This window comes from Lactuca saligna, chromosome 1, assembly GCF_052625555.1.
Source record: "Lactuca saligna cultivar CGN05327 chromosome 1, ASM5262555v1, whole genome shotgun sequence".
NCBI classification, from domain to species: domain Eukaryota; kingdom Viridiplantae; phylum Streptophyta; class Magnoliopsida; order Asterales; family Asteraceae; genus Lactuca; species Lactuca saligna.
The window spans coordinates 60,867,296-60,939,384 of NC_136417.1; the positions used below are offsets into that span (position 1 = coordinate 60,867,296).

At 37.2% G+C, this 72,089-nt stretch overlaps 4 protein-coding genes across 4 annotated transcripts in view; 1 reads left to right on the plus strand and 3 right to left on the minus strand.

Annotated features, from left to right (window-relative positions):
• The window catches only part of LOC144998668 (elongation factor P (EF-P) family protein), a 2,455-nt gene extending 251 nt beyond the window's left edge, over positions 1–2,204 (minus strand). The window contains exons 1-10 of the mRNA XM_078958402.1: positions 1,876–2,204; positions 1,440–1,470; positions 1,322–1,335; positions 1,184–1,234; positions 1,021–1,090; positions 876–948; positions 723–790; positions 511–634; positions 251–290; positions 88–155 (exon numbers count right to left, since the gene is read on the minus strand). Coding sequence (XP_078814528.1) covers positions 88–155; positions 251–290; positions 511–634; positions 723–790; positions 876–948; positions 1,021–1,090; positions 1,184–1,234; positions 1,322–1,335; positions 1,440–1,470; positions 1,876–2,115 — 779 coding nt within the window. The 5' untranslated portion in view covers positions 2,116–2,204. The remainder of the gene's footprint in view (positions 1–87; positions 156–250; positions 291–510; positions 635–722; positions 791–875; positions 949–1,020; positions 1,091–1,183; positions 1,235–1,321; positions 1,336–1,439; positions 1,471–1,875) is intronic.
• A 7,119-nt stretch (positions 2,205–9,323) lies between these two features.
• Positions 9,324–10,532, minus strand: LOC144998676 (uncharacterized). The gene is made up of 3 exons (XM_078958413.1): positions 10,245–10,532; positions 10,031–10,171; positions 9,324–9,963 (listed from the first exon to the last, which is right to left on the minus strand). Exons 1-3 carry the CDS (start codon positions 10,410–10,412, stop codon positions 9,607–9,609), a joined length of 666 nt encoding a protein of 221 aa, XP_078814539.1. The 5' UTR covers positions 10,413–10,532; the 3' UTR covers positions 9,324–9,606.
• A 19,572-nt stretch (positions 10,533–30,104) lies between these two features.
• LOC145037446 (5'-adenylylsulfate reductase-like 7) lies at positions 30,105–32,254 on the plus strand. The gene is made up of 4 exons (XM_078986097.1): positions 30,105–30,528; positions 31,119–31,300; positions 31,385–31,509; positions 31,614–32,254. The coding sequence occupies exons 1-4, from the start codon at positions 30,370–30,372 to the stop codon at positions 31,988–31,990; spliced, it is 843 nt and encodes a 280-aa protein (XP_078842223.1). The 5' UTR covers positions 30,105–30,369; the 3' UTR covers positions 31,991–32,254.
• A 28,984-nt stretch (positions 32,255–61,238) lies between these two features.
• Positions 61,239–62,810, minus strand: LOC145007068 (putative F-box protein At1g49610). The gene has a single exon (XM_078966069.1). The coding sequence runs from the start codon at positions 62,808–62,810 to the stop codon at positions 61,239–61,241; it is 1,572 nt and encodes a 523-aa protein (XP_078822195.1).
• Between the last annotated feature and the right edge of the window lie 9,279 nt (positions 62,811–72,089).

The window sequence follows — 72,089 nt, forward strand, 5'->3', positions numbered from 1 at the left end:
CTTATAGTAAAAATTATTAACAAAGAAACATATGATATAATCTCCATGATTTAAATTATAAAAAAAAAAAAAAAAAAAAAAAAACACCTGCTTATATATGAGTTGTCTGTGGTGTCAACAAGTATCTTGTCCCCTGTTATAACATGAGGTGGCACCTACAACAACAATCCACAATATCAAAAATCAAATAAATTATTTATCAAAAAAAACATATAACACATTTTTGATTTGTATAAAATAATAAACTTACTTGTACACTGAGGCCATTGTCCAGTAACACCTTTTTAGTACTGTCACAAAAAATGGAAAACATAGTCAACGAACTGGACACTGACACTGACACTGACACTGACATTGACACTGACAAAAAGATAGAGCAAGGTGGGACAACGACTTGCTCCGGAAAAAGATAGAGCATGGTGGGACGATTTGCTCTTAATGTTTCGTCAGTGCAAAGAGACGTAAATGCTCTTTTCATTTTCATTATCGAATATAGCAAAAAAAACATACTGAGGGGTAGCTCCCATGCCCTTCATAGGAACTTGTGCTTCCACCACAGTACATGTCACTCGTTTAGGTACGGATGCTGACATAGGCCTATCATTAAAAAGTTCCACAGAAACTGTGATATCATCTGTTATCAAGACAATTTAAAAAAAAAAAAATCAGTAAAACAGATTGTTAAAATAATGAAAACAAGATATTGGTTTATGAATCGTGACCTTTTAAATATGGAAGAGAGTCGCCAAATAGATGTTTGGGCACATCTAATTGGACAAAAGTTTTAGGCCTGATAAAAAAATAAGCATATGAGAATTGAGAAACATGGTAAAATAATTTGAGTTTAAAAAAAAAATGGAAAAAGAAAAACTTACTCCATTAACACAATGCTGTCAGTTTCTTCATCTGTGTATAGGTATGTGAAAGATTTGGCTTCAACAAATATTTCTGAACAACAATTAACAGATATGAGAAGTGAGAACACTATTAAATGTTTTTTATTGTGTTAAAAATGCTTACTTTCAACTGTTTCATCTGTACGAAATCTTTCATTGACTTTGTTTCCACTATCAACATCACGAAGCTCAACCTGATCAAACAAGCATACAAACAAAATATTATAAAAAAGAATCACAAATGAAGGTAACAAGATATGGAAACTTGTGGAGGTTTTTATAAAAACCTGTATGATAGCACCTCCTCTTCCTTGAGTAGAATGTTGAGCTTTCACAACCTAGATAAGTATAAGCTCTTAATACATACAGACATAAAGAGTTGCTTTAAATGTGGATAAGTTGAAAGAGATTAGAAAGAAGATTACTTGGTAAACTTTTCCTGGAGTAGATGAAAGCCCACGAACAAGGTAGAAGGAGTTGAATGAGTTTATATGTGAATCTTTGTCAATGAGTGTAGAAGTAGAAAGATAATGGAAGACAAACCTTTCCTTTCAATGACATTTCCTGGTCTCACCTGCAGGGATGATTAGCTCTGTATTATGAATTGATTGGGTGTCTGGGTAATTTTTAAGCCCTAAGTATGTTGATTCTCCATATGATATAATCAGTTATAAATTTGATTTGAAGAATGTAATAGCTTCAAACACTAAATCAGTGGATTTTCTAGAAGACTCGCATTTTATTAGGGTTAGAGAAAGGACTTGGAGTTATTAGGATTTTCGCGAGTTGATGTGAGATTAACGTATATACCAGATGAATTTTGCGAGTTTAATTTTATATACATGTTAACTTGATTATCAGGAAGTAAGAATCATTCGAACAGAGAGTGATTTCAATCAGGCAAATCAAGTCATGTTCATGAAGCTCAATCATAAAGGTTTCTAATTTGTTAAGATGCAACACAAAGGGAAGAACTCACATCGGAGCCGCGAGCTTTGGCGAATCGGATCTGATTGACGGACCATGGGAAGGCAAGAAGTTGGCGAGACGGAGAACAGCGGTCGGCGGAGTAAGGGGACGACTGAGAATGAGTTACAGTGGTGTTGTTGAGGTGTGTCGAGATCATGATAGAGTAGCCACGAATTGAAGAAAACGAGTGAGAATAACGTCTTCCAGAAAAAAGTATAGCTTTAGCTGCCGCTGCGGCGATGGCTCTCATTGTTGGGGACGGTGTGAGGTTCCGGACTTCCGGTGGTTGTTTCTTTCGGCGGTGCGTTTTACCAGAGCCGCAATCGGCGAGTCTAGTTGTTCTTTTACTTAAATTTTATTAATATAAATTGATTATATCGAATGTTAATAAAATTAAAAGGAAAATATCATAAATCTTATAAATTCAACTAAATTAAAAGTAAAAATAATAAAACTAAACTAAAACATTATAAAAAAATTTGACAGGATTCGTGAACACCTAGGTTGTGTTTGACGCGTCACAGCTAGTTGATAAAATCTAGCTTATTTTTTAAGTTTTTTTTATGCTGTCGTATTTGGTATATCAAAAAGTAGCTTATAAGCTAGTTTTTTGAAAAACTACTTAAACTAGTTTTTTATGAGTTTTTTTTTCAAATTTTCAAACACGCCCCTTAATTAATTATAGAAAGATATATTTTTACACGTTCTTTTATGTAATTTTATATAGGGAAAATGACTTGTAAGGTTAACGAAGTATTAGAAATATACAAAAAATACCATTGAATTTTTTTTGTACACATATCACCAATCAACTATAGTTTTTGTACACATATGACCATTAAACTTCACATTTGTTCAAAAAATACCATTAAATTACCGGTAATAATAGGTCACCAGCCACGTAACAAGCCACGTGGCATGCCATGTGGCTGCTGACATGGATTTTATTATATATTGTGTACACATTATACCATTAAACTATTTTTTTGTACACATTATACCATTGAACTTTTTTGTGTGTATATTTTACCATTAAACTTTTTGTACACATTTTACCATTAATCTTATATAATTTATTCAAAAAATATCATTTCAAAAAATACATATTTTTACATAAAATGAGTTTGCCATCACCTATTGTGGGAAAGGATTTGTTTTTTTACAATGATACTAAGAACTTTCTTTTACAACTACATTGTGAATTTATGTTGGTCATATATCAATTGAAACCCACAAGGTTTGAACTTGAGATTTTTATCTGGAGCGGCGAAGAAATACTCAATTGTTCATTATTTTAGCTAATGTCTAGTAAACATATTCTTATAAGTCATTTTCTTAGGAAACTACGTTTGAGGCACACTTATAAACTCATGAAATATTTTGTACATGTTACCTTATTATAATCCCTCTCTTCTTGATTATGGTTGATAATTAAAAAAATGCATTGAAATTATGTCGTTGTTTACCGATAGGAAAATGACTTATAATGATAAGTTTACTAAAATTTAGAAAATCAATAAAATCCACATCAGGTGATGGGAAACCTACTTTTATGTAATGATATGTATTTTTTGAAATAATATTTTTTCAATAAGATATATAACATTAATGGTAAAATGTGTATAAAAAAAAGTTTAACGGTAAAAGGTGTACAAAAAAAAGTTTAATGGTATAATGTGTACAAAAAATAGGTTAATGGTATAATGTGTACATAATAAACAGTAAAATCCACGTCAGCAGCCACATGGCATGCCACGTGGCATGCTACATGGCTAATGATCTATTATTATCGGTAATATAATGGTATTTTTTGAACAAAGGTGAAGTTTAATAGTCATATGTGTATAAAAGCTATAGTTGATTGGTAATATGTGTACAAAAAAAAAGTTCAATGATATTTTTTGTACAAGTCTAATACTTTGTTACCCTTATAAGTCATTTTCCCTTTTATATATTTCTGCTAGCTTTTCAGTTAGTTTACCAAACGTTATTTTTTATCACCTAATTTTTCGGCTATCAGCTAACTTTTTATTTAACAGCTAGCTTTTTAGTTATCAGTTAACTTTTCAGCTAGTCTACCAAACATAGCCTTAGAAGATTGTATTCAAGATGTTATTTATTTATTTATTTTTCACATTTGATGAGTATTAATAATACATAACATCTTATTCACACATCATCAAAATAGTAATTCAATAGGTAAAGGAAATTATTAAAGAGGTGAAAATTGTTCATCCACATGCATTGTCTAACTCAATAATTTAATATAAATTTTATAACACTCCTCCTTGGATGAAAATTTTTCTAATCTGGGTTCAACCTTGAAGTACTGTTTCATTAAAAAACTTTGCTAAAAAAACCCAGTGGAGAAAAAAAAACTTTAACGAAGGGAAAAAGAGTGCAGTATATACTTGACTCCCCCTCATTTAGACATCATTTTATGTACATGTCACATTCCGATGCCATGTACATGATTTTTGAAGATTGCAGTATGAAGTGCTTTCGTGAAGAGGCATGCTACATTGTTGCTGGATTGAACATATTCTATCTCAACCTTTTGATCTTTTATAAGCTCTTGAATGTACTCAAAAAACTTTAAGGGTATATGTTTTGTTTTGTCACTCTTGATATATCCATATTTCATTTGAGTGACATATGTCGAGTTATCTTCATAAATTAAAGTTGGAACTTTTTCTTTATCTAGTACACATGAAGAAAAAAAAATGAATTGTCTCATCGATCTTAACCATGTGCATTCTCTACTAGCTTCATTTAGTGAAATTACTTTAGCATGATTTGAGGATGTTACGACAAGTGTTTGCTTTTGGGAGCATGGAAATTGTAGTGCCTCCATTCATGAATATGTATCCAGTTTGCGACCTAGCTTTATGAGGAATAAAATAAATAGCCTGCATATGCATAACTAATCAAACATTGTTTTGAATCATTAGAATAAAATAACCCTAAATCAGTAGTTCCTCAAATGTATCGCAAAATATGTTTAATCCCATTCCAATGTTTTTTTTTTTGTTGGGGATGAACTGAACCTTGCTAGCAAGTTTACAGTGAAAGAAATATTGGGTTTAGTACAATTGGTAAGATACATAATGTTAACGTTACCATGAACGGTCCCGTTAAATATAATGGACATCATAAACGAAACGTTATCTCGTCAAGATTTTGGACAATGCCCAGTCTTAGCCAAGGCAGTCTAGCACCGGGGTGACAGTTCGTTTCCCCCCACCAGGGAAAAATATCCCTTGCGATCTTCTCATTCACTCACAACCAACCAGGACGTGACAAAAACCTTAGGCGACGCCCAGATTTGACATCATCAGGCAATTAGTTAACGTGGGCGTGATCCTCCCAGTCAGAGGAGGCCACGTCTCACGCTCATCGGACGAGGTCCCCACGATCCTTTAGAAGCAGGTATAAAAGGATCTCTTCCGCCTCAAGGAAGGGATCCATATTCTCTCACACAAATATTACCTTAAAATTACCTCTCTCAGAAAACTAACTTGATCGTTGGAGTGACGTCCCGGGAGAACACCAGGATGTCCTTTAACGATTCTTCTTTGTATTCTGTTCTCGTGAAAACTCTCAAGGAAGATCCATCATCCGACATCCAAACCCCTGTTGAACATGTCACAACATTTGGCGCCATCCGAACGTATCCTCAGAGTGATACAACCAATAAACTACGTTGGTTCTCTGCAAAAAGGGGATCTACACACAACAACATCGGGGACGGCAGTAGAAGATCTATTCAAAATACCGACGACGTTAAACAACGACCATCATTGCGAGTGTAGAACACAGGCCACAATACAGGTGCTAATGGCACAGACGCCGCCGATTACAGCAAAAATAACAGAGCTAGTACTCCAGAGCAATTTTCGACAACTGTCGTCGGATGTTCCGCTGCCTCAGATGGCGATATCGCATCTCAATCTGTTGCAGACAAATCCATATGATGTTAAACAGGTACTCACCATTTCTAACTCTCATACGAGGAGTACACCTCACTACGCAGAAGACGAGATTGAAGCACTCTCAAGAAATGTAACGACCTAATTTTCATGACCAAAAATTTCATTTTTGATTAAGTGATTTGCACAACATTTGTATCAAATTATCAACCGATCATATCATTTAATAAAAGCATGTCTCGTATCTGAAAACCGAATCGTAACAACATAATAATGTCAGAGTACAAATCCCAGAATAACTCATAATGCGGAAAACAAAGAGTGTGTGTATGATGTGCCGCTACCGCGCCAGCCCCTTCCCCTTCGCTGAAGAGGTACCTGAAACCAAAATTGTAAATTGTAAGCACGAAGCTTAGTGAGTTCCCCCATCGTACCACATACCATACAATCACTTAGCATACATACTGCCGGACAATTCTGGGGTGCCCGACCTACTCGGTACGACCATTCTGGGGGGCTGACCTACCCATGCGGCCATTCTGGGCTGCCCTTCCTACCCATGCGACCATTCTGGGGTGCCGTCCTACCCATGTCAAGCCATTCTGGGGTGGTGACCTACCCGTCGGTCCTAACAACCGACCCTCGGGGACTATTCCACCCCTTACTGCTACTATCACATATATCATAACATAAACATACTATCAGACATATCTGGGTGTCCGAACTACCCTTCGGTCCTAACAACCGAACTTGGGAACTATTCCCCTCCTACTACCGCTATCACATATAACATATCATGCCAGCATATAAACATATCAACGCTTATTATCAAACATATCAGGGATATCTGACCTACCCTTCGGTCAATAAAGGTTGGATGCAAGGCTATGATATGTCCTATAAAAACAGAGTGACACCACTAGGACTAAAATGGACTTCATCAAATAAACATTGGGTCCATATGGATGATGTTGGTATAACAAATCGACCCTTGTGATATATTTTTTTTGTTTTTTGTAGGGTGAAACCATAGTGGGATTAAGGATTGTCAGATAATGCACATATAATGTTTTGTAGATAAGGATCACTATCAAACAAATGGAGGAGATCGCGTACTATCTAACCATTATGGAAATGACGTAAGGGAACAAAATTCTTTGTCGAAAATACGGGAGCACACGTTTTTATAAAGGGCTACATTGTTAAAAGAATTGTGAAAAAAGTTGTAAAAAATATATAAACCTATAAAAATAGTATAAAATATATAATTTTGAAAAAAACTGATTTTTCGAAATCATGTAAAAACAGTGATTAATTTTATTAAAGTCCATACATTTTGGGACTTTTCATGTTTAAATATGAACCTTTTTATTTTAAGAAAAAAAACCTATATTTTTCTAGTTCTTTCGTTTGATCATCTTAGCAGGTGAGCCGGTAATCTTTTGGTAATAAACTATTAGTTTTCGGAAAAAAGACAAACTTTTTCATTTTTAAATATCATAACTCCTATGTTTTTATTGTTGTCACTGTTATGGCGTTCTTAATGGAGGAAGATGTGGTTCGATTATATTTACGCTTAGTAATATAGAGAATGAAGGTTTTGTGTATGCTACATTGATGAAATTATATCATAGATGGTTCTACCTTTAGTAATTTAAGGATTGAAAGTTTAATGTTAGCTAATTTGGATGAAATCGTAGGCAAATGGTTTTGCATTTGCTAATATAGAGACCGAAGGTTTTGGAGACTAGAGGTTCTGCGTCTGCTAATTTAAAAACCAAAATGCTCTAGATTTGCTAACTTAAGGTTCTGCATTTGTTAACTGTCTGTGTTTGCAACATACACTTTTGTTTTTGCTAACAAAGATTTTGTGAAATTAACAATGCAATGCCTAAGGTAGTTGTTGAGCATGATATTACTAATATATGACTATTGATGAAAAAAATGTCTCAAAAGTATCTAATGTGATTATTATGGATTCAACATGTTTTTTTTATAGATGACCAATCGTTGAACAAAACCGTAGTGCATTGCGAGTACGGTCTAAACTAACCAACTTGTGGAAACCTACAACAAAATCAATACAAAATCAAGTTCCAAGGCAGACCACATCTACCCCAAATCGAAGTAGAAAAGAACAAATTTATCAAAAAGAGCAAACAATGATAAGAACTAGCGAATTACAGTCAAAATGGAAAAGTCAATCCAAATGCAAAATTTTATCAAAGTTTCTTCGAAAAAAAAATATTATTGGGAAGTTAATGTTAAATATGCTTAAAGATCCAATATAAAAAAGAGCAAAAAATATCGGTACTTTTTTAAATAATTAAAATTATCTTTAATTGACAAAAAATCAAAAAATATAAGACTTTTTTATATGATTAACTCTAAGAATAAAGTTGGAAAAACTAAAAAGTAATTACAAAAGTTTTTAACTAAATTCATAACAAAATTAGAGTTAAGCCAATACTATAAATAAAATTTGGATAACCTATAAATATGCTATATATAACGTCACTAGGACCCATTGATGACAGCTTGTGATAGTAGGTGACATCCTAAGATAATAAAATATAAATTGGTTTTCTAGAGACAATTAGTAAAATATTTCCTTTACCAAGGTAAAAACAAGCAACGTATTAAATGGTTAATATAGTAAAAAGGTAAAAAAAAATAATAATAATAATAAATAAAGTTGATGTATTCGTCAGTAAGGAAAAACTAAAACCTCTATATAATGATAATGGTTTCTTGTTTGTCATTTCCTCCAATTTAATACAATAAAGATTTCAATGATTACTTCACAATATACCCTTTACCGTTTTAAGAAAGGTGGTTGTAGCTTTTACCATTTTAAGGAAGGTTGTTGTACATCAATTCGCATTGACTTATCCTCTGGAACTTTTGAAAAGCCAGATGTGTCATGAGAGCATATTGCTTGTTGATTTTACTCTTATAATTATATATACTTTTAGTTCACTAAATCAAAGTGCCTAGTGCATGCATGCTGTTCTGATAATTGTTATACCGAGACGTTAGTTGCCCCGCGTGACGAGAAAAGAAAAACTTATATATAAAGTTAATAAACTTATAATTTCATCTACAGCATTAATATAGCTAAAAAAATAAAGAAAGCTAATTCTCGTATTCCATGAAATGGTTTGATGAGACATGTACACTATTGCGCTTACAAAGGATATCAGATTAAATTTCAAAATACATATCTTTATAACCACATGAGTGAAAACCAAAAGTTGATTATTAGTCGTCCACTGCAAAAGGATTTATTCATACCAAAAATGCATGCTACCTGAGCATTTGTGACACATTGTGGTCCAGTTTACACGTAAAAACTTGAGCCTTATTGAATATAAAGAATCTAAATTTCGTTTATATGAAGATTTAGGCTGCACTATGATATGATCACCAAGAATTAGTTTGACCCAGTAAATAAATGCAACAATACAAAAGCATAATTAAAAGAGTTGGAGAAACGACTATCAAAAGATATAATTAGTATTTACTTGGAATTGTTTCTAGTATATGATAAATACACGACTTCTAGTGACTTAATATATATCACCTTTAGTATAAAAGTAGCTAGGCCAAACATAGATACGGTGAATATCTAGACATAACTTCATGTGACATAATATTTGCACTACAAATTATAAAAGTACTATAAACATACTATATAGATAATCTAGACACGAGTTGCATGCTTCCAAATCTACGTACACACCAATATTAATTGCCTCCTTCTCCTATACGATTAGTTCCTTCTTCCTTTCCTTGCTGCCACCTCCTCCATGCTAAGCATTTGGTTTAACAAAATCATCCCGAGGATCGTATGTACAGTTGTCATCCATGTCATATCCTTCCTGGTCACTCTCATACTCATCTGCCTCGCTGTGGTTATAATTAGATGTATCATAGTCATCCAACTTCCTATACTTAGACTTTTTGGAGTACATAACCGGTGATGCAGATCTTGGCTCATCATCATCTTCAGCATCAGTGGGCTGGATCTCAGCATGTTTCCTTTTCAGCTGCATACCAGTTGAATCCATTGGCTCGATGTTGATCTCCTCCATTACCTTCATAGCACGGTCTACTTTCAGCTTCTCATCTAAATTGAATGTGAACCTTTTACCATCAGTCGAAGACACCTGCAAGTTAAACAGGGTCACTAAATATATATATATATACCCAAATAAAATTTGATAATACACTTACAGCTAGCCACTCAGCATCTTTCCCAGTTAACTTGTTCTGTTTTATCTTAAATTTTCCAAGAACCGAGACAATAGCCACGGTGTCATCATGGTTGTTGCGGGGGGATCTATTTGCACTGATTTTTAATGTTTGACAGTGGCACTGAAAACAAATCACGAAGCATAAGCAAAATGATAAACTAACTAATCAAAAGAAATAAAAAACTGTTGTTTACATTTGATTGGTTTTCAGCTTCTTGAGATCCTCCCCAAGTCAGAAGCAAAGTGAGGAGCTCTCCACACACTTCACACACGAAATCAAGATTCAACTTCTGCAGTGAAAGGTTATATCCTTGGTTGGGTTCACACTTTCCAACCAACTTATACTTTGATTCATCTGCCATTGTCACAAATTTCTGGAGGCCGGATTGATGCTAAGAGATCTGAGAAGAAGATATTGCACAGATGTTAGCTCAACAAGCTCTTCAAGAATTGTAGTAGTAGAAAAAAGCAAACACAGTACAAAGAATCCAGAGCTCAGAATGGGTATTATTTATAGGCAAATGCAGTAGTGAAGAGGATTGTTGCTTTTTTACCTTGCTTACGTTATAAGTTATTATGTAGCTACAGGCCTAGAGGTGGCAAGTTATCTAAAATAAGGATTAAACTAAATTGGTTGCTTTTACGTTGTTTTTTCAAAATAAGGATTAAAAATAAATTTGGTAAAGAAATAATTTAGTTGTCTCTAAAACCAATTTATATTTTATTATCTTAAGATGTCATCTGCAATAACGAGTTGTCACGAATAGTGATATTATATACATATAGCAAGTTATCTAAAATTTATTAATTATATTTGCTAAATTTAATTTTTGTTATAAATTTAGTTCAATTTTTAATATATATATATATATATATATATATATATATATATATATATATATATATATATATATATATATATTCAGTATATATATATATATATATATATATATATATATATATATATATATATATATATATATATATATTCAGTTTTGGTTTTAGAGTTAATTACATAAAAAAATATATTTTAAGATTTAATTTTAAAGTTATGAATTAAATAATCATTTTTTTTTGTATAGCAAGTTTATGTTTTCCAATGATATTTTTGTTTTGAACGGCAGGTTAGTTGTTAGATAATAATATCACCAAATTAGTAGAATTCATTAATGTTCACATTAGAACTCGTGACTTTCAATCTAAGAGGCAAAATCTCTACCAAAAGGCTAGTCTCACATTGACAAATTGGAGTAGATTTGGTCTACGTTTGCTTGCGTTGAAGCCTGAAGTTGTTGTAGCTTTCCACAAGTTGGTTATTTTAGTTGCACTCGTACTGCACCAAACAATTTTGTTTGCGAGTGGTCATCTATTTGGTTATTTTAGCTTTCCACATGTTTAATCGATAATTATCTCATTAATTGGATCACTTTGAGGCATTTTCCTCATCAATAGTCTTATCAATAACAATAGTGTCAACAAATTCCTTAGACATTACTTTGTTATTCATTTTCAATTTAGGAGACACAAAACTTTTGTTTTCAAACGCAAAACCTTTAGTTGCCAACACAAAACCCTTAGTTATAAAATGTAGGAACTTCGGTTAGCAAACACAAAACCTTTAGTCTCTAGATTAGTAGAAACAAAACCTCTATTGTCCAACTTAGCAGATGCAAGACCATTTGGGATAATATTCCATCCAAATTGGCAGCCTCAAAACCTTGAATCACCAAATTAGCACATATCGAACCATTTGTATGTGATTCCATACAAATTAGTTGATGTGAAACTTTTAGTTTTTAAATAGGTCGACGTATGTAATATCCTGAAAATGAGTAACGCCCCATTTTTCGTTATGTAATTGTTTATCACCAATTGTGGATTTAGTAAAAAATAAAGAACAGTTGTATAATAATAATAATAATAATAATAATAATAATAATAATAATAAAATGACATAAAAGAATCTTTATTTTATCGAAGGGGCTAAAAAGAGACAATTCTAAAACTTAAAATGTCATAACAACCAAATAATTAATTATGGCAAACTCGGAGGACCTAAAGTGTAATTTTTGGAATTTGCTGCATGTAGTGTTGTGACTTACGAGATTTAATTCCCTAGCACCCCAAACAAAGTGTTAGGGGCATTTCATGCACATATTTTGCGTTTTATTCCATAAAAGTACATTGTATATAAGCTTAAATTCATGCATTTTGCATGTTTTTTGAAATTTTTCATGAGGCTATTTTATTCACACACTTTTATGATATTTCATGGACTTTTGGAAGTAAGATCTTGCTTGAGGAGGTAGATAAGAGATGTGGACAAAATTTCGGGACCTGTAGAGCATCGGGGATGATGATATCAAAAAATTGAAGATTTTGACTTTTCAGAGGATCACACAGTCATGTAAATGAAAGCCTTGCGTTTACACGGGTCATGCAAACGAATATCCTTAAGCATCGCACTTTGAAGGCCCGATAAATTTAAGCACTATACTTTTTTAATTATACGGGTCGTGTAAATGACAATGTTAATTTACATCGGCCGTGTAAACGTGGTCGTAGGTTAAAAAGTAGTTTTTCATCCTTCTTAAAAGTGTGCAACCGGTTCCATTTTTAGTTCAGACGATTTTGGGAGTACTTGGGGCGATTTTCTGGAAGATTTTGGAGTAAATTAACACTTGGAAACACTCGGATTTCGTTTAGATTTCATTTTGTAAGATTTTAACTTCATTTTCTAGATTTGAGTTTTGTTCTAGTCATGTGTGGCTAGAACCCTAGATTCTCCAACTTTATGTGGTGACTACTGTGTGTGATTTCAATCGTGTGATTTGGTGTTTGTTTCTAAATGCTATCTAGTGAATTTGATTATGTTTCAATTGAAAGTTTGATTTTAATTCTAGTTCTTATTGGCCATTTGAGTTAGGGTTAAATCACCCAAGTTATCTTTTGTGTAAAACTCATAATTGTTTTGTATAATAGAGCAAGTAACAAGCACTAAATTGAATTCGTTAGAATAAATCTAGTGTAAATCAAATTCCCACATTCTTACGCTCCCGAGCTTGTGAGGAGTATTGAATGTTGTTGGGAATATTCACATAAAATATAATGCAATCTTTTCACCTAATTTTAAGAGCTTGTTTAGATTAGATTGGTAAGGTTAGGATTAGTCAAAGAAATCAACATGGTGAATGGGAGGTGCTAGAGCTTGTTAGCATTTCCAAGTACTAACTTAGATAGATATGAACAAATATCATTTCACTCATGGAATCATATTACTAATTTGTCTTGCATAGAGTTGGAGTATTTACAAACCTTGAATTTATTTTATTTAATTAATTGTTTACTTATTACTTCAATACTTTGCTTAAATCAATGCATCTAAAACCCCCTCTTTTGTGACCACATTTGTACCTTACGCAAAAAGGTATAATCACTTGTCCCGTGTCTTTGTCGATCGACCTTGCTTACCTTGTATTACATTTTTAGTGCAAAGTAACAGTGTTCTTGGAGTCATTTTGTACCCCTTTATTTGTTAGGTCTGACACACCTAACACCAAGTTATATGACTCCCTCATGATCATATGTACACCCTTAAACCCTTGACCCTTTGTAAGTATGTTTGATGCAAGGAAGAATCATGGGAAGAAGAAAGCGGGAAAGAGAAGAAAAGGATGAGGAAGGGACCAAGTGTTGGCTATCATTGGAGCACTTTCAAGGTATGTAATCTTCCTTCTAGTTCATTTCACGAGTATGAGTGAGAAAGAGAGACAAAAGGGAGGAAAAATCTTGATTTTCAAGGTCAGAATCTATTGGTCACAAAAATAGCAAAATGATATACGTAGGGCTATGATTGTAACACCATGTTTTGAGTTGTTTAATAATTCGGGATCGTGACCCGAAGATCAGTTATCATAAGGCTTCATGCCTTAAGGGAAAGAGAGATTTAGACCCCTTTGGATGTGGGCCATGTAGATTAGGTGATCTGAGAGTTCAGTCGGTGCTTTGGAGCCCAAGAGTATAACTGTAAAGTGATAGTTTGGGCCTTTTATAAATTTTGGATTTAAGTTAAGAAAGTTTTAAGGAAAAGGAGAGTTGATATGGTTATAAATCTTTTCATTACCTTTTTGTGGATATAAGGACTGTCGAAATCGGAGTTAAAATGAAGAAGTTATGACTGTTTGAATTTAGGTGTTTTGGGTAAACCCGCATACACTGGGCGTACGGGGAAGTACGTTAGGCATCCTAAAGTATACCTGAGTATGTTGGGTGTAGGAAAGCAGTGCCTAAACCCTATTTTCATGGTTTGAGCCCTATTTAAGCTCCTTAACTTCCTAAAACTCATTCCATTCTCAGCCTCCACCTCTCCAACACCCTCTTTTGAAACCGTAACCCTACTTTGAGCCTTATGAGCAAGAAGAAGGTGTCTTTAAGTGCTTTGGAGTCTTCTTGGTGCATCTTGGAGAAGAAGAACCTCATTAGAGAAGTGTTAGATGCATTGGAGCTTGTAGACCCAGACTTTGTTCACCATGATCTTTCTTCTAGAGGTATAAAGTTTGAGTATTGATGATGCATTTGATAGATCTAGCTAGTCTTGGTTGTTATGATCTTTTCGTCACTTTACTGCATAAAGTTTAGATCTTGAAAGTTTGTGATATTGTTATGGATAAAATTGGAAACTTTATCCATCTAAACATCATATTGATTCATATCTAAAAGCTTGAGATTTATACTTAATGGATTAAGTTATAAAAGATGCACTTTTGGTCCCTTTGAAACTTAAAGAATAGATCTTCGTTGGTTGGACCATTCTAACGGATAAATTTGGAAACTTTATCCATTATGGAGTTATTAGGAACCATACAAATATCATCTTGATGGGTTTTAATGAATCATGCTTAAGTTGATATTCATATTATGGGTTTAGATGGTTAAAATGGGATTTGGGGTCCCATTAAGACATGCAAAGGAGTAAAGTTTGCAACTTTATGGATTAAGACCTTATTTAGAGGTTAGATATAAGTTTGGACGTTTTGGTCTTAAGCATTAAGTGCTTAATATGAAGTTTTTGTCATCTCATGAGTACGTTGGGTGTACGTATGCGTACGCTCAACGTAATGCATGAGGTCCCCATCCTTGAGCTTTAGCAAGTTGTAGCTTGTGCTTCAGTTGGCCATACACGAGGCATACCGGTTGGGTAAGCAGAGATCTTCTTTTGGGCCTTGGGTCTTTTGGAGTTTGGGCCATGGGTTATTGGATTAGATATGAGAAAGGCAAAATGGTTTTTTACCCATTGGAAGTATAGAATATGGTTTAGAACCTTGGACTTTGGGAAATTGTATTTACTTATTGATTTGGGATATTTTGGTTGTGTTTAGTGTGAGGATTCCGATAGCAACAACGCGTGTGTATCGGTTATCTCGGATTAAGGTGAGTTTTCTCGTTGTATCCATGGGTCAAAGGCACCAATGCCAACCCATTATTGTGTTACTCGGAATGATAGTTACTATGTGGTTTATATGTGATTGTATGTTGGGTTGAAATATACCCTAGAGCGGGGCCCACTATAGTACGTTTGGGTTAAAATATACCCCATGGCGGGGACCACTACAATATGTGTAGATTGAAATAGACCCCAGGGCGAGGCCTATATGTGTTGATTAAGTTGAAATATACCCTATGGCGAGGCCCCAAGGCAGGGCATATATGTGTATATTGGATTGGATTATACCCTAGGGTTAAGCCGAGTTGTAGGATTGGTATGTGGTACTTTGGGGAACTCACTAAGCTTTGTGGTTACAGTTTTATGTTTTTTGTTTCAGGTACTTCCAATTTGAAAGGGAAGGGCCCGACTTGATCTCAGCACATCCACCCATGTTTCGAGACCTATATGATTTTGGGATTATACTTTGATAATTGTTTTTATTCTGAAATACTTTTGAATGATTGGAAAGAAGATTATTGGTGTTTTTGGTTGAATTAAAAATGAAAATTTTACCTTATAATTTTTCGGTTGTTACAGGTTGGTATCTGAGCCTTGGTTTGAGTAATTCAGGTACATTCTCGGGTATGTTTGAACTTAAACTGAGGAATTGGTAATCATTTGAGTAAAAATAAGTTTCTAAAAAGATTTTTCTAATGACGATAGGTTTCTGAAAATATTTTTAGGTAGAAAAAGGGGTTGTGATACGTGCAATCTGCCGAGCTCAAGTAAGTGATTCCCAGAATATGCATACATGTTGATATGTAATATGAAATGAATGTTTGCATGCTAGGATAAGGCTAGGGATACTTTCAAGAATTGCATGATATATAGGCCTGATATGCGATGCCTTGTAGCCTAGGAAGAATTGGATGCTATGTTAAATTAGGAATATGTATTAGTATAAGTAATTGATAAATGTATGCTTTAAAAAATGTATACACTTAGGATCATATAGCCCTGGAATGACTGATTTGACCTTATTTTCTGTTCCTTATCTAGTTGTGGCCCTAGCATATAATCTTTTATTTGACAGTCTATTTGATACTATATTGTGTATAATTTGCATGCATAAGGCAACCAACAGTGAGAGTGGAGGTTCCTAGCATGGATAATAGTAAGTGAGCTTGGGATGTTCTTTGTTTGTTATGTGGCTTGGAGTGCTACTGCACGAATATTGCTTGCTTTGTGCTTTGTGGAACTCTTAGTGATGTGAGTTAACTATTAAGTGAATATGTCAAGTCACATGTTGTAGAGGTTAAATAATCTCATAGTGATGGGTTTGAATCTATTGCACAACTTTTGTTTGAGTCTAACTATTGTAGGGTTGAGTAAGTTACTCAAAGTATTATCTAAGCTTTATGGAATGTGATTATATACATGAGGTAGTTAGCTGATATTAGCAGGAGTTCTTCAGCAGTTGATGGCAGGGTGAGGTCAGAACCTAGGAGAGCCTAAGAAGTGCTTTAGTGGGATAACTCTTGTGGAATGTATGGATAGGCGTGGAAGGTAGTATTGGGCCCGTACTATTGAAAGTACGTGATCCATACTCGAATTGAGGGGCGGAGAATCTAGGAAGCCTATGGATGAGGATTTGTGGGTATGTTCTAATTATTGTTTGGTTTCTTTTGAGAATGGTGATGTGCATTCATGGAGGAGGTTCAGGTGTTGGTTCAGGCTCAGGTGTTGGTGTTGAGCCGAAGGATGAGCGGGTGCGGGAGTTCATCTTGTCGAAGATCACCCATGGTATTTTGGAGCAAACTCTTGTGATCTTTGGTACGATCAAGGAGAGGATCATGGAGATTAAACAAGAGCGTTAGGACGCGTACTGTACTGAAATTATCGTGTTGCTAGATGAGGGAAATGGGGCCATTCGGTTCGAGATTGTGGTTGGACAGTTGGCGGTGTAGACTCCTTCATTTTGGGAGAAGGATTTATTGGTTTCATAGTATTCGGCCAACGAGGAAATGAAGAAGGCGAGTTATCATGATCTATTGAGGGATGACATCAATGATATTGTGAGCTTGTCAGGGTGTAAGACCCTGAATGACATGATAGCTAGAGCTTAAGAGCGGGAGATTGATTTAGAGTACCTCAGGAAGAGGAAGTCATAGCAGATTCAGATCGCAGTGGGTCAGGCGAAGAGGACAACAACTTAGGATTCGTGTCTAGAAATCCATATGGTTTGGGGCCATTAAGCCAAGTGTGGGAGGACTCGTGAAGGAGGATGTGGGGAGACAGGAAGAAGATGTTTCAGTTGTAGTCTGATGGGTCAATTTAGTGGAATTGACCCTGTGGATCGGTTCCGATGTGTTTTCACTATAACAAGGTGGGCCACTAGAAGGACAACTATCCAAGGGTGATGGGTGGAGAAGTTATTGCACCTGCTCCAGTTACTTTGAGGATCGTTGACGGTCATGAGGGCAAGGCGGAAGCCTCAACACCAAGGAGTCGGGCATTGCAGCTTTAGTCCGGGGAGGCCAAAGTTCTAGCAGATGCTATCATGGTTATGTCATCTTTTTCTTTCTTCATGCCTTTTTAACCATGTATATATGTGCTTTGGAATCATGTGCTTTTGAGTGTAGAGCATTATCTTTGGTTTAGTTCTCTGTTATTTCCTGGCTGATTTTATCAAGGGTTGATATATGCCATTTATGCATGTCGAGAGTTATGATTAGGATATGTCTTGTTGAGATGGATTTAGATGGTCATGCAGTTTGTTGTGGGCCATTGGTGGAAACACTTCACAGGTATCTCTTGGAAGATCAATAGACGAATTGGTTTGATAAGTTCAACAATGAAGTCAGAGTTCAGAAGTCTTGCATCCTTTAGTAGGGATGGCGATCATATATGGAAGCACTTTTAGGTTTGATAGCTACCGTTTCTAGGGAAGGAAAGGTAGCAAGAGAAAGATGATGGCGGTCGTGTGAGCTTGTTTAGACATTGGAAGCGTCAAAGAAATTTTGAAATCATATCGGTTGAAGATGGTTAGGATTGCATAGCCCCTTTGGTAAGTGGGATGTTGGGTTGGTGATCAGTCAGTTCTGGCAAGGAAATTCATTATTTATTGTTTTTAGTAATCTTGTCAAGGTGTAGTTATATCCACGTGAGGGAGAACCGTTTGGATTTCCAGGAATAAAATTAGGTGCAAAACCAAGGAGAGTTCGTCATCTTAGTCGATAAGGAAACCAGTTCAATTGGCAGTCTGGATAGAGGTCACGCAAGGTTGAGGATCAGAAACTTTCAACGATAGGTTGGCACATTCTTAGTAACACATGGGATACATGTTATTGGATCCAGGTTGAGGGGTGTGTTAGAGCCACTCTACATGTTCTTGTTTGTTGAAGGCTTTGGGGTTCGAAGCATGACCTGAACACCTTATTGGGATGCAGTCAATGTGGTTTGACCCAAGTTTGATTATGGTTTGGTATGGTAGATGGAGAGCAAGACCATGAGTTGGGCTTATGGATGATATGGGAGTGTTGTAAGACTACAGGGTAGTAGTAGCATACATATGGATGATAGGATGACGAGGAAGTGTTGTAAGTTTGCGATGTAGTCACAACATTCGCCGGAATGAGGTAGGCCATTGTAGGAGTGGTTGCTGGGATAAGGAAGTATCAACGCATGACTGGGTCAAGGAAGACAATATTTTCGAAGGATTTCTCTTGTTTTGGTATGAGCATTGTAAGATCCAAGGCAAGGTTAGGCCTGTTCAACACTCGTTTCGGTGACACCCGTGGGTGAGGCCCATTGGATTGTGTAGGTTGGGTGAGACCCATGGGCAAGGCTCGTAGGGTTATGATAGAGTGGGTAAGAACCGGTGGAAATTGGCTTGATCAAGGTATTAGATCACGTTTTAAGTGGGATGAATCTATGGTAGGTGGATGATATCAGTATTACGGTTAGGATATGGTAACCCTTATTAGTTAAACTCTTAGTTAAAGCCTTGTGGTGGGACTAGGTGTGAGACTGTCAATCTCCATGATGGATTGGGGATTTTATATTTCGGTATAGTGGAAGGTCATCATGGGATCATAAGATTTTGGAAACTTGCAAGTGTGAGTTTTTGGATTTCAGAATGTGAATCATGTTCTAGGTTGGCACGAAGGGTTGGGACTCACGTTGGGAGTCGCCTTTTCTTTTATGAAAGGTCTTTTCAACAGTAGGGTATGGTCAAAGATTCTGCCTTGTAAGGGTATCAGTTGGAAAATTTAGGATTAGAAGGATGTCTTTCAGTTCAAATTGGAGAGAGAGGATTTATTGATTTTGTTTCGGAATGGGTCTGCCTATGAGGAGGTCAAGTAAAGTTTTGGGGTTTTCGAAATTATAGCAGTGATGTGCCAGTTTTTTCGTATTAAATAAGTTAGTGTATCAATAATTCATTCTCCATTAGGGTGTATGAGTTCTATTAAATTTGGGCTTCAGTGGTAGCATTAGAAGGTCTCTATAAGTATGGGTATACCTTTTCGATGGAACGGGGTTTGAGAGGAATTCATAGGGTAGTTTGGTTGCCAGGATAGTTGATAGCGTTATAGAGCTTCTCATTACCTTTCCATGGATATAAGGACCATCAAAATCAGAGTTGAAACGAAGAAGTGATGAACGTTTGAAGTTAGGGCAGTTTTGGGTTAAGTCGCGTACTCTGGGCATACTAGGGTATACTTGAGTACGTTGGGCGTACGCGATTAGCGCCCAAACCCTATTTTCTTGTTTTGAGCCTAATTTAAGCTCCCTACCTTCCCAAAACCCATTCCATTCTTAGCCTCCACCTCTCCAACACCTGGCCTTGAAACACTAACCCTAGTTTGAGCCTTGTGAGCAAAAAAAAGGTGTTTTTAAGTGCTTTGGAGTATTCTTTGTGCATCTTGGAGATGAAGGAGCTCATTGAAGAAGTGTTATTTGCATTGTATCTTGTAGATCCAAACTTTTTTCACCTTGTTCTTTCTTCTAGAGGTGTAAATTTGAATCTTGATGATGCATTTGGTAGATGTAGCTAGTCATGGGGTGTTATGAGCTTTTGGTCACATTAGTGCAAAAAGTTTAGATCTTGAAAGTTTGTGACCTTTTTATGGATACATATAGAAAATTTATCCATCTAAACATCATATTGATTTAGATCTAAAAGTTAGACACTTGGACTTAATGGATTAAGTTGGAAAAGATGGACTTTTGGTCCTTTTGAGAATTAAAGACTAGATCTTCACTGGTTGGACCATTCAAATGGATAAAGTTGGAAACTTTATCAATTAGGGAGTTATTATGAACCATAAAAATATCATCTTGATGGGTTTTGATGAACCATGCTTAAGTTGATGCTCATATTTTGGGTTTAGACGGTTAAAAACGGGTTTTGGGTCCCATTAAGACATGCAATGGAGTAAAGTTGGAAACTTTATGGATTAAGACCTTATTTAGAGGTTATATATGACTTTGGGAATTTTGGTCTTAAGCATTAAGTGCTTAATATGAACTTTTGGTCATTTGATGAGTACATTGGGTGTACGTATGCGTATGCTCAACATAATGCATGAAGTCCCCATCCTTGAGCTTTAGTGAGTTGTACCTTGTGCTTTAGCGCATTGTACCCAACTCGAACATATGCATACGTGTTGTGTACACATGGCGTACCCGCGAGGTCTTCTTTTGGGCCTTAGGACTTTTGGAGTTTGGGCCATGGGTTATTGGATAAGATATGAGAAGTTCTTAAGTTGAAGATGAACTCGATGAGTTCAAGAAGGAACTCGGCGAGTCGAATGAAGATGGTCCCGATGTTATGATTGAAGGAGAACCATTGAGTTTTTGCTAGACTCGGTGAGTGGAGCCGGGGTTTTGTGTGGGATTAGAGAAGCATGGACTCGACGAGTTGGTAGGCCAAATCAGCGAGTCAGGTCAACTGAATGTTGACTTTGACCAATGTTGACTTTGACTTAACTTAGACTGACCCTGTTTAGGGTTGTATGTGATGTGTGTTGACTTGAAGGTTGTCGTGTAGGGATCAAGGAGTCGATGGTAGTCGACTTGTGCGCCGAGGATAGTTCAGGCACTGCACGACATTGAGGTGAGTTACCTTTCCAGTAGGGGTGGGTTTAAGGCCACAATGCCAGCCCACCCAAAAGGGGTATTTAGAAGATAATGGTCTTTGTGATAATTATCTTGGTCTGGTTGTGTGAGTTGTATGTTATGTGTATGGTAGGGATTAGTTTCCCTGACAGTGGTCCTTAGGACCCAAGGGTAGGTCGGTACCCGGATATGCCTGACTGTATGCTTATATTTGTTGATTGTATGCTAGTAGTAGGGGGTGAAATAGTCCCCAGTTACCGGTTGAAAGATACCAATGATGGTTACCAGTTGAAAGATACCGATGTTGATTACCGGTTGAAAGATACCGATGATGGTTACCGGTTGAAAGATACCGATGAAGATTACCGGTTGAAAGATACCTACGATATGGTATGGTATGTGGTATGATGGAGGAACTCACTAAGATTCGTGCTTACAGTTTTGGTTTTGGTTTCAGGTACCTCTTCGTCAAAGGGGAAAGAGCCGGCGGTGTAGCAGCGCATCATACACACACATGCATGTTTCCACAAGAAGTTTTTGGGACTGTACTCTGATTTTCAATACTTATGATGTTATGGTTGAAATACGACATTATGATTTTGTAATGAATGTTTTTATTGACAATGTTTTGGTAAAATGTTTGCTAAATGCGTTAATTCAAAAATAAAATTTTTGGCCTTGAAATATGGGTCGTTACAAGTTGGTATTAGAGCCCTGGTTTGAGGGATTCGGACACACCCTCGGGGGTGTCTGGACTCAAACCAAGGGACTAAAGGATCTTTTAAGGAAAAATGGTTTTCTAAAGTCTAAACTGATAAATTCTAAGAAAAACGAAGTGTGTGATGCGTGCGACCGGCCGGGCTCAAGTAAGTTTTCCCCAAGATACCCATACTTGTTATGTTATGCTGTATGGTTATGATTCTGAGAATTGCATGCTAGTTAGGGTTAAGGATCTAGGAAGGATGCCTTATATGCCTGTTTTATGAGCTGTATGCTAGGACTGTTTAGTCAGCAGTAGGATGGCCTGTGTAGGTTATGCTTGGTTTGGTTACTCAAAGCATGAATGCTACTTGCTTTGTAGTATGGGGGTTCTTACCAGCTTCAACTAACTAAGGAGCTGATATGTAACAGTATCCGTAAACTAGTTAGGGGGAGGTGGTGGGGAACCCTAGTGCAGCTGATGGCGGAGAGTAGGTCGGAGAGTACCCTAGGGTAGTCTAGGATGAGGTCAGTGGAAAGGGTATCGGTAAAAGGGACTTGGTGAAGTCGAAACAATTCTTGAGAAAAATATAGATAGATGTGGAAGGTAGTATGGGCTCGTACTACTAGAAGCAGAGGATCCGTACTTGAATCAAGGAGGGCCTAGATGGAACTGGGAAACTTGGAAAGTGGGTGAGACCTCTAAAAATTTTATGTGACCCTGATATTCGTATGTTATTGTTTCAGAATGGTGGTCACATGACATGGAGTAGGATGTTCAGGATCCGGGTCAGGATCGGGCTCGGGGGCAGGATCCGAGCATGTGGACGATGGGTTGCGCGAGTTTATTGCATCCGAGATCATGAGCGGTATCCTTGATGCGATGCCGGTTATCTTCGGGTCGATCAAGGAGGGGATCATTGAGCTGATAGAGGATCGCCTCAGGGCGTTCCGGAGTGACATGGCGACTAGCTAGTTAGGACCACGCACACTGTCCTTTAAGGACTTCAGAGGGAGTGGTGCGCCAGATTTCCACGGAGCAAAGGGCCCCATTGCTGTCAGACGATGAATTGCGGACATTGAGTCTGCACAGCTGACCAGCTTCTCCCCGAGGGGTCGAAGGTATGATTTGCAACAGGGTGTTTGAGGGACTGGGCTAGGGATTGGTGGGAATCAGTTGGTGACTCTCTAGGAGCCTCGATTGTTGAGGCTATGACATGGTCGGATTTTGTGACCCGGTTCAGAGCAGAGTTTACACCAACTGTGGAACTTCAGCAGTTGGCGAGGGAATTCTTGGATATGAGATAGACTACGAAGACTGTGGCGGAGATCACCGCCAAGTTCCGAGAGAGGGCTTTATTGGTTCCCCAGTATGCGGGTGATGAGGACATGAAGAGGACCCGCTACCATGACATGCTACGAGTTGGGCATTTGGGCAGGGATTGTACTGCCCCTACTCCAGTGATACAGATGTCAGACCTGATTTGCTTTCATTGCAATCAGAAGGGCCATAAAAAGGCCAATTGCCCTAGATTGGCAGCAGCAGCGGCGTCGACTCCAACGACAGGTCGGGTTGTGGATGGCCGGAAGGTCAAGATGGAGGCTCCAGTGGTTTGGAGATGAGCATTTCAGCTGACAGCCGAGGAGGCACGCGCTGCACCCGATGTGGTGATGGGTATGATTTCTTATCCTTATGCTTTTATAGTATATCATTGTGATTTTGATATATCATGTGCCTTGGTTAGGATCGTTCCATGTGAACGGAATCCCAGTTCAGGTGTTGTTTGATTCGGGTGCCACCCGATCATTTGTCTCTCTTACACTTAGCAAGAAGTTACCGGAGTCTTCGGGCATGTTGGATTTCCCTCTAGAGGTCGAGATTGCGGACGACCGGTCGGTACGAGCATCGGAGGTCTATCGCGACTGTGTTTTGAGGCTGTTTGAGGAGCATTACTTGGTAGACCTGGTTCCTATTCCGTTGAGGGGAAATAAGGTGATTATAGGCATGGATTAGTTGAGCCCCAATAGGGCAGTGATAGATTGCGCACATCAGCTGGTTCGGATCAGAACCCCAAGTGGGGAGAGTTGGTAGTTCAGGGCGAGAGGCCACAACAAGGACCAGCGGTATGTTCAGTTGCAAGAGCTTGGCGTTACCTTCAGCAGGGTTACGTAGGATATGTCGCCTATGTTATGGACACCCGGGAGGCGGGTAAGGCGGCGGTGGGCGATGTGCCCGTGGTGCGTGAGTTTACGAACGTATTCTCCGATGAGTTGCGTGGGATACCCCTGGAGAGGCAGGTGGAATTCAGGATCGACCTAGTCCCTGGTGCGGCTCCGATAGACAAGGCACCGTATCGGTTGGCTCCTCCTGAGATGCAGGAGTTGTCTACACAGCTGCAGGAGCTGTTAGACAAAGGACTCATTAAGCCGAGTAGTTCTCCCTGGGGAGCCCCGATTCTGTTTGTGAAGAAGAAGGACGGGTCGCAGCGGATGTGTATAGATTATCGGGAGCTGAGCAAGGTAACGGTGAAGAATCGTTACCCACTCCCGAGGATTGATGACCTCTTTGACTAGCTATAGGGAGCATCTTGGTTCTCCACGATTGATCTGCATTCAGGATACCATCAGATGAGGGTCAGAGAGGAGGATGTGCAGAAGACTGTGTTTCGGACGCGCTACGGTCACTGCGAGTTTGTGGTGATGCCCTTCGGGCTCACCAATGCTCCTCCCGTGTTCATGGACCTCATGAACCGCATGTGTAGACCGATGTTAGACCGGTCGGTGATAGTGTTTATTGATGATATCTTGGTTTACTCCAAGACGTAGGAGGAGCACGAGGAGCATATGAGGGAGGTTCTGGAGATTTTGAGGAGGGAGAACTTGTATGCTAAGTTCTCCAATTGTGAATTCTGGTTGTGCGAGGTGTAGTTCCTTGGGCATCTCGTCAACCAGAACGAAATCTCAGTGGACCCGACCAAAGTGGAGGTTGTGATGAGATGGGAGGTTCCGAAGTCTCCATTTGATATTCGGAGTTTCCTAGGATTAGCCGGCTACTATCGGAGATTCATCCAGGATTTCTCCAAGATAGTCGTACCCCTGACCAGGCTAACAAGGAAAGTCGTAGTCTTTCGTTGGGGGCCTAAGCAGCAGGCCGCATTCGAGACTCTAAGACAGAGATTGTGCGAGGCGCCAATCTTAGCCCTGCCAGAGGGCATGGAGGATTTTGTTGTGTATTGCGATGCATCCATCTCAGGTTTGGGCGCAGTTTTGATGCAGAGAGGGCATGTCATTGCCTACATGTCGAGGCAGCTGAAGTCTCACGAGGCGAACTACCCGACGCATGATTTGGAGTTGGGAGCTGTTGTGCTCGCCCTCAAGATTTGGCATCATTACCTCTATGGGGTTCTCTGTACCATCTACACGGACCATAAGAGCTTGAGGTACCTCATGGATAATCCGAATCTAAAGATGAGGCAGCGTCAGCGGATGGACATGGTAAAAGATTACGATTGCGAGATCCTTTATCACTCGGGGAAGGCCAATGTGGTGGCCGACGCGCTTAGCTGCAAGGCAGCGCCAATCAGGGATATCTGCCTGAGGATGACAGCGGTGACTCATCTGTGGGAGCGGAATTGGGTGGCACAGCAGGAGTCCATGAAGGAGGACCATCGAAAGAGCGAGCGGATCGTGGGGTAGGTTTCCTCCTTCGACTATGACAACCGAGGATTACTGACACTACACCGTAGGGTGTGGGTGCCATACCACGGGGGTGTGCGCTGGGTTCTAATGGAGGAGGCGCACAAATATCAGTTCTCCATTCATCTCGGGGCGACGAATATGTATAAGGATCTTCATCTGGACTATTGGTGGCCCTGCATAAAGCGGGATGTGGCATGGTACGTAGAGCGGTGCTTGACCTGCAGGAAGGTCAAGGCCGAGCATCAGAGACCTCACAGCAAGATGCAGCCGTTGGATATTCCGCTGTGGAAATAGGAAGACATCACGATGGATTTTATCACAAAGCTTCCCAGGACCGCGCGGGGAGTGGATTCGATCTGGGTCATCATCGATCGATTGACCAAGAGCTCCCATTTTATCCCGATTCAGGAGAGTATTTTGGGCAAAAAGTTGGCCGACATTTATATCCGGGAGGTGGTGGCGCGACATGGTGTGCCAGTTTCTGTGATTTTAGACAGGGATGTGCGGTTCACTTCCAGGTTTTGGAGGAAGTTTCATGACGAGTTGGGTACTCGTTTGCATTTTAGCATCGCCTTTCACCAGCAGACAGATGGACAGAGTGAGCGGACCATCTGGAATTTGGAGGATATGTTGCGGGCGTGTGTCTTAGACTCCAGAGGTAGTTTGGATACTTACCTTCCTTTGGCTGAGTTCTCATACAACAACAACTATCATGCAAGTATTGATCGTCCTACCTTCGAGATGTTGTACGGGAGGAAGTGCAGGACCCCGATATGTTGGGGTGAGGTTGGTCAGAGGGTTGTGGGGAGTACCGAAGTGGTACTCAAGACTATGGAGAGGATTCAGTAGGTTCGGAGCAGGCTTCAGATAGCTCAGAGTCAACAGAAAAGTTATGCCGACAAGCGCCGATCCGACTTGGAATTCCAGATCGGGGATATGGTCCTCCTGAAGGTGTCACCTTGGAAGGGTGTCATTCGATTCAGGAAGCGGGGCAAGTTGGGCCCTAGGTATATTGGACCTTTCAGGGTGGTAGCTCGGGTGGGCAAGGTGGCATATAGGATGAATCTGCCAGCCGAACTCAGTCAGAGTCATAGCACCTTTCACGTTTCCTAGTTGCGGAAATGTTTGGTGGGCGATTTGATAGTAGTGCCTTTAGAGGACATTCAGGTTGATGACAACCTGAACTACATCGAGCGACTAGTGGTGATCCTTGACAGGAAGTCAAAGGATCTGAGGAACCAGAGAGTATAGCTGGTAAAGGTGCAGTGGCGGCACCGAAAGGGATCAGAGTGGACTTGGGAGCCGGTGGATGAGATGATGGAGCTTTACCCAGAGCTTTTCCAGGAACAAGCAACAGACTTCGAGGATGAAGTCTAAAATAAGTGGGGGAGATTTGTAACACCTGGTTCCTAGTACGTATTTTTTAAAATTAAGTATTTTGCATTTTGGACTGAGACTCGGCGAGTTGGTGGCCCAACTCATCGAGTACAAGCGGTTTGGACACAGGAGTTAAGTGGCTGACTCGACAAGTCAGAGACCGGACTAGATGAGTCTGTGCTGTTTGGACAAAAACCCTAATATGAGGGTTTTCACCCTATATAAACACCTTAACTCAGCCTCCCTTGTCCCTAACACTCCCCTAGAGCTGCATATTGAAACCCTAGCCGCTTGTGTGTGTGTTAAGGCCATTTTGGTGCTTTTTTTTGACTTGTGAAGCTTGGAAGGAAGAAGAGGAGCTTGAGTATTCAACTTAGGGATTGTGGATCCAGGAATCTCATTCCATCTTCAGCTTAATCAAGGTAAAATGCCCCTTCTTTGGTCTTCCATTTGGTTGTTCATCTTTAAATTGTAGATCTTGGGTGCATTTAGGGCTTTCAAGCCATTTTCGGATTTAAAGGGTGTTATATGGACTCTAGCCTTTAGATCTGGGCCTTAAGAAGGGTCTCATGGCATAAAGGTGCCAACTTTAGGGCCATGAGAGCCCCATGCACATTGTAGGACACTTTATATGGATTTTTGAGCTAAAACCCCCATGCATGTGCATCAAGTTTGGAACTTTAAGTATAAAATGGATATTAGGAGGCCAAATCTATGGTTTTGATCTGTTAGATCTCATTTAAATCGACTGTATGGAGTTGGTCAAGACTGGACTCGGCGAGTTGCTCTGGGCACTCGACGAGTCGGAGACCAATGTGCACCAAACACTTTTTGTGAATGGGTTAGTGTTAGGAAGGAAGTCCCTTGTGGGTTTAGACGCGAAAAAGGGACCTAGAAGTCATGGGAATCGGTGAGTGATATGAGTAGACTCGGCGAGTCCATAACAATCTCCCAATCTTTGAAGATAGACTCGACGAGTTGTTCATACAACTCGGCGAGTCATAGACTGGACAAGTTCTTAAGTTGAAGATGAACTCAGCGAGTCGGATGAAGATGGTCCCGATGTTATGATTGAAGGTGAACCCGTCGAGTTTTTGCTAGACTCGATGAGTGGAGCTGGGGTTTTGTGGGTGATTAGAGAAGCATGGACTCGACGAGTTGGTAGGCCAACTCGTCGAGTCAGGTCAACTGAATGTTGACTTTAACTGAACTTGGACTGACCCTATTTAGGGTTGTATATGATGTGTGTTGACTTGAAGGGATCAAGGAGTCGTTGGGAGTCGACTTGTGCGTCGAGGATAGTTCAGGCACTACACGACATTGAGGAGAGTTACCTTTCCAGTATGGGTGGGTCTAAGGCCACAATGTCGGCCCACCCAAAAGGGGTATTTAGAAGATAATGGTCTTTGTGATAATTATCTTAGTCTGGTTGTGTGAGTAGTATGTTATGTGGATGGTAGGGATTAGTTTCCCTGACAATGGTCCTTAGGACCCAAGGGTAGGTCAGTACCCGAATATGTCTGACTGTATGCTTATATCTGTTGATTGTATGTTAGTAGTAGGGGGTGAAATAGTCCCCAATTACCGGTTGAAAGATACCGATGTTGATTACCGGTTGAAAGATACCGATGATGGTTACCGGTTGAAAGATACCGATGAAGGTTACCGGTTGAAAGATACCGATGAAGGTTACCGGTTGAAAGATACCGACGATATGGTATGATATGTGGTATGATGGAGGAACTCACTAAGCTTCGTGCTTACAGTTTTGGTTTTGGTTTCAGGTACCTCTTCGTCGAAGGGGAAGGAGCCGGCGGTGTAGCAGCGCATCACACACACGTGTTTCCGCAAGAAGTTTTTGGGACTGTACTCTGATTTTCAATACTTATAATGTTATGGTTGAAATACGACATTATGATTTTGTAATGAATGTTTTATTGACAATGTTTTGGTAAAATGTTTGCTAAATGCGTTAATTTAAAAATAAAATTTTTGGCCTTGAAATTTGGGTCGTTACAGTCTAGCAACAAGGTTTAAAGTTTCCAAAACAATGATTAAGAGGTCTCTGAATAGACAATTGTTAAGAATATATTTTTTGTTTTAAAGTTTTTAGAAAGCTGTTATCTGGTACCAGTTTTAAGAGCGATTTTAGAAATTTAATAATCGATATAACTGGTTCCGATTTCAGTTCCAACATCCTAAGAACCGCCGGTTCCAATTCCATTACAATTGGATGGATACTCGCTTACACTTACCCTTTGTCTTACCATTTGGTTTGGAAGTTTGGTATTTGTAAATTCCAATTCCATTACAATTGGATGGATACTCGCTTACACTTACCCTTTGTCTTACCATTTGGTTTGGAAGTTTGGTATTTGTAAAAATGATCAAAAATTCAAGTCTCATCAACTGATTTATGAGAGTTTTAATTTCAATGTATGTTTTCGTGATGACCACTCAAGATATCTGACAAAGTATTATTTATTTATTTATTTATTTTTTTAGGAAATTGAAAACCCCAACGTATGTTTGTATTAATACGAGTTTATATTTTTGATGGGCCTTTATGTACTACTATATCTATATGTATACATATAACATTTATACATACGTGCCCAATAAAGAGTTGGATCGGGTTCGAACTACCAGGGGATCCGGATGTTGTTTATGGGCCACCTCAGCCCCGGCTGCTCCGGTCAATGGAGCACAAGACCCGATTCTCGAGCCCTAATTTTCTTTCACAAAAAACAGATGGCAATATTTCTTTATGGATGTCTTGAAGTCTTGGATTAAATTTCCCCAAATCATCACGAACACGAGCAAAAGCCTTGAGATTTTCGCTTCCCGAAGCTCCAATTTCGTTGACGAAAAGAGGTATAGTGATAGAGAATTGTGTATAACCGTATACATATAGATCGTAAAGAATTTTACGGACTTCAACAGCTGGAATTCACGAAAAAAGAAATTTGAGAGTGGGGATAATCTTCCATTGATTGCAAATGGCGTCATCGATGAGATTTTCTTTGTTGTTGATGCTTATTATGATGCCGCTTTCTTCGTTCGCCTCCTCATCCCAGACGTGTCCTCAAATCAAGCCGTTTCTTCATGATCTACAGCTTCAATGCCCTACAACGATTATGTATTCTTCGCCGATCAAGGTACAAAAACTCTACACAACTCTGCGTTTTATATTCATTATCAACAAATTGATGCACGTTCTGATTTCATAACATTCCTATAATCAAATTGGATTTTTCCTCAAATTTGGTTTCTCGCATTTCTGATTTGAATGTTGCATTTGTTCCAAAGTGTTTCGAAGCTGGTATCGGTAGCACATTCGAATTTGATTTTATTTGTGTTTAGTAAAATGCGTTGATTATCAGTATGCAGAGATAATCTTCGATAATTACCTGGTTTTTGCTCTGAGAGAATGATTTTGGGGATGTATCAGAATCGCTTTTAACCTATATAACCAAAGTAACCATTGAAACCTTCCTTATGTCGTTCATCTTTCAAATGATTACTAGAGACTCTAGGACATTGAAGGACATAAACCTGTTGTCCTTAGGTTACGATACATTTAAAGTTTATGAACTTAGAAAATTTGCATCTATCATACAAGTATACAACAAGTTTTAAGTGCAATAAGTGGCTTGAAAATCAATGAACATTTCAAAAATCCTCCATGTGTATAAACATTTTTAAACATCCTATTTAATATTGATGCTTCATTGTGTCCAATTTACAGATGAATGGAGAGTCTCTTGACAAGCTTTTAAGCTCAAGTCATATGAATGCATATGTAGCCATATTGTTCTATGCTTCTTCATGTCCATTTTCCACCAATTTCCTACCCAAATTCGATGCCCTTACCTCAATGTTTCCACAAATTAATCATGTAATGATTGAGCAATCTTCAGTTCCACCAATGTAAGTTATACTACACTAAAATCCAGCAAGTTATAAATAACAGTTTCTTATTAAGCCCTAACATTTTACAAATTTCCCATGTAGTGTTTTCTCAAGATTTGGCATTCATGGTGTTCCTTCAATTCTAATCATCAACAAAACCACTAGAATCCGACATCATGGTTCAAAAGAACTACAGTCACTTGTCCACTTCTATGAAAAAGCCACAGGTATCATTTCATATTTACATACATGCCACTAGGGGTTGTAATCAAGAACTCAATACCTCTTTATTTAACTTTCTTTTTTGGTTAATGGGGTCTCATTTTTTCAGGACTTGAGCCATTTATTGACTTAACACAAGATGAAATCGGTTTCCCAGAAAGCAAATCAAAAGTTCTTGAATCACACACAAAATCCGAACACTATCTACTATTTTCTTTGTTCTTCATCTTCTTGAAAACACTTCTTTACCTTTATCCAAATATGGTATCCAATTTTATTGCTCTTTGGTTTACATATATCCCGCATTTAAACCTTGCAATCTTCGGAGAATCGAGACAGATTCTCGCACGTGTTCTTCATTTGGTTGATCTCAAAAGGGCGTTTTCGTCGTTTGGCAAGTTGAAGCTCATAAAAAGTGTCGTTCTTGTTGGGCAAGATTTTTTCTTAGGGAGGAAGGCTGTAGGCTTTTGTCACAAACATGTGTAACATGAGCATCAAATTGATCCTTTTTTTTTTTTTTTTTTTTTTTTTTTTTTTTTTCTTTTTTTTTTGGTTATGGTGTTGTTTACTTGAATTAAAATCTTGTGTCATTTTGGAATTGTGGGGTAGGGTTTAAGGTAGAGGTGTTTGTAAATTGGAGAACCCTTTGATCTTTTTTTTTTTTTTTTTTTTTTGTATATTATGTATCAATGAGTATTCTTCTCTTTAAGATGTACCCATAAGAATAAATCGTACCATGTGCTTTTGGTATATTGTCATTGTAAAATTAGAATAATATATTTTATTTTAGAGTAAATTACAAAAATCGTCTATTGGGCCATTTGTGAGAATTTTGTAACCTAGTTTATTGTGGTTTTTCAGTAGCTTTTCTTACTCTTTTAAGTATTTTGAGTTTAGTTGCTTTGACATTGTTCAATCACAGTTTGTTTTTCGTTCATCATAGCTATTGGTTTAATTTTTTGAAAAAAAAAAAGATTCGTTGTTCATTAGTTTAGATTAATGTGTTTGCAGGATGACTTGAGGGTTATTGATCTTGGTTTTTGTTTTATCCCGTTTCTAAATAAGTTTCCTCCCTATGTCATTATTTTTCTAAGTCAAAGTTGTTTTTAAGTAATGATTTTATTAAGGGTTTAAACTATTTCCTTCTTTTGTTGTGTGTTTAATTTTTATAATGTAATGTGTATCATTTTGATTTTTGAAAATGAAATTAGAGTCTGTAACATTGTATTTGTTGGAAACTTCAGTTTGACTTTTCATTTTTCCATCAACAGAATTGAAGTTATTCCTTTTAAAGTGTTTGAACCTACCTACAAATATACAAATTTATGACATGGAATATATATGACATGGAATATTGTGGAAGAAGAGCTTTTTGCATATTTCTTTTCTTTTCATAAACTTGGACGAGATGAAATCCCATGGCAATTATTTTTACCTTGAATGTGGAATGGGTGCTCTCGGAATTATTGTTGTACATGGTTGTGATCCGTTGGGTGGAAGGAAATGGGATGATGCATGGCAGAATGATGCCAAAGGAAAAGGGCTTCATATTTGGGTTGTAGACAGCTAACACAAGATGCTGAATTCTTCCGGCCATAGGAGTTCCATAACATGTAATCATATTAAGATTTATGTGACAGCTGAACATGCTAAAACACACGCCCAAAGCTGAAATTTTTGCTTCAAATATTATGTATTTGATATGCTCGTATTGCATTTCTTCAAGGCACAAAACTTGTGAATTAAAAGAGGTGCAAATGGAGGTGTTTGTACTTTTCTTGTAATTTAATTTAGTTAATATTATGTATTTGATATGCTTCTTTATTAATAAAATAATGGTTTATCATCATATAGTCTTACATATCTGTTTTAGTGTTTTAGTTCGATTTGTTTTTTTAAATGAAGATTGAAGTATGTTGTATTATGTTATAAAAATACTAGGTGAACCCTACGTGTTGTGCATGATATATTATGTTGCTGGAAATAACCATGTTATAACTATTACATAACAATTCTTATATACAATTCATATAAAAGAATATAACTCTTTTGAACTATATGATAACCAGTGGCCGACGCAGAACATTTTCGTAGGGATAACAATAAAAAAAATTTCCAAATAAATCTATATTAGCAGTGTCACTCGTGTTTTAAGCCGGTGCACCTAATAAAAAAAAACATTAATTTTTTTTACACTACATGCCGGCGTCGGATCAGTGACCCGGAACCCCTGGGGCACCACTAAGGTCCGTCACTAATGATAACATATAAATATATTGAAACTAAGGTGAGAAGAGTTTGATTTGGTTCGATTTTATGCTAAAACCAAAACTGAACCAAAAGGTTTGGTTTTTTATTTTGGAAAAACCAAACCGTCGTTTTTTTCAGTTTTTCAGTTTTATATTTTGTTTTTTTGGTTTTTTAATTAATACGTTGTTAGACTCAGTTCATTGAATTTTAAAAGCCCGTACTTATTTAATATATATACTCCAATATAACAATATAAATATGCAATATGTCACATCCAATTAAACAAAATGAAAATCATTGTAAAATAAAAAAAGATGGTACCTATTTTCTTATGTGCATTTTCATTTACAAATAATCAGATGGTAGAATTAATTATTTTCTTTCATTTTTATAGTATAAAAAATCTTTATTTTTGAATCTCACAATCGATGTGAGATGTATGTGATTTGAATCTTCTTATACTTTTAACCCTCTAGGATCTTCTATCATATACGCGTTTCACCTACACTATAGAATATTAGTTCTTATTATTTTATGGATTACTTTATTAATGGTGTGATATTTATATATAAAACGACATCATTTTGTGTATTTCGGTTTGGTTTGGTTTTTTTTTTTTTTTTTTTTTTTTTTTTTTTTTTTTCTTCGGTATCTAGATGTAGCAAAACCAAACCGAACCTACAAATCGGTTTTTATAAAAACAAAAACCAAACCATCGATTTTTTAAATGGTTCGGTTTATTTGATTACGGTTTCTTTTTTTTGGTTTTTGGTTTGGTTTCAGTTTTTTTGCACAGCTCTAATCGAAACTATTATATCAATGACTTAAACCTATGGCTTGTGTATTGCGTTTGAAAACAAATAATATATTTTTTAATTTAGATGAACATCTATTAAAACTGAAACATCTAAATGATCTTTACAATTTAATGTTATTTTAATTTATAATTTATAATTTATAATTTAATGTTATTTTAACTATGATTATATATATGCTTAATCTAAAGGTAACTTATTTGACCATTTTTAATTTCGATCAATGATGATAATTTCAAATATTAACCATTGTTTTCAATGTAATACTGTGACATGATTTTCAACTATTTTTATTGTTAATTAATTTTAAACTTAATTCTTTGAAAAATGTTATTATTATAAAAAATAGTTTTTGGACAATCATTTTATATGGCCTTTTGATTTAAGTTTCACATTTACAAATAATCTGTTAAACTAGTTTTTTTTATTCCTTTTTCCTTGAGTCGGTGTGGGATTAACATATGATAATCAATATAAGGATAAAATGTGAAAAATGAAATTCTAAACAAAAGTGTAAAAAAAATCTAAAGTTTAATGGTATTTTTTGCAAACTAAGAAAAAATGCACTACAAACCGGGTGATTCATAGCACACTTGATGTGCATTGTCAGGAAAATTTTAGCATTCATACAAGCAAAACATAATTTAGCAAACAAAAATATAAATGAGCAAATGTTAGCATCTGTGAATCAAGAAGTGCTACAATCTTTTTTACTTGAAGCAATGTAGGCATGAAATCGGTGTAAGCATTGTAATCTTTATTACTTGAATCAATGTAAATGAATCATCTTCAAAATAGTTGAGTTTTAGACTTTTTTTTTTTTTTTTTTACTTGAATAAACTTAAGCATGAAAACATAGTAAGCAATGTAATTATGAATTTTTTTGAAAGTACGGTGGTTTTTCTTGCAAACTAAAAAAGGTGCATTATGAATTGTGTAATTCTTAGCAGACTGATGTGCATTGTTGGGGAAAAGTGAAAACTTTAGCCTTCATACGAGCAAAATGTAATTTAACAAATAGAAACAAAAATGAGCAAATATTAGGCCGGACGGAGTGAAGCGGAAATGATATTCCCGCTTGGAGGAATACCACACCGGCGGTGCGGGATAGGAGATGTGTCGAGGGATTGCCTCTCTCTCTCTCTCTCTCTCTCTCTCTCTCTCTCTCTCTCTCTCTCTCTCTCTCTCTCTTCTTGTGATTTGTTGTAAAAATTTTTATTTATTTATTTATTTATTTTTTGGTTCATCTTCATCTTCAACGATGAAGAAGTTTCCGAAAAAGGCATATTTGGTCCCTATGTTTTGGTTTTATGGTAAAATAAACCCCAATACTGAATTCTCTTCACAAAAATAGTTTTTGAAAATTACAAAATAGACACTATATTTTTATATTCCAATTATCATTAGAATCAATTAATTTTATTAAAAAAAATAAAAAAAAACGAATAATGAAGGAAGCTTCCTACCAATTTCTTGGGTTTAGGTGAAGGAAAGGAAAGTAAGAGAAAAGGTGTTGTGGCCCACAAAAAGTGAGAGAAGGTTTCTCATCCACACCCTCCGGTCTTAGCATACGTGAATCAAGAAGCGACATAATATTTTTTAGTGAAGGGATGTAAGTGTGAAAGCAATGTACGCATTGGAATATTTATTACTTGAATCAATATAACCGAATCATTTGCAAAAGAGTTGATTTTTAGACTTTTTACTTGAATAAATGTAAGCATGAATAGGGCGGACGCATGAATATAATAGGTGTTGTCAAGATAAAATAGATGTTGCCGATACGTGAAAAATAAGTAAATAAAAAATCAAATTTTTTTTCACTGCAAACAGAAAAGCTGGTGTTGCCCTTAAATCGGCCTATGCTTCAATCTTCCATCTTTGCTCGTGTTTTCACCTTTACTCACTCAAGCTTAAACCTTGTTTGGAAAATCCATGCATGATATTTTCAAATGAATTTCTTGACTTGATGTTTGGTATGACCCTCTTATCATTGATTTATGGGCCGATGTAATATCATTCATGTTGTTCCATAAGGTTTTTATTTGTGTGTTGACTCCCACTATAATCCAATGCTTTTGACATGTTAGGGAGGAGAGAGTCGTTCCCTCCTAACACACCGAATCCACTGTCACATTAATTTTTGTCTCTTCTTTTTCTTCATCTTTCCTAACCCACAATACATGAAAATCCTATCTTTTTGAACCCACTCAATTATAAAAATACAAAACAACCAGGATACAAAGTTTTAAAACACATGGTACATGAGAAAATGAGAAAGAGAAAGTAGAGAGAGATGATGAAGTGGGTTAGTGAAACCAATCAACCCACCCATTGAAATGGAAATGGTACCGCCGATAACTTTATTGCTAATTCAGATTTTACCTTTGATTGTTTTATATATTTTTTTAATTGAGTTAGTTGAGTGGGTTCAAAAAGATAGAGTTTCCGTGTGTTGTGGGTTAATAAAGGCGAAGAAAAATAAAAGAGAAAAAGTGATGTGGCAGTGGGTTGGGAGGGAATGACTCCCTCCTCCCTTATGTGATAATAAGTTCATGAAATCGTCGGCGGGGTCGGAGAACTTATATACGACATGCTCATAGACATAATTGTCAATAATAACGATCATAAAACAGTTTCACATATTGGAGGATCATTAGTAGGTTCATATTGTAAAAGTCTAAATTTTTTATTTCCAAATGTCATGTATATATATATATATATATATATATATATATATATATATATATATATATATATATATATATATATATATATATATATATATATATATATATATATATATGGGTTGTAGTTCATTCGATAACCTGTTGTTTTGTAAGATCGGAAGAACAATTCTTAGACATACATTTCGGAAAGCAAAAATTAGTTAACTTTTTTCCCCTTAAATTACATACTCTCTAAGAGATGAAGGTTTTTAAATGTAGTATTAAATGGATATCAATTTTATTAAATATAGTAATACATGGATATCAATTTCATTAATTAACTTACTTTTTAATTTCAAAATTCCTAAAATTAATTTTTTATTTATTAAAATTATCTGTAAATGTAAAAGATAAAAAGTATTTTTATTATAATAATTAATTATTTTTCTTATTTTCTTATAAATTCAAAGTTCTCAAATATTTTGATCTTTATATTTAACTTTAAAAAAAAAATTAACTCATGTAATACATGCATCTCACAACTGGTGACGTTAATATTTGTGTTTTAACTAAAATAAGTTGGTTTGTAAGTTATCTTATTGTAATTTAATGTTTGATAAAACTATAAAACAGTTTATTATAGTTTATAAAGTAATTTATAAGTTAGATTGACCTAGTTTATTGATAAGTTAACTTATAAGTTAAAAGCTAGCTTTTCAATTAGTTTGACAAAAAAGAGATTAGTTGATAGGAGTTTTAATTTCTTCTATGGATAAATCATTAACTCTATGTTTGGTTATTGTAATTAAAGTTTTTGCAATCACCACTGCTGATGTATTTTTCGCATTGTTTATATTAATAAGATATATCCACTATTTAGTTTAGAATATTTATAATTCTTAACAGACCTTTCAAAGAAAAAAGATAAAATTCTATGATTTTTGTAAGACTCGCAATTTAAATTCATGTGTTATAATTAATTTTTAGAAACAACTTAATAAAATCAAGAATTATAGTCATATTGTAAATCATGCATCCGATCCATATGATATTATAAAGAGGAGCAGACGTAAGAATGTGTGGTTGTAGTTACACCTAAAAAAATTAAATCAAATATAATTACATAAAGTAAATTTAAAATCACGAGTGCATTAAATATAATCAACTAGTGTACACTAACCACGACATGGATGACTCTTGATCATGTCATGGGAACAACCGGACAAAACAGTCGCGAGGAATCATGTATAATAGTGTAGATCTAACAACAAGGAATCATAAAGCTTGAATCTTAAATACTCACAAAGGTCTAAAGAAATTGTTAAATGATGATAATGAGGCTTGCATGCTAGATCTAAGCACCAAGGATGATCCTGTTAGATTAAGGTGACTAAGCCCATAACTAAATTGGTATATACTTGTAATTAGAAGTAAAATCCTTTTTGGGTTGCCCTTATAATAAAAAATAACTTAAAATGATATTAGGAGAGAGAGAAAGAGAAAGAGAGAGAATTTCTTAGACTATTATATGATTAATAAACAAATGGGAAGATGAGTTGTTAATATATTATATAATTAGTATATTAAATGGAAATAGTAAATTGATATTGTTAATTTATTATGTGATTAATAAATTAATAAAAGATCAATTGTTAAATAACTGATTTGTTAATTTATATGATTAGTAAATTAATTAGAAATCAATTAGAATTGAATAATTATTAATCACCATTAACTTAAAATTAATTCGAGATTAATTGGAATTAATTAAAGGTGCGATGGATGAATTATAATTCTTCAATAGTTGAACAAAATATGCAATTCTGGAACCATCCAAGCATGAACGGTTTTGGGAGCTCTTTTAGGGTTTCTGAAAGCCTCATGGTTGCATAAAAGGAAATGATTTGAATTAGGATTAAATATGTTATTTAATCGATTCAAATCTTGCTTTTTCTGCAAGTTGCCTAAACTATAAATAGGATCCCTTGGCTTGCAAATTTTGTTCTTGACATTCCCTATAGGCATGTGGACGAAAATTCCCTCATCTCTCATCTCTTCTATTCATTCTTGGGTTTTTGGTTTTGGGTGTGAGCCATTAGAGGCATCATCCTTTTGGTGTTAAGCTTTCCAAGTCCAACAACCACAAGGGATTGAAGTGATTTGTTTACTTCAACAAATCAAAGTTATGTAACCCTATTTCTTGTATTTTGATTATATTAGGGTTCATGTTAGTTTTTTTTTTATTTACACTATGTTACATTTAAAGTGTATGTCATAAATCCTTTAGGTTGCATGTACCCTTAAGTGTTAAGTGAAATTCCGCAAACATATAGTTTTTGTAACCTATAAAACCCATCAGTGGTATTAAAGCCTAGGTGTGTCTAACATTTATTGTACATGAGATAAAGTTGACAAAATCGAATCTTGGAAAATTTTGTTGGGCACGCTGTGACACATTGCCTGTCACGATGCGACTTCAGCTTAAAACGAAATTTCAGGATTTTCTGCCTAATCTGATTTTTGTGGTTAATATTCATAGTTATCTGTTTTAAATATGTCAAAAATTCGAATTTTGAATTTATTATATAATTATAATAAAAACCATAAATATTAGGACATAATATTGAATAGATAATTTTTAATTATAAGATTAATTAAATTTAATTATCATTATGAATTTAATAATAAATTTAATTAAAATATAATTATAAATCCATGATAAGTTTAAATTGATTAATTTCTTATATGATTAATGTAGATAATTAATATATAACCTTGTGTTTTAAAAAAAGTTTTAAAATACAACATTATATATATATATATATATATATATATGTATATATATATATATATATATATATATATATATATATATATATATATATATATATATTAAAACATTTAATACTATATGTATAAGAAAAGTCAATCGAATTAATTGTAGGCGTTATTCACAAAGCGATGCTATACGAGGGGTATAAGGAAACGACCTCTAAAATGACCATTGAATGAGTGCCATTTTCATCCACCACTCTTTTATATGGTGGATGGTTATTAGTCGAACGAGTTTGATATGACATAAAAGATTAAAAGTATATTCTATAAAGTACTAGAACATTCTGTTAAAATCCTACTCTAGTTACTTTAAAAAAATATAAAACTGTATGCTAATCCATGAAAATGCACATCATCCTCCTTCAACTCTTCCACCTCATCCTCCCGTGACTCTACCAACATCACATTTTCCTCAAGTTGAAAGATATGAGACTAGTAACTTATTGGCATGTAGACATCAAGATGAAATTTCGGTGTGTACGAATGTTTTGAAAATGAAATCATACATTGATAAGCTGGAAAGGATGGGTGTTGTATTCCCAAGGAAGCAAGCTATTGATTTGGTTCTTCTTTCACATCCTAAGTTATATGGTCAGTTCGTTAAGAACTTTCATATGAGGAATCTTGATGTGACCCTAATTGATCTGACCCATATGTTGATAGTTGCTGAAACAAAAATGCTTAAGAGCACTACTGAAGTAGAAATGCTTATAGGATCTAATCCCAAGAATTCCATGGATGTTGACAATGGAAATGATGGTAATCTAGAAGATATTTCTCTTCCCAATCGAAAGTGATCGACCAAGGTCTAACCGTTTGATCGTATGGTAAAAAGAAAGGCTCGTTATGAGATCATTCTACATGTTGATCCCAATGAGTCCATTTGTTTCTACTGCCAATTGAAGGGACATTAGAAATAACGCTACCCAAAATACCTGAAAGATCTTGAAGATGGTAAAGTCAATTTGTGTGACTCTACTTCAGGTACATCCATTATCTAACTCCATAGGTTCGTATTCTTAGACTCTTAATACATAATGTGGCAATCACATTTTGGTGGTATTATAGGATGTAAAAGAAAAAAGGAATCTTGGATAAAGTGAGCTAAATCCGATTGTGAGATATGGACTCTTTTTGCATGTTTGTTAGTCAGAATTTAGAGCTACTACTAAGGAGTTAGGATAATTTAATAGATTGCTATTACTCTTCAAGATGTCTAGAAACATAGTTTTCTTTTATGCATTGTAAGGACAAGCTCCAATTTTCTTTTATCAATATAAAATGAAGTTTTATTTTATATTTCCTTGTAATGGCATTAATGAAAGTGTTGGTTATATTTCTAATAATGACAATATTAATATTGGATATTGTTGGATTAGGTGTCTAAGCCTATAACTATAATTGATATGTACTTGACCCGATAGTAGCATGATCCATTTTGGATTGCTTTCACCAGAACAGTTTGATAGGATGGATATTTGAGAAAGAGGTTATTTGTGTTTTATTAATATATTATAAGAATAATATATTAATTGAGAAATCATATTATTTAATTGGTATTGATCAAGAATTAATTTGAAATTACTTTAGTGATAAAAGGAGATTGATTAAATTAACAGGGGTTGATTATGTAAATCAGTGATACATATAATTTGGGCTAATGATCCATGATTAATTAGTAATGTACTAAATTCATATGAGAGTCCATGAAGTGTTATTGGATTAAAAGCCTAAGTGTATGAATTAGGGTTTACAAGTGACCCTTGAAATTCTAAACTATAAATGTGTTCCCTTAGCTCCAAAATCGGCATACAAGTATTCCAAGAAGAAGCTAGCCGATTTCGGTGTCTCCTAAACCTATCTCATATTCCTTTAATTTTTCTTGGTGTTTGTGACTTGATTGAGGCATCACACTTGAGGTGCTAAGCTCTTATAAGGCTAAGTTCTACAAGCTACAATAAGAGGTAATCATCTAACTAGTTTTTATGATTCACATATCAAAGTTGCATGCTAGTTATACTTCATGCTTTGGAAAAATGAATATTGCATGTATAACTAGAGAAAACTTAGTTCCAAAGCATTAGGGTTGTATGTGCACCATAGGGATGTTAGAGTACATAAAACCCAATAGATATTTGATTCTTCTAGAACGTGCTTGTGATACTATCATAGTTGACCAATTGAAAAGAAATCTCATCACCAAGTTTCAATTGGAAAGAAACTTGGAGCTATACTATTTGAATTGCATGATGTAGGAGAATCTTCTTCATTGGAAAATTATGACTAATTCATTATTCACATTTTTATGTGAGGAAAGTGAAGGACTAATGGATCTATTTCATATTGATATGGAATCTTTAGATCCACCCTAAGGGACGGTAACTTTATTCGTCATGACTTATTGATGCTTCAATAAATATGATTTTGTTTATAAGATTAAACAGAATTCTAATACTTTGGAAAAGTTCAAAGAGTAGCATAATAAAGAGAAAGAATCAATTAGGCAAAATAATAAAATATTCTTCAATCTGAAAAGAAAGGAGTGCTTTAGTATTATGTTTTATGATCATCTTAGCAATTGTGGAATTGTATCACAATTAATCTTCCAATAATATCTTAGCGAAATTGTATAACTAAGAAGAGGAACTGAACATTGTTGGAAATTGTTCAATCATAGACAAGTCATACTTCATTCCCAAATCAAGTTCTAGAGCCATGATCTAGTAACTATAAATCATATCTTGAAACTCATTTCAAACTAAGAAGGATGATAACACCTCATAATATGTGGAGCAACGGATTTCCTTATTCTATCACATTTAGAATTGGAGGTTTTCATTGATCAAGAAACAAAAGATAAACTGAGCCCTATTCCATGAAATGTTTTCTTGTTGGGAATCCACACGAACTTTTGAATGAAATCTTCCTAAATAGAAAACTCATATGTTGTTAGGACATGATTTGTGGTTTATATTTTACTTTTGATAACTTTTAGAGTTCTCGGTCTAGGACTGAAAACATGTTGATTTCGGTGGTGCTTGGATCGAAATTACCATGTGATTTCGGTGGGATTAATGATGTTTTCAGTTGGGTTGGGCTTTAGTGATTAGTTATTAGTAGATAATGTGTTATTTTTAGACATGAATAGAGTTAGTCATTCGGTTTTATCAGAGAGAGATTTAGAGAGCATTAACAATAGAGAGAACCGAGAGTTATTAAGACTCTTATGTACTAGACTATTAATCAATATAGTGTGCATTGAAGATTTGATAATTGTGTTATTAATTCGTTTTAACTGTTTTGCATTAATCACTTGATTGGAATTCCGCAGCAATTATAGTGATTTCGATTGATACATTAAACGGGTTTTACAATTCGTATCAGAGCAATGATTGGTATCAATCGAATTGACAAAATATTAAACGTCTCTTGGAGTTTTTCTTAGAGTTTTTGATGTTTTTTCACTTCTTTTTGACAAAAATTATTGCTTCCGTTATTCGTTTTCTTTACTACATTGGAGACTTTGATCGAAATTGGTCTTGATAAATTACCAATTTCGTGCTTTTGGGTGTTTTCGGTCAGGTCTGGACATTTTTGGCTGCAAACTTCAAGTTCTTAGTTAGGTTTAGGAGTATTTGGTGGCTACTAGAGTTCTCGGTCAGCAAGTAGGTCAAACCTCTAGTTTTCGGTCAGATAGGGTTTCAAATCACAGTTTTCGGTCTGACATTGTGTTCGGTCAATGATCTCGGTAAAACAGAGTTCTCGGTCAACATTTTCGATCAAATGTTTTCAGTCAAACAGTTGACCTTCACGGATCTAAGTCAAACTGTTTGACTTTCAAGATCTCGGTTAAAGTTAAATTTAACTTGTTTTTTGATTAAAAACAAATTGCACATTCATATTTTTATCATTGGTAAATAATGAGCTATACCATGGAAGTAAGTTAAACCTCATGCTCTCAGTCCTGTGAAGATAAAATAAATGCCTTGAACAAAATGAATTATTAGTTAGAGAGGTTTTTGACCTTAAAAATGAAATATATGGAATTAAGAAAGTAAATAAACCTCTTAAAGAAAAACTAGAAGCACAAACTAAAAACTTAAGCCGGATTCAAGAAGAATATAACACCAAATGTGTTCACTATCGTTTTTCTGAAGAGAAAATTGCAAACTTAACTGCTGAACTTGATGCATTAAAAGCTAAATTTAAAGATGCTGATTTTAATTTTAAGAAATTCGATGTGTTAAGCAAGATAGTTGAGTTAATAATAGAAAAACAAATAAAGTGGAAAAATAAACTAGGTGAGGGTCTAGGGTATCAGAGTGTTCCACCTCCTTTTTAATGATAACTATACTCCGCCCCTTGAAACCAAAGAGATAGAGACACCTACACAATATGTCCAGCCTACTGTAACTGGTTCAGTTAAGACTAAACAATCCAACAAATTTGAAAATATTGAAGTGAAAAATACTAATGTTTCTACTTCATGCGAAGAGAAAGCAATAGTGCAAGATGGGTTCGAGCATAACAAAAATAATTGTAGTTCTGCTGAAAATGCTTCAAGAACTTGTGATGATAATATTCCCATTGTTAAAAAATTAAAGCCACAAAAAATTGTTAATCAGTTTAATAAATGTGCTTGTACTTGTGGAAACTCAGTTGGACAGAGACCAAGTTCTGAATGTACTCTTTTTAAAAGACAAACATGCTTTAACCGTGGAACTCCTGGTCACATTTCCATAAATTGTCCAAATTGTGCATATTTTCCCTATTATGCCCAAGGTAGGCAGAACGTGCCAAGGGGGTGATCTTCCAAAAGATATCCTTCGAGGTCACATTTAAGAAATGGTGATTGGAATGCTGTCAAGACCACACATCAGACTCTCAAGAACAAAAAGGGTCATGTCTAACAAGCGATATGATTTGAGAAATAGTTCAGTCAAACCAAGATCGGTAAGGTCAAAGTCATCTCGGCGATCGGTCTCAAGCTCCAAAACAAGTGTTGAGGCATCCATCTGATTAAACAAGAAAATGGTTAAACCTGACTATAGATAGGTACCAAAAGTTTCCAATCCTAAATCACCTAAAAATTCTAACATCTCTTCATCTTCTGTGTTTGATAAACATGATATGACTTGGGAACGCGTATCTTGTGTTGATGGCAAAGGTCAACTCAGTTTCAAAATGAGCTGGGTTCCCAAAACCAGTTAATCCCCCACTCTGTGCCGGGGCAGCTATAGAGGAATATCAACAGACTTTGGTATGTTGATAGTGGCTATTCCCCGCAAATGACATGAGACATTTCTCAACTGCACAACATTCAGAAGTTTAATTGAGGGTATGTGTCCTTTGCGGGAAGGGAGAAAGAAAAGATCACACAAATGGGGACTGTATTTAACGACGTGATAAATTTTTGAATATGTTAACTTTGTTTCGTAATAGAAACACAACCGAGGCTGAATACGTTGCTGCTTTTGCTTACTGTTCTCAGGTCATCTGGCTGCAACTTCAATTGCTAAATTACATTTTGAATTTCTTGATACTCGTAGTTTTTTTTAAAACGATTCGTTTTAAAGACTGGATTTTTTTGTACATGTTGTATTTTATTTTTGTTTTATTTAAAATAGTTCATATTTTTTCTTTTTATTTCTTTCTACTTTATGCACAAATTTAGGGGGATAATTAAAACCAAATAAAAAAAATCATAAAATTCAAAAATCCAAAAAATGTGTATTTCTGTTTTATTTCTTTTTCAGAAAAATCAAAAATCCAAAAATATTTTTACTATTTTTGAGCGTATTTTAATTTTATTCTTAGTTATTTTTATTGTGTGCTAAGTTTATTTTATTTTTATTTTTATTTTTATTTCAAAAATTGCATTTATCTTAAAACGCGAATTCAAAAGAAGAAGAGAATCAAGGATATTGTGTCTGAATTTTCTGTGGAAGAAGAGATATTGAAAGGAACTGACGGAATTACACTTTACACTACTTTCAAAAGGAATTGAAGGCATGGAACTATAAATTTAATTTTTCCCACTCTAATTATATTAAATTAATAACATTAGATTGAAAAATAAAATAAATTTAATACATATTATAAGTTGATATAACTTTATGTATTTATTTAAATTAACGATTATAATTTTATATAACTAAAAAATTTCTCTTAAATAATAATTTATTTAAAGTAATTAATTAATAATTTTGATTTTTTATATGAAAGTTTAATTAATTTTATAACCGTGGTTCTCACGAGTTGTAAACTAGTACACAAATAAACATGTAATCGCAGCAAAGAAAAAAAACGAGATAAAAGGGAAATTCGTGGAGAAAAGTTTGTATATGAGATAAAGAACAAAGCACAGCAATCGGTGGCCTTTCCCTGATGATGGGTATCGTTTTTGTAGGGTTATTTGGCCGATAGAACCAGTAGAAGGTCAGGAAAAAAAAATCAAAAATCAAAAATCAAAAATCAAGAGACGGATCATAATGAGTGTGGATGGCGTGATTATCTAGTTTCCCAGCGGATACCATGGAATGAGAAACCATGGTTTCTGGCCTTGGATCAAGTCAGGTAGTTCACTTTGATTCGTTGTTCTAAATTTATGGGTTGCATGTTATTTAAAGCGACACATGTAAGGAAGATGATAGATCAAGAAGTAGAGTCTTTGTGGTGTGCATATTAAATTCCAAGTAGTTTCTGCATAGGTTTCATGATATTTAAAAGGATATGAGACAACATGGGTTAGCATTGAGATAGACTTGCGAGTTTGTTAAAGATCATAAGTTATCCAAGAATTGGTGTAATGTCACACTTGAAGTTATTTGTCATTCGTTTAGAAGGAGCTTGTGTAGTTCATGAAATCAACAATTGGTTTGTCTAAGCGATGGATATTGTGGAATATTCAATCTAACACATAATCTGTCGAATGGTAAATGCCGGCATGATGGAATTATCAAAGGTTAAGGTGAGTCAATTTTGTGGTTTTAAAAGTACATTGTGTGGAGTATCCCATATCTTAGATGGGCTGGGATGAACCTAGTTATCTAGGATGCATGTGCCTTTGTGATGATTGAGTGTTATGTCATTGCTGTTGAAATGTTTATGTGTAATGATATCTAGGGTGTTGTATGCTAGACTCTTCTTTGTTTGGTTTGATATGTGAACTAGGGTCATGCTAAATTGAGTGAAGTGTATGAATATTATGTGATGTGTGCATGTTAATTTTTGTTTGAAAATATTTGTTTAAAATGTTTTAGTCCAAGCATGCTAGTGTTGTATCAACTTCATTGATGTGTTGTGTATGAAAGTAATGTGTGATGTCAAATGTAATAACTTCATGAAATTACATGTTTGTATGAAAAACCCTTAAAGAGGTAACCTAGACATAGGTATATACCCAATCCAGATATTATGATGGCCTAGTGGGATGAAAGATACTTATAGGATAAAGAGCTTAAGCCAACTGTGACGCCGACTAGTTTTTCTAGACAACTACTCGGGATACGGCCTTGTTACACCTTAGTATACCGGGACAAGAGTGATGTTGGTCAAGCGGTGGGACCAGGGCAAACATCACGTTGGATTTGGGATGTGTATCTGTTGGAATTGACACCGTTCGTACCAATCCTTAACGATAACGCATGTACACGTATGTGCACAGTCGGAGTAGCGAACACAGCGCACCACGAGCAATAATTACGGGTGAGAGTCACGCCACACTTAGTGCATTGGGTTGCGTCGGTCATGTTAGTAGCGAACGGGGTCTTGCTTTGGGGGTTTTGCAGTGAATAAATATACTCTAACTTGGAGGTAATACTTCAATAACTAAAGCGGTGAACGGTAAGTAATTATGAATGTAAAATGGAGAAATAAAATATATTATATATTAATATTTAAGCGGTGAATCGATAAGATTAAATTAGTTACAACGGTGTTGAGGAGAGTAACTAATAAAATAAGCTATAACTAAAGAACTAAAATAAACTGAGCTAAACATGTGTTTGTTATGAGGTGTGATGTTGTACGTCTTGCTAGTGAGTCTTTGACTGTGCGTGGATGCTTTGTGTGAATCTATCAATGATATGCGTGTTCTCTTGACACTGTATTATATTGACTCACTTAGCTTATGCTAATACTTGTTCTTTGTTTGTTGGTTTTCTTTGTGTGTTGGAACAAGTAGCATGACATGATGCCTCGGTGAGGATTGGAGCTTTTGGGTAGTCTAGTTAGTATGTATAGTTATGATATCATTTGAACATGTTGGGTTTCATCATTATGTTTTTATGAACTTTAAATTTTGATGGGATTGTTTTGACATGAAAGTAACTTTGGTGGTGTTTTTTTTAAATAAAATAAGTCTTCCGCAACGTATTGTGTTATAAATGTTTAAAAAAAAAAATTGGGTGAAATTTCACGATGTTACACCTGAGGCTTATGGTGTAATACCTAAAATTAGGGTTTCCTCCTGAGTGGTCAACTCGCTGAGTTGAGACTCCTCAACTCGTCGAGTTGGCTCATGAAACCCCGCAACAAAAACAACTCCAACACGTCGAGTTGGGGCTTAATCATACTACAAATACGACGTGACAATTCTCCCCCACTTGACTCAGACTCCATCCTCGAAGTTTGCCGACTCGATCAATCCTGGATAATGCTCCCCATTTCCTCCTCGGGCTACCAAGTCCACTCCGACCCCTTGCGGTGCAGCCACTACATCTTTACAAGCTCCACCACCTTGTTCTTCAAGGTTTTTGTCTTCCGATCTAACATTGCCACTGGGTTCTCAACATAATTCAGGCGGTCATCCACCTGAATATCCTCCAAGGGTATAACTGCGTAATCATCCGACAAACACTTCCACAACTGAGAGACATGGAATGTGCTATTAATTTGGATGAGCTCGAATGGAAGATCTACACGATAAGCAACACGGCCCACCCAAGCCAAAACTAGGGATGTCAACGGGGGCAAATGGGACGGGGAGTGCATCCCCTTCCCCCGTCCCAGAAATTTCCTCATTCCCCCATCCCTGCCCCCGCCCCCAAAATGTTCAGCCTTCCTACCCCGCCGTCGCTCCCGAATCCCCTTTATTAACCCTACCCCCGCCCCCGTTCCCTCGCCCCCGATTGATTTTGGGTTGCCTTTTTTTTTTGCTAAAAGAAGTTGTTATTTAGGCGAAAAGAAACTATTTTTTAAGTAAAAAATAATTCTTTAATGCAAAATTTTATATGTTAAAAATAAAAAAGTTATGACATCTTAAAAACATTATACTAACAACTTAAAAACATGCTTTTGATGAATTTTGGAAGCTCGAAATAATGCTATGGTTTATTATATTTATATAATTAATATATGTAAATATATGTGTATTATTAACGTGGTCCTAATGGGGGTTTCGGGACAGGATTGCCTACCCCCACCCCCGCCCCCGAAATTAAAACAACTCGGTCAAAATCGGTCAAACTCGGTCAAAGGGTCAAAATTGTCATAAAAAGAGAAAAAATCACGAATTTCAAGATTAATATGTATAACGCATTTAATGATTTATTATTTAACACACACATATGATTATTACTACATATATATCTTAAATTTTCAATAATTATTCACATAGTGAGACAATTGTGTGTATTTTAGTTTTTATGTATTCACATGTATCTAATTTTGGTTATATATTTAAATCAAATTATGATTTTACCTTATGATTTTCGCATATATAATTTTCCAAAAACTATTTCTACATGAATTACTGAATCCGAGTACTCCCCGAGTACTCACGAGTACTCCCGAGTACTCGCTACTCCCCAGTCAACCGAGCAGGTACCGAGTAGCGAGTTCTACAACCTTGAGCGTAACACTAGCATGTTGTTCTAACAAATTAGAATATCAAATAAATGCATGGTATTTTGGGGTTTACTTACAGGCTACGACTGATCGTACCCTCTGCATCATTCATCCTTTATTTTTAAAACCATTTTAAAACATACTTTTCGAAAATCTCCTTGATTTGAGACTTGATTCACACGAGTGTTCCTCCAATTCACTCAAACCAAGGCTTTGATACCAACTTGAAACATCCATCAATTTTATGCCAAATTTAAACTTTTCAATCATAAATAAAAACCAAATAGCATTGTTTTGAAAATGTTTTCAAATCATTATCCATCAGAGTTTCCCAAAAATCATAACATAAGGATGAGGAGTGGTACGGTCACGCCTTTGCCTTTCCAGGATCTCCTGAAGTACCTGGAACAATAAACTGAAAACGGTAAGCCCGAGGGCTTAGTGAGCTACCCCCAAAATACCAATACCACACTGACAATACCATACCAGTAATAATCAATCAATCAACATGCATACTGGGCCATCAGCCTGACTGGACCGCCCAAAAGGGCCTACAGTCTATCTGGATCTATCCCGAGCCTTCGGCATGATTGGTCCGCCACGTGGGCCTACAGTCTCCCCGGACCGCTCATAGGGTGTGTTGGCCTACAACACAAAGCAGGTCCGCCTCAAACCAACCAACAAGCAAATACTATGTGCACATAACTATAATATATTGCCATATATAAACATCAAGCATATTTATCACCGGTGATCAATCATAGAATTTTGTCGTAGCTAGATTACCGACCTAGCCTGTCACTAATATACCAATCCCTACGGATCATAAGAGCATAGCATACTGTCTACCCTGATTCCGATCTAATAGATCATAACCACATATAGCATACCATAACAATAACAACTAAAGGGCCGACCTTGGTGCCATAGAACCTATCGATATAGTGAGGATAACTCACCTCGCAAATGTCGACTCAGAAGGTAAGCTCCAACTCTCGGATCACTTGACACAGACTCCACTACCTATAGCACAATATGCTTGTAAGTCTTTAACCTTATAAGGTACTCCATAACCCACTAGTCAACCCCTAATCAAAGTCAAAGTCCTCAGTCAAGGTTAACAGTCCATGTTGACCGCGACTCATCAAGTACCCTCAGCTACTCGCCGAGTTCCTTGAAGCACATTCCAACTCACCGAGTTATTAGGGTGACTCGTCGAGTTCCTTCGATTATCGATCAAACTTTAAGGCCACCCGTCGAGTTCCCTCCTTGCAACTCGACGAATACACACACATACATATCCAGGAGAAAACTCATCTGACTCGCCGAGTTGTTCTTCAACTCTTCGAGTCTATGGAAATCATCATCGGACTCGCTGAGTTGTTCATCCAACTCTTCGAGTTCACGGTCATCTTCATGTGACTAGCCGAGTCAACCTTGCAACTCGCCGAGTCCATTCAGTTCTTTTTCCGTACAGGCCTATTTTGAGCCATGCAGCGGCTCCAACTCACAGATCCAAGCTTCTAGGGTATGCTTATCATGTAAAGTTGCAAACTTTACGTGCATGCATGGATTTAAATGCTCCAAATGCTAAATCTAAGCTCTTAATGGGGCTTCATGCCTAAGAGGGACCTCAATCACGACTAAAACTGTAACTTTATGCTTCTAGAATCCGAAGAGGGTCCAGATCTGAAGTTACAACTTCAGATCTAGCCCATAGCTTATCATACCAACTTGATATTCCAAGAAAACCCTAAAACTCATCCAATAGAGGAGATTTATTGTAACACCGTGATTTCCAAGACAAAATTTTTCATTTAAATAATCAATTTAATATTAAAAACACTTGTTTGAAATCTTATTCACATTCGAATTACAAAACATAGTTTCATTTTCATTTGCATAGACAACCAGGATCCTCCAAAATATAACTCTTTCTTCGGTGTGTACAATCGAACCGTTGCCATCCCGCGTTACTGTAAGAACCTGAAACAACATAACATAAACAACGTAAGCACGAAGCTTAGTGAGTTCCCCAATATACACCTTACGCACGTACGCCTTTCCAGGCCCTGACCTTCCGGTCCACTGCACAATGCCTTCCGGCCCATAAGATATTTGCCTTCCGGCCCATAAGATAATTGCCTTCCGGCCCATAAGATAATTGCCTTCCGGCCCATAAAATATTTGCCTTCCGGCCCATACACATATATAACACATAATACAAATACTCTAACACATAAAGCACATATATCATACATCAACCTGCCTTCCGGCCCGTAACATACTCTAACACATAAAACACATACATCATATATCATACCTGACCTTTCTGTCACATAATACCTGACCTTTCTGGCACATAATACCTTGCCTTCCGGCCCATATATAAACATGTATATCACGCGTAGCAGCTAACTTTCCATTTATAATATATAAACATAACACATAACATACTTGACCTTCCGGTCACACAATCAAACCCTTCCGGGTACAGTATAGTGAGAAAACTCACCTCGCGGACACTGGAAGATAACAACTCCTGAAATCCCTTGCACTTGATCCTCCGAGCTACAAGCTCCCTGAAAAACATCATATATCTCTTTATTAATACTTCTATCTTCCACGTTAACTGACCCTAAGAAATCACACCGGTCAACTCTGGTCAACGGCCATCTCGACTGGACTCGACGAGTACCCTGGCGACTCGGCGAGTCTAGTCGTCCTCACAAATTCCTGAATGTTCCCTTTCTACTCGTCGAGTATCTCTCTTGACTCGACGAGGTCCTCGTGGAAGAATCGCGGGGCCACCCCGACTCTACTCGCCGAGTCTGAAGAACAAACTCGGCGAGTCCCAGTGAATCTTCAAGCTACTCGCCGAGTCTGCTCATCCGACTCGGCGAGTCCACGCCATGCAGTCGCTCAAACTGCTTCCTGAGACACATATTTTCCCGAATATACAAACATAGGACCTTCTGGACCTCTAAGGGTACTAATACCGGGTTATAAACGTTGGATAACAACACAACAATCCATCTAATCTCCAAATGGGTTTCACAAACCCTAAATCCATGCACACATTCACATAACAGAAAATAATCCGAAAGTTACCTGAATCATGCACTCTCAGTGTCCCCAAGCCTCAAAACGTGATTCCCTTGCTGTCCCATTAGCCAAAACCTTCTCCTTCTTGGACAATAACTTCCTCAAATCACCAATGATCTTCAATCCTTGTTCTGGATGCCCACAACCGATTTAGGATCCTTCTCAGTCGGCCAAAAGCGAACAATGGCGGCATAAGATCCCTTATATACGTCCCAAACTGAACGGCTAGGGTTTTCCACTGAACAGCGTCGACTCGCCGAGTCCATACCTGGACTCGTCGAGTCCAGCCACGAACCCGCGACCACAACTGCGACCCTACTCGGCGAGTCTGGCTCCAACTCGCCGAGTCCCCCCTTTAAAACACCCCAAAATGCTATTAAACAATACTTAAGATTTTGGGCTGTTACAATTCTCCCCCACTAGAATTAGACTTCGCCCTCGAAGTCTCACTCTGAAAATAGTGCCGGATGCTGCTCCCGCATCTCACGTTCCGACTTCCCTAGTCACTACCGATCTCTTCCGAGGCTGCCACTAAACCAATACCAGAGGTACCTCCTTGTTCCTCAGAAACTTGATCTTCCGATCCCTGATGGCCACTGGCCTCTCGGCGTAACACAGGCTCGCATCCACCTAATCGTTCTCTAGTAGAACCACTGCCGACTCATCTGCTACACCCCTCTTCAATGGCGACACCTAAAAGTGTCATGGATCCAACCCAATTCCGTTAGCAGCTCCAACCGGTAGGCCACCTTTCCTACCTTCGCACCTTCTTACACAGACCCAACATACCGAGGCCCCCACTTACCCCACTTCCTGGATCGAAACACCCCTTCCCAGGGAGAGACTGTCAGGAATACGAAGTCGCCGACCTGAAACCCATGCTCGAAACGGCGTCTGTCAGCATAACCTTCCTGTCAACTCTAACGATCTTTAACCTCTGGTTAATCCTGCTGCATCTGCTCTGTCGACCAAAACACGATCGCTGTACTGTCCACCGCTTCCTGCAACCGAGAATTACCCAAGACGCGACTCTGATCTAAATTTCAATGATCACACGACCCATAAGGGTTATGAAACTCTGAATCACCGGTTCCCCGTTCCTAAGCCCACTTTATCCATATCGGACAACTGAGGGACCCATTCTCAATTCTCAGGGCAACTCTCACGAGTTCTCCCCTTGCAATCGTATACACATGCTGCACTCGCCCCCCCACGTACCTTTCTCTTCCCTTACCTAGGAAATCCGCTTGACGACCTTGTCACTATTCCATGTACCGCACCCGTTCCGGATCTGCTCGCAAGGACTCTCGGGTCCATGCATTACCTTTCCTCAACGAACGAGATTCCGATATCACCTTCCATGCAACAGCTCAAAGGGCGGCATACTAATGCACTAATGATGGCTGTTAATATGGAACAACTCAACCAATGATGATTACGTACCGCGGCTTCCTCCGACAGCTAATACACATGCCCGAAACATGTCTTCGAACGTCCGCATCGTTCGCTCTCTCTAAAGTGTCCTCAGATGTCATCATGATAAGCTCCTTTCCCATATTCCTCTTCAAGACTAAGTACCAGATCAACTTTTGGCTCCACCTCTGAGCCCCCAACGGTCACCCATATCGCGATCCAAATATTCCACTAACTTTTCTCCCCGTGACCACTATCCCGACCCAGTGACACGTAAGTCACAAAATCTTCTTTTCCTCGTGAGAGAAAATACAATCTCACCGAGGATCGTCTCAACTCTAATCTCTGGTTTCTGCTGTGCCTCTTCCTTGCGTATCGCCCCGCATCTCCCGACAGAGACGAAGACCCCCGTCTCGCCCCCGACTCAACATCCAAGCTCCAAAGCCTCAATACCAGGGCTACCCAAACTCGAAACTCTTCCACCTCATACGCTGCTCGAAAATATTCCAACATAAAAATTCTCTTGCCACCCAGTGAGTACTGCAACTCCACGCAGTATCACAACACCCTCTGACTAGTGAGTACTGTGACTCGAACATCCACCACAGACTGTGGAGGCAATCAACATAACGAACGCCCATCTTGCGAAAATCCATCCTCTCAAATAATCTCCCTGAATGCCCATACCCGAAGACTCCTACTAAATCCGCAGATACCTAATATGCCACACGTCGATTCAATTCGGGATTCCCGAATAACTCCAAAATAAGGATGTCATACCCGAATATCCCAGAATACTACCACCACCACTGATCCCCTGCACCCCATAATTAAATCTATATTTTCCCCGCCTTACAACCTTGGTGCATCTAATTTCTCGATTGGAATGCGAGATAACGTTGACGTACGAAATGCGCTGATAATTCTCCAATCCCTTTTTCCCGACACTCAAAATCCAAACAAGGATACGCATACCGACTCCGGAAGTTGACTGCCCAATCATTCTCTATCTTCTTGCAACAATACCAATCAACTGTCATGAATACGTTCGTTCTCCTCTTCAAGTACTTCCCGCATTAACTCACTCTGACCCCTTTACTCGATCATCGACACCTCTGGTCTCATGATTTCCTACTGCATCTCTATACTCCACTTATAACTACTCTTGGCAATTCTTTGTTTTCTACGTACTGCACCCGGTTCTCCCCCACTAGGGTTCGAACCGTCACTAGTTAGCATACCATCAACCCACGACTATCTTTCACCAGCGAAATCGTACCTGCTCCAGGAAAGTGCTATGCAACGCCCAATAGTCCCTCCCCTTATAAAGTCGATCAACCCTCTATACTCTGAACCTCTGGTTAACTCTCCAAGAACTTCTCATCACGGCTGCCTCTAATCGTTCCAAATCCCATACCAATCTAATACTAAGCACCTGCACTGCTCGATAACAACTCTGACTCGTAGACTGCACCGCAAAATCATCGTTCCTCTCATCTCAACTCATCAACCCATATCCAATGCCGGATTTGTCCCAAGGACAGGAACTCACTCTCAACCTAGACGAAACTCTCTGCACTGCAAAACTCGACTGAATTCTTCACTGCTACCACTATAACACAACCTGTCATTCTCAATTAGGTGTGGTGTGGTTCTCGACTACCTCAGTCCCAACTGACTGTCTACTCACGGTAAATCACTGTCTCGCGGTACACCCGCTACCTGATGCTCTGAGGGAAGTCATTATCGAAAACTACCTGCAGGGTGTATTCCCAAATCCAGAACTGAAACACCAGACCCCTCGTGTCTTGCACACGAACATAAATGGCACTACCCGCCTAGAAGGTGACCTCTTCTCTATCGACTGATTTCTCGACTCAGACCGAAATTTCCCTCTTCCTTTAACTCCCTACCACAATACTCTGATAGGTACCCGCCTTTCCTCCTCTCAAGGAACACCTCTCCATCCTCAATCATGGTCCACAGGCCTAAAACCCATAGCATCCGATCTCTACCTCATCGATCATAACCGGATAACAAGATAGTCACCAGCATCATCCACTACGAACCATGGTACTCATCCCATGACATGCCTTCTCAATTTTCTCCGGTGTATGGTACCTGAACCATAGCATCACCCTCCATCTGCTCCAACGTATGGCACTCGAACCACAACATCTATTTCAATCTGTTCCGATGTATGGTGCCCGGACCATAACATCACCCCGCAATCTGCTCCGATGTATGGTGCTCGAACCATGACATCACTCCTCATTCCGTTCCTTAGGACCTTCAGAATGCTCCCTGTATCAAGTATGGGTCCTCTGCTTTCAGTAGTACGGGCCCATACTACCTGCCACATCTACCCATACTTTCTACAACGGACCATCCCAAAGTTCCTAAGTAGCTGATCAATCTACTCTTTCACCAATCCCATCGCGCGTGCTCGCTCTCCAGCGAAATCCTCTACTCTACCAGCGCACTCATCTGGCTAGGTTTACTCCTTAGTCCCTTCCGCCGTCCCCCCCACTTCTTTGCTATCAGCTGCTGAAGAGTTCCTAATGATGCCAGCCATCTACCTCCTGAGTATCGTCATACTCACTTAGTAGCTGACTCCCATCATCGAGAACTCCACAAAGCACGAAGCAAGCAGCATTCGAGCATCGAAGCATACATAGGACTCCCTATCTGTGATAGCTCCACCTTCTCGGCTCATCCTCGGAAGTACTACTGTACTCTGTAGCTCTACCCCTCGTGCGTTCTAACTAGATACCCTCACTCATCACATACACACAAAAGCATAATGCACATATAACAACCAACCTTAGACTAAGGCATCACAAATCAGGCCACTCTAGTCCTAAGATGTGAAATACCTAGCCTGTCTCTAGCATGCAATAATATCTCATAAAGTGCATAATAAATATTTCATAACACAAAAGTAAGGGTATTTTGAGAAATCACCGTTTGGCTCTGGCTGATTGTACACACTGCTCTTTCTTGCTTTCTCTTTGAACTCTTATTCACTTTTAGAAAACCATTTATTTGGAAAACTTTTTCTTACTTCCTCAGTTTGAGTCCAGATTTACCCGTAGGCGCGTCCGAATCCCTCAAACCAAGGCTCTGATACCAATTGTAACACCGTGATTTCCAAGACAAAATTTTTCATTTAAATAATCAATTTAATATTAAAAACACTTGTTTGAAATCTTATTCACATTCGAATTACAAAACATAGTTTCATTTTCATTTGCATAGACAACCAGGATCCTCCAAAATATAACTCTTTCTTCGGTGTGTACAATCGAACCGTTGCCATCCCGCGTTACTGTAAGAACCTGAAACAACATAACATAAACAACGTAAGCACGAAGCTTAGTGAGTTCCCCAATATACACCTTACGCACGTACGCCTTTCCAGGCCCTGACCTTCCGGTCCACTGCACAATGCCTTCCGGCCCATAAGATATTTGCCTTCCGGCCCATAAGATAATTGCCTTCCGGCCCATAAGATAACTGCCTTCCGGCCCATAAAATATTTGCCTTCCGGCCCATACACATATATAACACATAATACAAATACTCTAACACATAAAGCACATATATCATACATCAACCTGCCTTCCGGCCCGTAACATACTCTAACACATAAAACACATACATCATATATCATACCTGACCTTTCTGTCACATAATACCTGACCTTTCTGGCACATAATACCTTGCCTTCCGGCCCATATATAAACATGTATATCACGCGTAGCAGCTAACTTTCCATTTATAACATATAAACATAACACATAACATACTTGACCTTCCGGTCACACAATCAAACCCTTCCGGGTACAGTATAGTGAGAAAACTCACCTCGCGGACACTGGAAGATAACAACTCCTGAAATCCCTTGCACTTGATCCTCCGAGCTACAAGCTCCCTGAAAAACATCATATATCTCTTTATTAATACTTCTATCTTCCACGTTAACTGACCCTAAGAAATCACACCGGTCAACTCTGGTCAACGGCCATCTCGACTGGACTCGACGAGTACCCTGGCGACTCGGCGAGTCTAGTCGTCCTCACAAATTCCTGAATGTTCCCTTTCTACTCGTCGAGTATCTCTCTTGACTCGACGAGGTCCTCGTGGAAGAATCGCGGGGCCACCCCGACTCTACTCGCCGAGTCTGAAGAACAAACTCGGCGAGTCCCAGTGAATCTTCAAGCTACTCGCCGAGTCTGCTCATCCGACTCGGCGAGTCCACGCCATGCAGTCGCTCAAACTGCTTCCTGAGACACATATTTTCCCGAATATACAAACATAGGACCTTCTGGACCTCTAAGGGTACTAATACCGGGTTATAAACGTTGGATAACAACACAACAATCCATCTAATCTCCAAATGGGTTTCACAAACCCTAAATCCATGCACACATTCACATAACAGAAAATAATCCGAAAGTTACCTGAATCATGCACTCTCAGTGTCCCCAAGCCTCAAAACGTGATTCCCTTGCTGTCCCATTAGCCAAAACCTTCTCCTTCTTGGACAATAACTTCCTCAAATCACCAATGATCTTCAATCCTTGTTCTGGATGCCCACAACCGATTTAGGATCCTTCTCAGTCGGCCAAAAGCGAACAATGGCGGCATAAGATCCCTTATATACGTCCCAAACTGAACGGCTAGGGTTTTCCACTGAACAGCGTCGACTCGCCGAGTCCATACCTGGACTCGTCGAGTCCAGCCACGAACCCGTGACCACAACTGCGACCCTACTCGGCGAGTCTGGCTCCAACTCGCCGAGTCCCCCCTTTAAAACACCCCAAAATGCTATTAAACAATACTTAAGATTTTGGGCTGTTACATTTATAAGGAAAATGACGGTTTAGGTACCTCTGGAAGATGGTATCTGAGATGAATGTTGATTTCCACACTCTAATTGCTCCAATCTCCTTCTCCTCCAAGTCTTCCCCTTCCAAAAATCCCATTTTCAAGCTTCAAAAAATACACAAGGCACACACACACACACGAATAAGGGCTCTCAAGGACTCTTTAGAACTGTAAAGAGGTTCAAGGGAGGCTAAGGTCCCTTTAAACAGGGGTACAAACCCCGTGATTTAGGGTTTCATCTGCCAGCTCCTACTCGCCGAGTCCCAATATGGACTCATCGAGTAGGTCAGTTAACATGCGATCCCACCTCGCTGCTACTCAATGAGTAGGGCAATCAACTCGTCAAGTAGATCTTAACCCAATACATCTTATTTAAAACAATACCTGAGAATCGGGGTGATACAGTTCCAATACAAATTTCTGAATCCATTTCTCCACTCGATACACGACTAATTCGCAATAGAAATCCTCCAACTTACTTAAAGGATTTTCATTGTAATTCTTTGAAACTTTCCAAAAACAATTCTTCTTTATATCCTTTGGAGGATGTCCTCAATTATGATAAATTGTCTACTTCTCATAAGGCCATGATGATGAACATTTCTGCTAATTTTGAGACTAGAAATTATAATCAAGCTGCTAAATATCCTGAATGGTGTCAAGCTATGTATGATGATTTAAAAGAAATGAATGTTAACAAAACATGGACCATTATGCCCTGACCTTTAGACAAAACATATTGTGGGTTGTAGATAGTTAAACAAGCTTAAAATTGGAAGCAATGGTCAGATTGAAAGACACAAATCTAGACTTGTTGCCAAAGGATTCAGTCAACAGGAAGGATTTGATTTTATTTTGACACTTATATCCATGTTGCCAAATTGGTTACAGTTAAACTTCTTCTTGCTATAGATGCTGCTAATTCATGGAATTGGGTTCAATTAGATGTCAACAATGTGTTTCTAAATGGGGAGTTAAAAGAAGAAGTTTATATGGATATTCCTCCAGGTTTAAATTTTCAAAATCACAAGCATCCAACTGGTACCAAACTAGCATGTCGTCTAAATAAATCAATTTATGGATTACGATAGGCTTCTCGTCAATGGTTTGAGAAGTTTTCCACTTTCATGATTCAGATTGGTTTCACACAATCAAAATCTGATTATTCATTATTTTTAAAGGTATCGGGGACAAATATATTGCTCTTTTGGTTTATGTTGATGACATTCTGATTACAAGATCATCAATTCATGAAATAAATTCATTGAAACAAAAGTTGAGTGATCAATTTAAACTTAAAGATTTGGGATCTTTTGGATATTTTTGGGATCAGAAGTTGCTCGTTCGAAAAAAAGAATATTTGTCTCTCAATGAAATTACACTCTTCAACTAGTTGAAGAAATGGGATTCTTGGGTGCCAAGCCTGTATTTACTCTAATATATTTTTCATGTTTAAACTTGTGCTTATTTAATTCTGGAATCTTCTAATCATACTCGGTCTCATGTTCACATTCTTTCAAAATGGGAAATGATCTAGGGTAAGTTCTCAGACTTTACAACCTAGTCAAAACATTCCAACATGTCGATAACACAACTAATTTGTTTACGTGTGATCATGTTACAACGAGTGTAGAATAATTTACGTTTGGTGGTGTGATCTCACAATGAAAGCTTGACTTATTATATAAGCATAGCATTCATATATAATTTTAAATTTAAAAGTTTAAATATGTTTATAACATATAAAATGTAACCGAAAGTAAAACATGATATATATATATATATATATATATATATATATATATATATATATATATATATATATATATATATATATATATATATATATATATATATATATATATATATATATATATATATATATATATATAGTCGGCGATAGAATAGTTATTCGTTAACATCAGTTGACCAGTTCAGTTTGAAGTAGGTAGCCGGTGCCGGCCCATCTAGAAAGCTTCTGTGGGAATTTGTTAGGGTTTCCCATGTTTCATGAGGTCTTATTTGGACATCTTTGAGGTAACGACACCAATATTGGCCTTCTCTGGTTGTCTTCTTCTCCAAGATCTCCCTCAACATGAGCTTGCAAAAGTGATTTGTGTGTGTGAAACACACGTCAGGCTTCGAAACTACTTTCTTGGGGTGACAAATCTCAAAGAATGCATCAAAAAATTGAGAGTGTTCCCACAGACATTCATCCTTGCTCGTTTCAAACTCCAGTCGTCGCACATTGTTAGCCGGAGGAAATGGGAGCCTTGTCCGTAGATCATCAATGTCGATATCTGATGGCGGCTCATAATCCTTACTTATATTAATCTTGCACTCGCTAGATAACGCGAGTGCTTCCCTCATCTTAAGAAAAAAAGATGCATCAAGGGGATTGTGGAGTATCATCGAAAACGTGGTTTTGTGGAGAGTCGAGATAGGAAACAAGAGACTAGGCATTGAGTAGCCAATAAAAGAGAAAAAAATTAATTTTGGAGCGTAAACTTGTACGTCTGTAAAGTTGCGTCCGCGGCACCATCGAAGGGACAAACTCTTGAGCGAGGCACAAGTGAAATGGAAGCTTCCCAAAGTCCAACATCCCATATAAAGGGTCAAACTCTCTAGAAAAGGAAATCCAGATTCGATCATGTCCAGAGATGCATCATCTTTGATGAGACCGCCTAAGCTTAGTTCGGTCACGCTTCTTCCTAATGATAACGAACAGACTTTGGATAGATAAATGTCATTTGTTCCTCCAAGTATGCAGCTAAACAAACGAAGATTTGGGACATGACTAATTTCCACAGCAGTGGAATTTGCATACTCTAAATGTAGTATTAATTCGTAAAGACGATGAAAGTTTATAACCTTGATTGTCTTGAGTTCCCTCTGTGAACAAAATGTAACCCCTAGCTTCTCAAGCAATCTACAAGACGACAATATACCATCAAATACCTCTTGACTTATAACCACACCATGAAAGAGCACTTCACGTAGATACACACACTTGATGGTAGGAGGATGATGGCTACTTTTCATCCAAAGAGAATGGCTCCCCCGCGTAGTTACAACTCTTAATATAGTTAGGTTCTTAGCAACTGAGAGTATCTCATCTGGCAACGTAAGCGAGGCACCATATAGGTAGAATGTGAGGGAAAGCTGTTTCAGACAAGTTTTGGTTGCAACGAAGCGGATCCAATTTTCAGCAAGAGAAGCCGATTCCTGGTTCTCAATTCGGATATTAAGGTCAAAGCTTTCGATTGGCATGTTGACATGTGAATACCTGCTCAGAGTGCGGTCTACCAACTTCAAATGGTTTGTTTCGCGTACGTAAAATCTGAGGTTAGGGATGGTGGACAAAGCATGCAGCCATGACTTGGACAAGACACTGGTGCGGGCAGCCTCATTTACCGGCAACAACAATTGTATTCTCTGCATCAACTCCGGAACATCTTCTAGCTGTGTGTTGCTTCTCATCTCACTAATTAATTCCCTCCTTGCTAGCTGGTTCATAAAAAACATATATTCTAAATTTAAGAATGAAAAACGACTATCGAAATCAATATCATGTATTATGAAATCACCAACCAAACAATAATTTACATAACACAGTTAACTATATTCTCTAACAACCCAACAAAAATTCGTAGCTAGCCAGTAAAACCTTAGAACAGAGATTACATATAGATTACGTTAATTATATTAACATCCAAAGGATATCATGTTGACGGATCAATGAATTACCCGACCAAGTACCTTTAAATCTCTTCAAAACCAAGAAAGGTTTCAAAATTTCTCTTGATATCGATACAAACAAAATCCAGACACACAAAACCTGATTGATATCTTCAAAACCAGGTTCTAAAATTATAAGAAAAAGCCCAATCTTGTAATGACATTTTTGTTGCTCTAGTTTACGCCTTCAAGAAGAGAAAAAATTGTGAAAAAAACGCCACAAAATATGGAGGATTCGCACGTACGAAAAGCATGTAAATAAGATTCTGAACAAATCGTAAGAGTTACCTGTGGAAGATCTAGAGACACGCGTACCACATGCTGTTGGTTGAGGAGACAAATCTACTTATATACTTATAGTTGATGACCTTGGTGTACTCGTATCAAGATTTTAATTCTGAGTTGTATACATATATATTTTTCTGATTTTATTTTGTGTCTTATTATTATTTTAACAAATCTTCTTCATTTATTCTTATTAAATATATAGAATCAAATTTTTTTTTATTACTTTTAATAGAAAATTTCACCAAATTGATCCATTTGCGGTTTTGCAAAAAGTATAACGTTGACAACATTATCGTAAAAATTACATGCTTGGTACGATTTCAAAACCTAACACACTTATCACTTTTCCTAACTACGTTAAAATAGAAGGGTTGAGTAATAATGAAATGACATTTTTGCACATTTTATTTATTTATTTATTTATTATTATTATTATTATTATTATTATTATTATTATTATTATTAGAACGGACGGAGTCGGTTGCGTGAAGAGGGGTAGGATCTTTCTTGTTCTGATGAATCCTGCACCAGGTGCAGGAAGGGCTACCCGAGGAAGGAGGTGGGGGTGGGCTTGCCGCTATCTCACTCCTATACTGATTGGTGTTAAAAAAAATTTTGTTCCAATGATTATATATATATATATATATATATATATATATATATATATATATATATATATATATATATATATATATATATATATATATATATATATATATATATATATATATAAGCGTGGATAATATCTTACTGATGGTATATCATGCGTTATCTGTTTTTGTGAAATCGTTTACATGTCCTAATGATCCAAAAAGGAAAAAGTTTAAAGAGGCGCAAGAGTCAGCTAGGAAGGATGTGGAGCGAATATTTTGTGTACATAAGAGGCGTTGGCAAGTAATAGCAGTCGGGGCAATGTCATATGAAGCGAAAATGTTACATCACGTAATGTATGTATGTATCATATTGCATAATATGATTCTTGAAGACGAAGTAAGAGCGATATGTCGGTACAATGAAAATGAAGTTTTGCCAAATGTCGAAGGAGTAGTCGTTGGTACACAAGAGTATAGGGAAAATAGAAGATAAGTACATAATCGCGACATTCATCACACCCTTCGTGCTGATTTGGTAGAGCATGTTTATAGGGCTCATATTCAGCCGTCGATAGAGTATTATCATGATAATTTGTTTGAAGAATCAGACGATGATTCGGGATATGTACGTCCAGAGCGAAGATTCCGATGACGAGAGTGATGTTCAGGAGAATGATGAAGACGATAAGGTCGATGACGAGGACGATGATTCCGAGTGACGTATTTTTATTTTTAAATTGGGATATTAATTATGTTTTCTATGTTGTGGTTTTTTTGATTTTTCTTTTCTTTTTCTTTGTTTAATTTTTTTACTTACTTAAATATTAGGTTTAATTTAATTTTTATTTTAATTAATGAAATGCTTTTTTATTTTTAATTAACTTTTACGTTTATTATTAATCTAAAAATTATAAATCATAAAAATGAATTAATTTTATTTAAAAAAGAAAACAAATAGCGAGGGAAACTTCCCACCAATTCCTTGGGTTTTAGTGAGGGAAAGGAAAGTGAAAGAAATGATGAGGTGATAGAAAAAAGCGAAGGAAGCTTCTCTCCCACACCCTGCGGTCTTATGTCATAAAATTCCACTAACCTTGCTTTGTGTATTCATTGTTCTAAAAGCTCCACCCCCACCGCTCCCATTTTCCAAAACACTTTTTCTTCACTATCAAACCAAAAACCATGGATATAGATTCCGATGGGTTTTCTATGTATACAAAAAAATTCATATGATGGAAAAAACATTTAAACCCTTAAGTTTATATATAACCTAAAAACAATTTATGTTTTCTTTATTGATTGCAATAAACTATGAATATAAAAAAACTTATGAAACCCTACTTTCACCGAAATTATAAGAAAGTTTTGAGTTACATACTTTTTTTTATTAATATAACAGTTAATCAATAAAATCTTCATTTTAGTTCTTGGAAAGTAAGCACCAAAAGATTGGATGCCTCTAATAGCTTGTACCCCAAATCCTAACAGCTAGAAGACTTGTTGAGAGGATATGAAGGGTGGACGAAAACTAGAGACCTTAGAGTCCTATTTATTGCTGATAATGAAGCCTTGATAACCCTAATTTGAATATAATAATAATATCTTAAATTATGTAATTATCCAACTTCGTAAGTATCCAATAAGATTAATCTAGAAACCTTAATATACATAGCCAAAACCAGCCATGCATAGAAGGTTCTTAAAAAGCTATTTTGTTAAACCATTGAACAATTACAACTTCGTCTCTATACTTCCAATTAATTCTAATTAACCCTGAATAAATTCCAATTAATTATAACTATTTCAAAATTTTGATTAATTCTAAATTAATTATAACTATTTCAAATTAATATATTTATCGTGTAATATATTAATAAGTTATTTATTTTAATTTCAAATTGATTTATTGATCATATAATAAATTAACAAATCAATATTTCTCTCTAAAAATCATTCTATTTAGTTACGGGTTATGAGACAACCCATAAAGGACATTACTTTTATTTCAAGAATATACCAATTTAGTTATTGGCTTGGATACCTTAATCCATCAATTTCCCACTTGGATAAGCCTGCAACAACAATTGCAAGTATAGACCATAAACTAAACAACAAAGAGTAACTTCCAAAGCAACTGACAAACTCTAATTCAAATCAGCTATTGACCCTAAGATAAGTGATAAACTATTCCTTCATTCTGCAAGATATCATATAGACACGAGACATGGATCCAAATTAATCTCATTGTACAATTTTTTTCTCGATTTCCCAATTTGTAAAGACTTTATTGGACTTCAATTGAGACTTTGAAACAACGTTTGTGCGAGGCACAAATTCTGACCCTACAGGAGGGTGTTGAGGATTTTTTAGTTTATTATGATGCGTCGATCACGAGTTTGGGAGCGGTATTGATTCAGAGGGGCGCGTGGTCGCCTATGCTTCAAGGCAGCTGAAGCCTCATGAGGTGAACTATTTGACGCATGATTTGGAGTTAGGGGCCATGGTTTTTGCCCTCAAGATTTGGAGACACCACCACTATAGGGTCCATTGTATTATTTACATGGATCACAAGATCCTGAGGTATTTGATGGATCAGTCGAATCTGAATATGAGGTAGCGCCGGTGGTTGGACGTGATGAAAGATTATGACTGCGAAATCCTTTATCACATGGGGAAGGCTTATATGGTGGCCGATACTTTCAGCCGTAAGGCGGCCGCAGCTTCGATCCAAGACATATGTTTGAGGATGACCATGATTACATCACTTCTGGAGCGGATTCATGAAGCTAAGGTGGAGGCTATGAAAGAAGAGCACCGGAAAAGTGAGTGTAGTATGGGTCAGTTGGCTTTCTTTGATTATGACATTCCTGGATTATTGACTCTGCACCGGAAGAGCGACGCATGAGTATGAGGAGATCGCACTGGATATGGCTACTCTTTATGGTAAAGGGGGCATTGCCCATAAAATAAGATAAGACTGCCTAAGACTTCCTATTATTGCTTCTAAGTGAAAGGTTGCTAGAAATAATATACTAAATGCATTAAGACTCATTACCTTTCTTAGGTCTCATTGAGACTCCCTTTTGGAAAGAGAAATGAACAAGAACTTAACTCATTCAGAAACGTGATTCTATATCCTGTAAGCATTTAACAATATAAAAAACCCTTTATCCTCTCGACGAGCATCGGCTCCTTCCAGGTATGCTGGTTGGCTAGTGTTATGAAATAAAGAATTCAAAGTACAGCAAGTCCCAACTACTAGGTTAGCGGAGAGTGACTCACCTACCTGTTCTGAAGGAGGACTTACACGAGTAGTGGAAAGTACGATGCTAGGCATTGAAGAGCTTTTTGTATGCCTTCTGAGATAAGAGCCTTCACTGCGGAGGTGAAAGCAAGATAGAATTTAGATTGATTCCCCTTCTATGGGACAGTAGACAGGGTAGCTACAGGTAACAAGTGATCTATCAATCCCTTATCTCGAGGGCTTGGTATTGGAAAAGACCTCCTCTCATGATTCTTCATGAGGCTATGGCAGATAATTGGCACTCTCAATCCAATAAGAAAAGTTATAAAGCTCTTCGCCATACCTCTATCTCCAGCAAACATTCATTATGGCAAGGCGCACTGATTCGATCACTTCCTGTGAAGACTTTCCTATTCTTATGAAAGATAGTCGTATGTTAAGAAGAATTCAATCTCAAGCTCAAGACGTTACAAGGGGAAGGTAGTTGGTAAGCCCTTTTTGTAGATCTAGGCATAGCACTTTCACCACTCTTAGGAAAGCCACTAAAGAAAGTCGAAATGTGTCATTCATTCTAATAGCTTAAACCTGTGTTGGGCCTCGTTACCTTAGAAGGACAGTCAAAAGCTGGTGAGTTGGTTAACGGCTTCCTAAGTGACTAATCGTAGCCAACTTATTCAAGATCTATACTTTCTCATATTAGAAAGAATATGTATATTATTGCGGAGATGAAAGAAGTAGACGAAAAAAATAGAGATGAGAGAAGTGAGCCCAGAAAGAGAAGGAGAGGAAGGAAACTAAGGGCTAACCTGACACCAACCCGATAGAGCTAGCTAGCAAGCTCAGGCTAAGAGATGGGTCAATCTCCTTGCCCTTATCTTCTTCAAGCCCTCAAGGATAAGAAGTCAACTAACGATCTAGGAAGGCTAAGAAGGCAACTAGCTGCTTAGCCGAACTCCTCACCTAGGGGTGACGATATTCTGATTCAAGATCTAAACCATAGCTAATTCCTTTCTTCCTTTAAGCATCAAACTTCAGATTTGAAGGCTTTTCCACTGCAAAATAATAATAATAATAGTAATAATAATAATAATAATAATAATAATAATAATAATAATAATAATAATAATACTAATAATAATAATAATAATAATAATAATAATAATAATAATAATAATAATAATAATAATAATAATAATAATAATAATAATAATAACACTTGAATTAGATCTATGAAATGATCGACTCAAATAGATGGTCCTCATAATCTCTTTATTTTCCTCCTCTTCTAGTTCTATTAATCAAAAGGCCATCATGGACCAAGATCGTTCCAAAGGGATCAATTTTTTGCATCGATGTATTGTACTCTCTCGACCAGGTCATCATAAGAAAAGACTGCAAAATCTTTCTGAAGTGTTATAAAGAAGGAAGGCACACTACAACTAACATAACCGCCTCTTCCTCCCCCCTAAGAATCCAAGGGTGACCTTTCGATTTTGTCGTGTCGCTTTGGTTACGAAGGTTATCGGGGTCTAGGTTTATGGATGGATTCCATAATCGAAAGTCCCTCCAACTCAATCAATATCAATAACATGTCGTGACCAGTTAGGCTTGGTTGATTTTGTTAGAAAAGAAATTAGGTTTCAGGGGTTCATTGATTAGTACACCCCGATGCAGGTAAGTGTTGGAATAGTGTCTAAGGCTATAACTATATTCGGTGGTGCATGGTCCTTTTGGGTTGCCTTCACCATAGCAACTTGAAGGATGATTTGTTAAGAGAGAGTAAATATTATAAGGAATAATATTTAGCTATTTGATTAATATAAGTCATAGATTAATTGGTATTAATTTGGTGACTTAAAGAGATTAATTAAATAAGAGGGTATAAACTGTCAATTGTTTGATAGTTAGACTTTAGACTATAAATCCATTAGGATGGACTTTGGACGGTTTCTAAGAGCTTTAGGATAGCTCAAAATAGTCCATAAGGATATCTGTGGAATGGATTTGGATAGCCTTAAGTGAAGATTATCCAATTAGGGTTTAGGGTGAAACCCTTAAGGAGTCTAAAGGTATAAATAGGCCCTTGGGGTGTGGAATTCGTGGACAAGCTTTCAGAACCTAAAGAAAGGAACCTCTGGCCGAATTCCATCCCCTCTCCTCTCTCCTAAATCATCTTGCTTGCTATTGGTGTTTGTAAACCATCAGAGGAGTGACAATTGTGACTCTAGAAGCTCCAAGACAAGAAGATCAACAAGGAACTCAAAGGTATGATTCTAGATCTGTATTAATGTTGTTGTTTAACCTAATTAGCCATTAGAAGTCTTGGATTCAAAAGCATGTTTGATAGAAAGCCTAGATCCAAGCAATAGGGTTTTGCATGCGCACATAGGAAAGTTCTTATGGCTAAAACCCAACAGTGGTATCAGAGCCTAGATTGGTTTTCTACAAATTGTTGCTTGTATAACTGAAACAAACCTGCAAAATTCGATTTTTTGGTTTTTGAGTCACTGACTCGTCGAGTTCCAAAGTGGACTCGGCGAGTAGGCCTGACTCGGCGAGTCCATTTGTGTACTCGGCGAGTCCAAGCGTCAGGAAAGGCCAGATTCGGGATTTCTTTGAGTTTATCTTATCCAAACTTACCATAAACTAATTAGATCAATATGAATCCGTTTTTTTGATAAATATAAGTGTTATATTGATCTAGTTAAAGGTAATTATCAACTAATTAAATATTTAGTTTCTTTATATGATAATTAATTAATTGTTTTAATTATTTTTTTGGTAATTATCTTCAAAGAAATCAAAGATAAATCAAATAAAGATAATTAAGATATTAATTGTTAATTAAAATTATTTGTTATTTGATCCTCCATGTTTTTAAATGTTTAAAACCTACCCTATAGTTTTGAAATTTAAATTTGTGATTAAAAGCTTTAATTTAGACAACTTAAATTTCAAACCCTAGATTTTGAAAAGTTTAAAATACAACCCTATACTTATATGATGTTATTAGAATAATATATATATGTATAACTAAATGCTAGTCTTACCGCTAGTAGGCCTCATTCACGAAGCCGATCTATAAGGTGGGTATAAGGTTGCGGCCTATAAAATGGCGCTTAATGGGTGTACACTCACACCCACCGCTTGCTTGATTGGTGGAGGGTCGTTAGCCGAACGGGTAGGATAGGGCAACCTCATCCTCTCATTAAAAGTATAATAAGAAATACGAAGTAACTAAATCTTTTTTAAATTTCCCAATCTTAGTTACTTTAGGAAAAGTGAATTGATGCAATTCCATGAAATTACACTTTGCACCTTGCTAAGATGTTAGTGGAGCGTGTGTGGTTTACCGGCACACTAATTGGTTTTAAGCGAGGGTGGCGAAGGGTGATTCATTGTTTATCATAGTTCGGTGGAGCGTGTGTGGTTTGCCGGCACATCGAATAGGTGATCGTAACAATAAAGGCACCATGTAAATTTGCATGGTAATTCACACCCGCTTTGTGATCCTCGGCATCCCAGTCACAAACAAGAGGGGCATATCGAGATTTAAACATGCCATTGAATAGTTCAATGAATCTCATCCGAACCTAGGAATTCTCAAAAACACTTAGGACTAAAAGTTTAAGTTTTGTGATGGAGAATTAGTGAATCGTCATTCACTTACCTTCAATTTATTTGCATGTTGGATTACGACATCCCTTTTCTAGTATGTAAATGTTATTGTTGGATCCTAGCCCTAATTTTTCTTATTGGGTGATAATTAGGGATTCTTGTTCTAATCTATCTTTGTCCTTTCTATAGATGTCAAACGCAAACAACGCTGCTGCTAGTTCTTTCACGTTGATGAGCCTTTGCCAAAAGGTCACCTTCGATGGAACGAACTTTGGCGAATGGATAAGATACATTCGCACCATTGCTCGCTATGAGGATAAAGAGTATGTCCTCGACGAGAAGCTCGAGAAAATCAACCCCGAAATTGCTACTCCCGCTGAAATCACCGCCTTTGAAACCCATGAGCGAGATGCGACGAAAGTACATTGCATCATGATCGCCACCATGAACTCCGAGTTCCAAAAGTCCTACGAGGACATGTATCCATACGAGATGCATCAAGACTTGCTGGAGAGGTACCACCAAAACGCGAGACAAGAGCGTTACGAGATCTTCACCAACATGATTTCCGCCAAGATGGGTCATGGAGAATCTCTTACCGTGCACTTGCAAAAGATGCAAAGGTATGTCGACCGCCTTCGCAAGTTAAATGTTGACTTCGGCGAAGACTTGGCGATCGACATGGTGCTTCACTCTTTGCCTCCGATGTACAATCAATTTAGGATGACCTACCACATGAACAAAGAGGAGGTCACTCTAAGTAAGCTCCAAGGTCTCTTGAGAGTTGCTGAGAGCAATTTCAAGGACAAGTCTGTTGCACCAACTCCCAATCCGTCTGCTGCTCCTGTCTTGGCAATTGGTCAAGGGAAGGGAAAGAAGAGGAAAGCTTCTTCAAATAACTATCGAAAGGTGAAAGCCCGAGATGGTTCCTCTTCTAGTGGGACAAAAGTTGATCCCTCTAAGCCCTGCTCTAACCCGAAGGAGGCAGAGTGCCACCACTGCCACAAGATAGGACATTGGAAGCGAAGCTGCCCGGACTACCTGCAAGCCATCAAGGAAGGAAAGATCAAGCCATCTTTCGCAGGTATATATGCAATAAAATCTAACGATTCTAATCATGCTATTTCTTGGGTTCTTGACACCGGTTGTGGTTATCACATTTGTTCTAATGTGCAGGGACTAAAAGGAAGTAGGGATGTGGAGCAAGGAAGGATCAATCTAATCATGGGAAACAGAAGATCGTCGCCTGTGACCAAGATTGGAGTGTATTCTTTGGTG

What these genes read in the sequence shown, in the direction of transcription:
- LOC145007068 (XM_078966069.1), bottom strand. Translation starts at nt 62,810, where the DNA reads ATGAGAAGCAACACACAGCTAGAAGATGTTCCGGAGTTGATGCAGAGA.
- LOC145037446 (XM_078986097.1), top strand. Translation starts at nt 30,370, where the DNA reads ATGGCGTCATCGATGAGATTTTCTTTGTTGTTGATGCTTATTATGATG. An exon ending in TGTATTCTTCGCCGATCAAG is followed by an intron (nt 30,529 to 31,118) that starts GTACAAAAACTC and finishes TCCAATTTACAG; the next exon opens with ATGAATGGAGAGTCTCTTGA. An exon ending in CTTCTATGAAAAAGCCACAG is followed by an intron (nt 31,510 to 31,613) that starts GTATCATTTCAT and finishes TCATTTTTTCAG; the next exon opens with GACTTGAGCCATTTATTGAC.
- LOC144998676 (XM_078958413.1), bottom strand. Translation starts at nt 10,412, where the DNA reads ATGGCAGATGAATCAAAGTATAAGTTGGTTGGAAAGTGTGAACCCAAC. An exon ending in AAGCTGAAAACCAATCAAAT is followed by an intron (nt 10,172 to 10,244) that starts GTAAACAACAGT and finishes ATTTGTTTTCAG; the next exon opens with TGCCACTGTCAAACATTAAA. An exon ending in AAGATGCTGAGTGGCTAGCT is followed by an intron (nt 9,964 to 10,030) that starts GTAAGTGTATTA and finishes TTTAACTTGCAG; the next exon opens with GTGTCTTCGACTGATGGTAA.